This window comes from Gigantopelta aegis, chromosome 1 (genome assembly GCF_016097555.1).
Source record: "Gigantopelta aegis isolate Gae_Host chromosome 1, Gae_host_genome, whole genome shotgun sequence".
NCBI classification, from domain to species: Eukaryota; Metazoa; Mollusca; class Gastropoda; order Neomphalida; family Peltospiridae; genus Gigantopelta; species Gigantopelta aegis.
This window is the reverse complement of record NC_054699.1, coordinates 18,507,196-18,579,284: the sequence shown is the minus strand read 5'-3', so window position 1 is coordinate 18,579,284 and position 72,089 is coordinate 18,507,196. Positions and strand designations below refer to the sequence as shown.

Genomic DNA, 72,089 nt, shown 5'->3' with positions numbered 1-72,089 from the left:
TTTTATACCGTCCCTATTTAGTAGTTTTTTGTTGGGTTTTTTTTACAATATGGGCGGGATTTAGGTCAGTCGGTTGAGTGCTCGTTTGAGGTGCTTGCGTCGTAGGATCGAACCACCTCGGTGGATACATTCAACTGATTGGGTTTGTTCTCATTCCAGCCAGTGCACCACAACTAGTCAAGGCAGCGGTATCTGCTTTCCCGTCTGTGGGAAAGTGCATATAAAAGATCCCTTGCTGCAATGAGAAAAAATGTAGCGGGTTTCCTCTGATGACTACGAGTCAGAAATACCAAATGTTTGACATCCAATAGCCGATGATTAATTAATCAATGTGTATTGATTGACTGACTGACTGACTGGCTGGCTGATTGGCTGGTTGATTGATTGGTTGCTTGGTTGGTTGGTTGGTTGGTGGTTGATTGGTTGGTTGGTTGGCTGGCTGGCTGGCTGATTGACTGACTGACTGACTGATTGGTTGACTGATTGACTGATTGACTGATTGGTTGATTGATTGAATGACTGACTGACTGATACAAAGATTCATTGTCAGCAAAAAAATAAATAAAAAAATACGAGGTTATATTTTATTCTTAACAAAAGCAGAACCAAACATTTATCAGCGACTAAAATCGCGAATGAAAGTAAAGGCGGGAAAAGAGGCGTTTACGTCTGCCGTGTTTCCCCGAGAGTAATTGGCCGACGACACGCCAGTTTTCACGTGCGGAAGATCATTCTCACGTGCAGTTTAATCGCCGGATCCGCTTTCTGCCCTGGGGCGTCCAGCGTCCTTTCACTTCCGACAACGTTTCGTGTGCAGGCGTAATTACGGAACGTACCACGCGGATAAAAACAAAAAAAATGTCATCACGCCACCTACATCTGCTAATGTCACGTGATTACGGATTGTCTCCTCTTGTACCAAATCCCAGCGTTTCAAAAACAGCGGACCGGCCTCCGTGATGTCTTGGTTAAGCCATCGGAGTACAGCCTGGTAGGTACAGGGTTCGCAGCCTGGTAACGGCTCCAACCCAGAGCGAGTTCTTAAGTACTCAATGGGTAGGTGTAAGGCCACTACACCTTCTACTCTCTCACTAACAACTAACAACTAACCCACTGTCCTGGACAGACAGCCCAGATAGCTGAAGTGTGTGCCTAGGACAGCGTGCTTGAACCTTAATTGGATATAAGCACGAAAATAAGTTGAAATGAATAAATGAATCAACAACAGCGAGCGACGCCAACGTCCGACGACTTAAGTTCCCGTTGTGGTAATTCTGTTTAACTTGAAGCGCCAAAATTCAACTGATTTGGTTTTTCTCGTTCCAACCAATGCACCACAACTGGTCAAATGCCGTGGCATGTGCTTTCCTGTCTGTGGGATTATGCATATAAAATATCCCTTGTTACTAATGAAAAAATGTAGCAGGTTTTCTCTCTCAGGCTATATATCAGAATTACCAAATGTTTCACATCCAATAGATGATGATGAATGGATCAATGTGCTGTAGTGGTGTCGGGATGCGAACACAGTACCTACCAGTCTTAAAACTAATGGCTTAACCACCACACCACCAAGGTCCTCCGTCCCAAACATTGTGAGGTCAACATAGCTTGATTTCCATGCTTATATCCAATGAAGGTTCAATCACGTTGTCATGGGCACACACATCAGTTATCTGAGCTGTCTGTCCTAAGACAGGTGTTTGTTTGTTTTGTTGTTGTTGTTGTATTTTATTTATTGTCCCCAGAAACAAGAGCAATGTCAAGGCGGGTGGCCTCGAATCATTACTGTACAATTGTCCGCTGTATACAATTTATTATTATTATTATTTACAATTGTTTGTACTAATGTAATGTGTATAATATAAAAATAAAAGACTTCTTTGAAAATATATATATATAAATCAAATTCGAATTAAAAATAAATAAATAAATAAATAAATAAATAAATAATAGAAAAATAAATAAATAATAAATAAATAATAAATAAATAAATAAATAAATAAATAAATAAATAAATACATGAATGAATGGTTAGTGGTCTGACACATCCCCATCCAGTCGTTAAAACTCGCTGTCTGTGGAAGCTGGTACCGGGGTGCGAACCCAGTAACTACCAGCCTTAACGCTGACGGGTTACCCACTACACCAACGAAATCAGCAACTCGAAGGTCAATACTACATGATTTTCACCAGTTATGATTCAAGCACGCTGGCCTGGGCACACACATCGACTGTCTGTGCTGTCGTTCCAGGGCAGTGGTTAAGGTGCACCACGATTGGTATATCAAAGGCCGTGGTATGTGCTATCCTGTCAGTGGGATGGTGCACATATAAAATCCCTTACTACTAATGACAAAATGTAGCAGTTTTCCTCTCGAAGATTATATGTCCAAATTGCCAAATGTTTGACATCCAATAGCAGATGATTAATAAATCAATGTGCTCTAGTGGTGTCGTTAAACTAAACAAACTTCTTGTTAAAGTGCTTAACCAGAGAGTTCAGTGTAGTGGTTTTACGTCTCCACATTAAGCCGCTAAGACTTGCTCTTTGTTGGAGCCGGTACCGGGAAGCGAACCCAATACCTACCAGCCTTAACGCCCTGTGGCTTGACAACCACGTCACCGAGGCCGCCGTACGGCTGATAGCAAATACACTAATGAGGTAGGTTCTAGGAGCGCACCGTGTCTGATCTGTTTAGCTTTCGCCTCGAGTTACAAGATACGAAATGTGAGTGTGGTTAACCAGTGGCTTTGAAATGGCGCTCATTTCACCACCTAAAGAGATGTTAATGGCCGCCTGGGGAACCGATTTCCGTGGTATACCTATTACATAGTTTTAGGCCAATCGACATGTTTGCAATCCATCAGCATTTTCTGTTAAAAGACTTGATTTTTCGCATCAAAATCGTAAATAAGCTTTAATGGTTATAGAATTGGACGGCGAGGAAATGGCAAAGTCAGATGGGGTTATTGACAAAGCACATGCTTGTTGGTATCAGAAAAAAATATATATCGACTTTCAGCGCCATGTGTACATGCACTTGCAATGTGCTACGCTGAGAGAAGTAAACAAGCATCAGTGACAAAATGTCAATAACATACTTTTGGTTTTTAAAAAACGTGATCGCGTAAGTGTGCAATTTCAGTAACTAGATTGTTTGTGAAACACAGACACATAGGGTCAGTGGGTTCATATAATATTTATCAATTTAAAGGCATACTGTCACGGATTTAAAGACCTCATTTCTCCAAAAGTGGATAATAAATGAAAATTGTATCAATGTTTGGAAACCAAGTCTGGCTATCGAATCACCTTAACTAAACCACGATGTAGTGAAGTCCATGTCAATCCTCTTGGCAATATTAATTTTTAAATTATGGACCATTACCATAATTTTTTTTTTTTTACAAAATATCATTAATAAGTGGAGTATGATGGTTACGTAGATTGTTGAATAAAGTACATTTAGGGACAAATCAAATACACATGTTTCACGTAATACTTTGTTAGGCCATTTAATAGGTCAGTGGTCTGTGACAATATGCATTTAAACTGAAAAAAACAAACCGTTTGAAATCAAAAGAAAAATAAAAGTAAGAAAACAAATGTGACAAAGAACATAACAAACTAAATTATTATTCTTCTGCGTTCAAACACTGTTGGTTACGGCTCTTAATTTAGATCAGGATTTGTATGTTCCTGATGAACTGTGTGGTGTTGATCAGTTCACATTTGGTTCCCCATAGATTGTCTCTAAAGTGCATCGGTATTGGCCAAGAGCGTGTTCTCTCGGTGGTGCAGTTTAAATTCGAATAGTTTTTATGTCTATTAAAAATCATCAATGCATTAATATGTTTAGTCAGTGGTCTAATGTGTGTGTTCTCATAACGATTTTTCTATGCATTAATCTACCAATTTTAGACTACTGTCGTATCTACTACAAATACTGAACATAGTGATAAAATGATAGTAATCGAAATTATTAAAGGTACATTCCTGAGTTTGCTGCATTGTAAGATGTTTCCGACTAATAAAATATTTCTACGATTAAACTTACATATTAAATATATTTTCTTGTTTAGAATATCAGTGTCTGTATTTCAATGTGTTTCTGGTCGTCTTAATATTTGACCGGCCTCGGTGGCGTCGTGGCAGGCCATCGGTCTACAGGCTGGTAGGTACTGGGTTCGGATCCCAGTCGAGGCATGGGATTTTTAATCCAGATACCCACTCCAAACCCTGAGTGAGTGCTCCGCAAGGCTCAATGGGTAGGTGTAAACCACTTGCACCGACCAGTGATCCATAACTGGTTCAACAAAGGCCATGATTTGTACTATCCTGCCTGTGGGAAGCGCAAATAAAAGATCCCTTGCTGCTGATAGGAAGAGTAGCCCATGTAGTGGCGACAGCGGGTTTCCTTTCAAAATCTGTGTGATCTTTAATCATATGTCTGACGCCATATAACCGTAAATAAAATGTGTTGAGTGCGTCGTTAAATAAAACACTTCTTTCTTAATATTTGTAAGAAGCCCAAACTGGATTTTGTCTTCGAATAATTTCGTACGTACGAAAAAAAGATGTTTTGGAACTAAAGTGAAATTTAACCTAGAACGACCAGAAACACGTTTAATATATAGCCACTAATATCTTATACAGAAAAATATATTTGATATGTAATCAGAATCGTTAAAAAGTCTCTGTTAGTCGATAACATCTTAAAAATTGCAGCAAACTCAGGAATGTCCCTTTAATGTACAAATTAATTTGTTTGTCTTAGTGACGTCACGAGTTATCTTGCTTATATGGTAAAAAAATAATAGTTACACAATAAATCGTCAACGAATATGATTTATTAAGAGAAAATAGTTTTAAGACAATTACAAAAAGTTTTGTTATGTTTAACGACATCACTAGAGCACATTGGTTTATTAATCATCGGCCATTAGATGTCAAACATACGTTAATTTTAAGATACAGTCTTAAAGAGGAAACCCGCTACATTTTGACCATTAGTAGCAAGAAATTTTTTATATGCAACATCCCACAGACATGATGACACATACTACGGCCTTTGATATACCAGTCGTGGAGCACTGGCTGGAACGAGAAATAGCCCAGTGGGCCCAATGGCGGAGATCTATCCCAAACCGAACGCACATCAAGCGAACGCTTGCCTCCAAGATAATTACAAAGTTCTAGTAGTAACAGACATGGCTCGTCAAAACTTCAAATTGCGGTTGCTCAAAATTGGGATTTCTGCACATAGAACATTGCAGAGTTTATCAACCCACGAAATTCATGTTTTGTATAACTACTACCAAACAGAACAATGCTTCTATTGAGATGAACAAGTTCATTTGTTTCACGGAAACCATTTCTCTACACTTTCCCACCGTTCACCGACCTTGGGCAATCATAAAACAGGTGTTGCGATGTTTCTAGGTGCAGATGACTAAGTTAGAATCACTGGAATCAATATACAAGTATATAAACGTATTTGTTGGTAATATTTGATATTGATACATTTTTGTTTTAAAGTCATGGATGGTAGACTGTAATATTTGAAGCTGAAAAAAAAACACCCTTTGAGGGAGTTTGAACTTTACTACTGAAATACATTTTGTTTATAATAATTTTAAATGTTGTTTTGAATGTTTTTGCCATGAATTTGCACAGACAGGATAAAACGAAATATGAGGTTCACACATAGTGAGAATGTATTTATTTATTTGTGTGATTATTTATTTATTTATTTATCCATTTATTTATTTATTTATCCATTTATTTATTTTGGTTTTTATTTTAAAAAATTATTAATTTAATTATTTATTTATTTGTTTATCTATTTACTTATTTATTTATTTTTCTGCTTATCTATCTGTCTATCTGTGTTTCTCTCATTCAGTCTATCAACAAATCAATTAATCTATCTATCTATGTATCTATCTCTCTATATATCTATCTTTCTATATATATATCACACCACACACACACACACACACACACACACACACACACACACACACACACACACAGATATATATATATATATATATATATATCTTATTTTGTCTCTTTACCACAGCAAGCATGGAGTTCAGTGAAATACCTACTCACTACATTCGCATGTATGAACCAAACTTTAAAGTTGTTCTGTTTAACGATATCACTAGAGCGCATTGATTTATTAACCATCGGCTGTTGGATTCTAACATATAGTCTTGGAAGAAACCCGCTACATTTTCAATTAGCAGCAAGGGATCTTTTATAGACAGACAGGACAACGTAGACTACGGCCTTTGATATACCAGTCGTGGTGCACTGGATGGGTCGGGAAAATAGTAAAGCGTTCGCTTGATGCGTGGTCGATTTGGGCTCGATCCCTGTCGGTGGGCCCATTGGACTATTTCTCGTTCCAACCAGTGCACCACAAGTAGTATATAGCATTTAATAACTTTTCGTTCCAACAAGTGGGTCACGACTGGTATATCAAAGGCCGTGGTATGTGCTATCCTGTATATGGGATGATGCGTATAAAAGATGCCTTGCTACTAATGGGAAAATGTAGCGGGTTTCGTCTCTATGACTGTCAAAATGACCATATGTTTAAAATCCAATAGCCGATGATTAATAGATCAATGTGCTCTAGTGGTGTCGTTAAACAAAACAATCTTCTTAATAACTGGCTGCCCCAGTAGCAGGATCTTCCGACGCCCACGTTTTGCCTTCATCGCCCATATATATAACATCACTTCTCCATTCTTTTATTTTTCATTTAACCCATTCACCGCCAATTGACATTACGATATTGGTTGTTAACCTAGTCAAACTATTAACGTGCCATGCTCGTCCCAGTCATTCGTGGCATCGTTTATTACGAATGACGCAATGTTCTATGACTCAACACAACACTGCGGAGTAACCGCCCAGTTGTTAAAGCTGCATACTCTTATTTCGATGACGTCATCCATAATTACGACAACCTTACAAATTTCCCATCCGCACCCGTATAATTGCAGTGTCTGCATTTACGGCATTTGTCAGCCATGTTTATTTGGTCAATTAGTCAGCAATGACCACCAAGTGCACCGTTAACATGACGAAATGGACAAGGTGGCGATGAAATTGACCGGTGTCGATTTCACGGTTTCTTGTAGGGCCGAATCGCTAGCCATTGTGACTAATCATTCGACAGGTTTCATTTGGGGTAATTTCATCGCCAGTGAGTACAACAGAATTAAGAACGTGTAATTAACAGACGTTTATCTGTTTCCGAGACTGATGTATTTAATTAATATAAACAACCCTCTTGTTTCCGAATGAGTCCACCATTGTGCTAGTGACACCAATATTACGTAATGCTGCTCATTGCTGGAGTTACGATATTGTAACTAGAGTTACTGTTATATTAAAATCTGACATTCAGTATAATAAATAGTGAACTCCATAAAAGCTGTAACGGATGAAGACCACCACAAAGATATTTGGATCTCTCTCTCTCTCTCTCTCTCTCTCTCTCTCTCTCTCTCTCTCTCTCTCTCTCTCTCTCTCTCTCTCTCTCTCTCTCTCTCTGTCTCTCTCTGTCTATTTATCTATCTATCTATCTCTATTTCTATCTCTATCTCTATCTCTCTCACTCTCACTCTCTCTCTCTCTCTCACTCACTCTCTCATTCTCTCTCTCTCTCTCTCTCTCTCTCTCTCTCTCTCTCTCTCTCTCTCTCTCTCTCTCTGTCTATTTATCTATCTATCTATCTCTATTTCTATCTCTATCTCTATCTCTATCTCTCTCACTCTCACTCTCACTCTCTCTCTCTCACTCACTCTCTCATTCTCTCTCTCTCTCTCTCTCTCTCTCTCTCTCTCTCTCTCTCTCTCTCTCTCACTCACTCTCTCACTCTCTCTCTCTCTCTCTCTCTCTCTCTCTCTCTCTCTCTCTCTCTCTCTCTCTCTCTCTCTCTCTCTCTCTCTCTCTCTCTCTCTCTCTCTCTCTCTCTCTCTCTCTCTCTCTCTCTCTCTCTCTCTCTCTTTCACTCACTCTCTTCCATACGAAATTTATGGAACGAATCTGGCGATTATTCTATTCCCTGAGCTAATCCGCAATATGTAGTAAGCTGACTGTTGGTCCTGTCCTGGACAGAGAAGCCGGCTCTTGTGCCCAGGACAGGCGTGCGCTACAACAGCTTCTTCTGAATGTGCGCGTAAAGCCCTATGACCTGACCTGACCTTGGCAACTAGATAGTCCCCCAGATGCAGAAGAGTTGCACAACGACAGCAAACGTGTCGGCAACATCCGTCTGGCATAACGTTACGGAGTGTTGCCCTCAACTCCAATTCCGCCGGTCGTCTTCTAGGGTGTATACTACCAAATCAAATCCCATAGACGACAATAGTAACATATGTGGCTAAAACTCCTACATGCAACGTATCAATCGACACAGACGCCATGGATATAAATACTACCACCCCTCACCCTTAAAATGAATCACAAAAAAGTGGGTGTCAAGCTGCTCATTTCTGAGATAACGGGTAGCGTCTATGACTACCCTAGTTCCGAACAAAATTTGAGTACTTTTTTTTACAGGTACCCCATACATGTTCCAAGCACAAGGCTACTTGACACAGTGGTACTAGATGAAATAAAATTGCATACATTTTTAGCCCACATGAAACTAATTTTTTTTACAACCAACACACTCACATTTATAACCAATCACAGGACTTGTGGTGTTCACTTCTCTATCAAAAGTTGGGTGCACCTCAAACTTTGACCCAGCCGGAAGTTATTTGGTTTAGTACTACCTATAAAGATCATAAAAATAATAATAATAATAATAAAATAAAAATTCTTGAATTAAATTGAATCTTCTTCTTCTCTTCTTTTCGTTCCTTCTTGTAATGATGTCAGAGAGAGAGAGATATTTGCTGCCAGGATGAATCTCACAGTGACACATAGGGATTCCTGGTCTCCATAAAGTTTATTTGCCGTGTTTTTCGGTGTTGGCCAGTGAGCATCTCTGAATTGCCTGTATTGTTGGCAGTATTGTAGGATGTGTTAAACAGTTTCTGTGGCTTGTTCACAGGGACAGATTGGAGAAGTTATAAGTTTAATTCTGGCAAGGTGGGACCGCAGTTTACAGTGTCCTGTGCGCAGTGTGAAGATTGTAACTTGTTCCACTCGACTGAGGTTGTTGATGAGGTCTGTTGGATTGACGTTTGGGTGTTCGCTTTGCTATTTTTTTTTTCTTTAGGGAGTGCTTAATTATTGCTTGAATTTCTTTGTATGAGGATGGTGTTTGGTCTTGTTATTCATTGGAACCATCCTTGGCCAGTTGGTCTGCCTTTTCATTGTCTGGTACATTACAGTGTGAAGGGGTCCACTGCAGGATCAGCTTGTTGACTTTTGCTGCAAGTTGATTTAGTTAGTTGAATTATTTGGTTATATTTTTTTTTTTTATCGGCATATAGTTGTAGGTTTAATGTTTTCCATTTCAAAACAAAATTTAATAAATGATTTTATCAGGAAGGTGCATTTATGAGACCTGAATAATTATTACGTGGAAAAGCCGAAGTTTTCAACAGCAACAACGACGACAACAACAACAATGCCGATAAAAACTTCGACAACAACGACGACAATGACGATAACAACAACAATGACGACAACGACGACAACAACGATGACAATGACGACGACAACAACTACGATGACAACGACGACAATGACGACGACGACAACTACGACGACGACAACTACGACGACAACGACGATTACGACGACAACAACGACGATGATGATTACGACGACAATGACAACAACGACGACGACAACAAGGAAACAACGAAGATGACAATAACAACAACAAAAAAACGACAACTATCACGACGTCTCTCAAAAACAAGCCTCTCAGCGGGTGGTCCGTTCACGATTTTTCACGACTACGTCCGCTTAACGAAATCTGCCCCATTCTGTCATTACGACTCTATAATACGCAATATTTATGCCCCTTGCCTGTCACATTAGGAAAGGATGTGCGCCATATTTAAGGCATAAAGTGGCGGCATATGCGGCTAATACATGTTCCTCGAGATAAAATCTTTCCGCTTGATGGGGATTTCGGGTGGCAGCTGTGAGCCCGCGGGTTCCACTAAAGACTTTATGGGGAGAAGTGACACGGAGACGGGCCCCGCGTTTTGTGGTAATCGTCGAAATAGCGATGGCAATCAGTTGCTTATCTCGCGACAAGGTGTTCAATTACCACGTTTAACACGTCAATTAATGGCCCAGAGAGAGATTTTTCGCTCCTTAATTCTGCCATATCTTGATGCAAGTGTGTAGTAACGATGAATGTTATGAATTTGATTGATATTATGTGACGTAAGATGTGTATGTTTGTTGTCATGTCATATGTAGTGATTATTATCACGTGGCAAATTAAAAAAAAACATTTTTAAAAATTAAAAATTAAAAATTAAAAAATTAAATTTAAAAAAATCTAATTCATATAAATTTAATTATTTGAGTGCTTTTTATATTCACAGGCCTCGGTGGTGTTGTGGTAGAGTCATCGGATTTCCTGGCAGTTATTGAGTTCGTAGCCCGATACCGGCTTCCATCCAGAGCGAGTCTCATGATTCAGTATGTAGTGCACCACGACTGATATATTACAGTCCGTGGTATGTGTTATCCTGTCTGTGGGATGGTGCATATAAAAGATCCCTTGCTGCTAATCGAAAAGAGTAACCCATGAAGTGGCCCTTTCGCGTGCTGTAACCTCACCGTGGTGCAGGGGTGTAACATTCTCTTTGAGAATGGCCAATACAGCACAAAATTGAAATTTTGAGTAAACGTCGGTATCTATCTGTGATATCTGTATTTTTGCACAGTTCTTTACACTGTTTTTATTTAAATCTTGAATTTTTATATTGATGTTGATCATCACCGTATTTGTTTGCATTACCTTAGTTTGACACCAAATAGCCGATGTATTTTTCGTGCTGAGGTGTCGTTAAAGATTCATTCATTCATTCATTCCCATGAAGTGGCGATAGCGGGTTTCCTCTCTCAATATCTGTCTGGTCATTAACCATATGTCCGGCGTCATATAACCGTAAATAAAGAGTGCGTCGTTAAATTAAACCTCTCCTTCGTTCAGTGGATAGATGTAAGGCCGCTTCTTCGACTTCTTTCTAATAACTGGGCGGGACGTGGCCCTGTGGTAAAGCGTTCGCTTGATGCTCGGTCGGTCTACGATCGATCCCCGTCGGTGGACCCATTGGGCTATTTCTCGTTCTAGCCAGTACTCCACGACTGGTGTAACAAACGCCGTGGTATATACTATCTTGTCTGTGGGATGGTGCATATAAAAGATCCCTTGCTGCTAATCGAAAAGAGTAGCCCATGAAGTGGCGACAGCGGGTTTCCTCTCTCAATATCTGTGTGGTCCTTAAGTAAGCTGATATTTGCAGGGGAGCAAACAGATGTTTGTAGGGGGTGCAAGCTGATGTTTGCTTGGATCAAGCTAATTTTTGCAGGGGGCAAGCTGGGATTTGCAGTGGAGCAAGGAGGTGGGGGAGGTGGCGAGCTGATTTGTGCTTGAATTTTTAGTGGCAGGACTTTGCGTCAGAATTATGAAATGTCTGACATGTAATAGCCGATAATTAGTTAATCAATGTGATCTAGTGATGTCGTTGAACAAAACATACTTTAACTAGCTCTATTAATATATCTGCCAGATATGTAAATACTCGGCGACAGGGCAAATGTAGATACCAATATGTAAATTCGCGTCGTCTATTTCTAATTAATTTCTCCTGCTGTGACATCTTATTAACATAATTCATTTAGATCGAGTCTCATTATTTCTGGTCAATTGTTCGAGATGTAGATGTGTCGTACACTATTTCTTTTTTCCGACTGTCCATTAGGGCGAACCGAGGAATCAATATTGCCCATGGACAGTGGGGGTTTTGACACCCCTACACGCTTTAAAATAAAATAGCATTGCTTATTTCTTTGTTGTTTGTTTATGCTTATTTTCAAGCTTATATCCTATTAAAGTTCAAGCACGCTATCCTGGGCACACACAGGACAGAGGGTTAGTGGTTAGTTGTCAGTGGTTGGTTAATGAGAGAGAAGTCGTTAATTTTGTACATCGCGATTTTTACACACTATTTCTTTCCTTGCAACATATTTCATTAGAAATAGGTCCACGTCTTTGAATAAGCCCCTTCTTTTTCAAGGAAGTTAAGAAAATGGTATTTATTCGCAAACACCACTGGAGCACATTGATTAATTAATCATCGGCTATTGAATGTCAAACACTTGATAATTCCGACACATGGTCCGTAAAAGAAACCCGCTAAATTTTTTCCCCCATCAACAGCAAGGTGAGGAAGGAAATCTTTTATTTAACGAAGCACACAACACATTTTATTTACGGTTATATGGCGTCGGACATATGGTTAAGGACCACACAGATATTGAGAGAGGAAACCTGCTGTCGCCATTTCATGGGCTACTATTTTCGATTAGCAGCAAGGGATCTTTTATATGCACTATTCACAGACAGGATAGCACATACCACAACATATGATATACCAGTCGTGGTGCACTGGATGGAACGAAAAATAGCCCAATGGGCCCACCGACGGGGATCGATCCCAAACCGACTGCGCATCAAGCAAAGCGCTTTACCACTGGACTATTGCCCCCCCCCCCCCCCCCAACAGCAAGGGATCTTTATAGAGCTAATAAATCAATGTTCTCTAGTGGTATCGCTAAACAAAACAAACTTTAACTGAAGATTACAAATCAGAATTGTCAAATATTTGACATCTAATAGCCGATAATTAATTAATTAATTAATGTGCTCTAGTGGTGTCGTTAAACGAAACAAACTTTAGCATAGCAGTTCAACGGTTTTACCTCATTATTTCTATAACAATACATTTGGGAGGTCAGAGGTCAAGGCATTGACCTTTCTTTCACTAACCGCTAACAACTAACCGTTAATCACCCATTATTCCGACGATACAGCCTAGATACCCGAAATGTGTAAACAGGATAGCGTGCTTGAACTTTAATTGAGTGTGGGCACAAAAATCAAGTTAAAATCAAAAATGTTGTTTTGGGTGCTTTCGGTGACCTTTTGACACATTTGACAAAAATAAACAAAAATAGTCATACAGTCATTTCATTTCATTTCAACTTATTTTCGTGCTTATATCCAATTAAGGTTCAAGCACGCTGTCCTGAGCACATACTTCAGCCATCTGGGCTGTCTGTTTAGGACAGTGGGTTAGTTGTTAGTGGTTTGTAGTTAGTGAGAGAGAAGAGGGTGTAGTGGTCTTACATCTACCCATTGAGTTGTTAAAACTCACTCTGTGTGAGAGCCGGTACCGGGCTGTGAACCCTGTACCTACCAGCCTTATGTCCGACGGCTTAACCACGACACCACCGAGGCCGGTGTCATACAGTCAACATATAGCGTGCTTAAACGTTAATTACGCGTAGGCACATACGTCTGCCGCTAATAAAGCTGGTCTGACCCACGGCACTAAGTAACGATCGTCGGTAGTAGTGAGTATAGTAGGTGGTTAAAAGTGCCTCTTAACAATTCCAGAAGTAACTACTGAACACTCTCCGAAGTGGTCAGACTAAGCCCACAGCTAAAAAGCTGATGGGAAGTGACAGGTGTGTGGCACGGATAGCCACAAGAGACAAGCACCTGTCATGGTTGGAGACGCAAGGACTGGGATGTGGAGGTGGAAATTGAAACATAGGAGGATCTGCCAGATCGGGGGGGGGGGGGGGGGGAATTAGATGTGATTCAAAGGGTAGTAAGGAAAGAGACAGTATTGGGATAAAAAAAAATAATAATAATAAAAAAATTTAAAAAAGAAGAAAAAAAGTGTAGGCACAAAAGTTAGGTTAAAATTAAGTAATGTTGTTTTGGATGCCTTTGGTGACTTTTTAGGCAAATTTAACTAAGCAAAAGAGTTCTGCAGTCAACATAGTGTGTTTGACATATTAGACAATTTTGACAAAACATAAATAGTCAACATAGACTATAGTTGGACTTTTATTTTAAAATTTCTTGTGGGTTTTTTTTTTCTCTTTTAAAGAGACTTGCAAATACATTTCGTTTCTCATACTAATAAAAACCATATGAGGTGGGCGGTTGGGATACCCTCCCCTTTTGGGAGAGTCGACCGATCCTATCTAACCTCCCTTTGATCACGAAAACTTCATCAGACGTGGGACCAGTCCACGGAATTGCAGCGTAGCACCAAAATGCGTGCTGACGCTAGATAACAATCATATCTTTGAAATGAGGTCCCTTTTGGACAAGTGGTCTTTGATAAGTTCAAAAGAAGCTATCAACGACTTAAGTCGAACACTGATCATTTTTATGTTCTTTTTTTCTTCCCCTCTCTGTCGCAAATTGAGACTGCGTCTCAACCGTTTAAATTGTTTCAGAATGAAATGAAATGAAAAAGAAAAAAAGGTTTTGTTTGAAGATTAGATATGCATGTATACTGATCGTCAAAAGAAAAAAGTTTGTTTTGATTAACGACACCACTAGAGCACATTGATTTATTAATCCTTGGCTATTGGATGTCAAACATTTGATAATGTTGACATATAGTCTCAGAGAGGAAGCCCGCTAAAAAAATGTCCATTAGTAACAAGGGATCTTTTATATGCAACATCCCAAAGACATCATATCACATACCACGGCTTTTGATATACCAGTCGTGGCGCACTGGCCGGAACGAGAAATACATCAAAAGAAAGGAATAACTTTATGCTCTATCTCCTCCTCTGTCTCTGTAGCGGGTTTCTTCTCTAAAACTATATGTCTAAATTACCAAATATTTGACATCCAATAGCCGATGATTAATAAATCAATGTGAGTCTAGTGGTGTCGTCAAGCAAAACAAACTTCAACTTTTTTGGAGATAAAAATTCAGTTTTTCTTTTTCGTGTGAGTATATTAAAAAGTAGACATATATATATATATTATGGTCTCCCGTGTTGATATTTAATAGGCGTGGTAACTGTTTGAAGTTCAGAGATGATTGACACATTATTAATAACAGTTGTAGCGAAAATTATGTTTTACTATCAAAGACACTGATAGGGGAATGGGTATGTTTTGCTCAGAAATAACGGGTTTTGGCTTCTAATTTGGTGGGTATCACCTTTGGCCGAACGGTTAAGGTCGCGGGCTGTCAAAAGCCATGCCAATCTGTGCAGCTGGTTCGAATCCTACCAATTGACACTTTGTATATTTAATAAAATAGTTGGAACGATTCTGACCATGATTCATCGAGTTTCATTAGCTGCACACAACGTGTAGAGTGATTCATAGCTTCTATATATAAAAAATAAATAAATTTTAAAGAAAATAACTTAAACGATTTTCTTCTTCTTCTTCTTCATCGTTATCATCATCATCATCATCATCATCATCATCATCATCATCATCATCATCACTATTTCAATTATTATCATCATCATTATCATCTTTAATTTTCGTCGACACCAACGTCAACATCACCGTCGTCATCATCATAATCACCATCAACAAAAACATCATCATCATCAATAATTATCATCATCACATGCATCACTATTATCGCCACTATCACTATCATCATCAGCAGCAGCAGCATTATCAGTAATTATCACCACATTCATAATCATTATCACCACTATTACAATTAGCATCATCATATCATTATATCATCATCATCACCATCATCATCATCATTACCATCATCATCGTCACTATCATCATCGTCGACATCACCATCATCATTATCACCATCATCATCATCATCACCATCATCACCATCACCATCATCACCATCTACATCATCACCATCATCATCATCACCATCATCATCATCATCATCATCACCATCACCATCATCATTGTCGTCACTATCACCATCGTCACCATCATCATCATCATCGTATCATCATAATTCATCACCATCATCATTATCATTATTATCAACACTAACAGCATCAATCATAAGTAATCATCACCATCACCACCACACACACCGCCGCCATGATCACCATATCCTCCATTATTATTATCACGATCATCAATTCAGCAGCTCTTCACTGACACTTTGCTTTCATCGATGTCTCTCCAACGACATTCTGCAACAACGGCACTGATGGGCTGAATGACAAGGGTCCTCGAAGACTTTCAGAGAAATCTCTGAGAGAACTCGGACATCCAGAACGAAATTCATTACACTTAAGATGCCATTTTTCACAGAAGAACACTCTGAAAAAACCCTAAACATAAGTGGTCTCCAAGAATCGCCAAAAGGATGCGAAAGGGGACATTTGCGCTAACTTAAGCGAAGTTAGTTACGTCATTCAATTTGATTTCACTTTATTTTTGCATGTTGATACCCAGTTAGGTTTCAACCGGCCTCGGTGTTGTCGTGGTTAAGCCATCGGACATAAGGCTGGTAGGTACTGGGTTCGCAGCCCGGTATCGGCTTCCACCCAGAGCGAATTTTAACGACTCAATGGGTAGGTGTACGGCCACTACACCCTCTTCTCCCTAGCTAACCACTAACAACTAACAACTAACCATCGGACATAACGTTGGTAAGTACTGGGTTCGCAGCCCGGTACCGGCTCCCACCCAGAGCGAGTTTTATCGACTCAATGGGTAGGTGTAAGACCACTTCACCCTCTTCTCCCTCGCTAACCACTAATCAACTGTCCTTAACAAGCAGCCCAGAAAGTTGAGTGTGTGCCCAGGACAGCGTGTTTATACTTAATTGAATATAAGCACAAAAATAAGTTGAAAAAAAAAGTTTACTTTGTTTAACGACACAACTAAAGCACATTGATTTATTAATCATCGGCTATTGGATGGTTTTTGACACAGTCATAGAGAGGAAACCCCGCTACATGTTTTCTATTAGTAGCACGGGATCGTTTATATGCACATCCCACAGACATGATACAGGCACATACCAAGGCCTTTGACATACCAGTCGTGGTGCACTGGCTGTGACGGGGGAAAAAAAAGACATTTAAAAAAAGAGTAGTTAAGTTTCCAGGACAGCGTTGGAGCCGGTGCCGAGGTGCGAACCTAAGGTCGATGGCTTAATCCCTACTCCACGGAGGCCGGTATGTTTCGCCAAAAGATTTGCTCTTATTTGACAAGCACTTGATCCTCCCGGCGTTCTCAGTCAGCTCGGCGTTACCGCGGTGACGCAATCAGGACAAAACGGAGTATAATCGGAGGGCGCGTTCGATTGTGAACTGTGGGTGAAACTATGCGGGTACGGGATAAAGCCGCGATAGATTCGGAGAGATAATCTGCTACTTGTGATGACAGCCAGATTACCGGGGGATGACGGCTCGGTGATTAATGGCGAACAACTCGCATCTATCCGTAGGTATTCGTGACATGCCCTGCACATTGTGGTGTAGTGTGATGCTATGTGGCACTGTAATGTGACACCGTGGACCTGGTGTGGTATGCCACTGTGATGTGACACTGTGGACCTGGTGTGGTATGACACTGTGGTGTGACACTGTGGACCTGGTGTGGTATACCATTGTGGTGTGACACTGTGGACCTGGTGTGGTGTGGCACTGTGGTGACACCGTGGACCCGGTGTGGTATGCCACTGTGGTGTGACACCGTGGACCTGGTGTGGTATGCCACTGTGGTGTGACACCGTGGACCTGGTGTGGTATGCCACTATGGTGTGACACCGTAGACCTGGTGTGGTATGCCACTGTGATATGACACTGTGGACCTGGTGTAGTGTGCCACTGTGGTGTGGTCTGGTGTTGTGTGGTATGCCACTATAATGTGACACTGTGGACCTGGTGTGGTATGCCACTGTGGTGTGGTCTGGTGTGGTGTGGTATGCCATTGTGATATGACACTGTGGACCTGGTGTGGTATGCCACTGTGATATGACACTGTGGACCCGGTGCAGTATGCCACTGTGGTGTGGTCTGATGTGGTGTGGTATGTCACTGTACTGTGCACTGTGGACCTGGTATGGTATGCCACCGTGGTGTGGTCTGGTGTGGTGTGGTATGCCCTGTAATGTGACACTGTGGACCTGATGTGGTATGCCACTGTGGTGTGGTCTGGTGTGGTGTGGTATGCCACTGTGGACCTGGTGTAGTATGCCACTGTGGTCTGGTGTGGTGTAGTGTGGTGTAGTATGCCACTGTAATGTGACACTGTGGATCTGACGTGGTATGCCACTGTGATATGACACTGTGGACCTGGTGTAGTATGCCACTGTGGTGTGGTGTGGTGTGGTATGCCACTGTAATGTGACACTGTGGACCTGGTGTGGTATGCCACTGTGGTGTGGTCTGGTGTGGTGTGGTCTGGTGTGGTATGCCACTGTGATATGAAACTATGGTGTGGTGTGGTATGCCAATGTGGTGTAACATTGTGCACCTGGTTTGGTGTGGTATGCCACTGTGATGTGACACTGTGGTGTGGTGTGGTGTGCTGTGGTGTGTTGTAGTGTGGTGTGATGTGGTATGGTAAGCCACTGTGGTGTGATACTGTGGACCTGGTGTGGTATGCCACTGTGATGTGACACTGTGGTGTGGTGTGGTATGCCACTGTGATGTGACACTGTAGTGTGGCCTGGTCTGGTGTGGTATACCACTGTGATGTGACACTGTAAGGAGGTGTTGTATTGTGTGTTGCGACACTGTGTTATAACTCTGCGGTTTGTTGTGATGTGGTATTTCACTGTGATATGACACTGCGAGGTGGTGTGACACTTTTGTGTGACACTGAGGTGTGGTATCTTGTTGTAGCAGGTGTGACACTCTGATGTGCTCTCTCTCTCTCTCTCTCTCTCTCTCTCTCTCTCTCTCTCTTTATCACTCCATCTCACTCTAACTAACCACTAACACCTAAACACCAACTCTCTTTCTTGTACGGACGTACAGACAGCCCATATACCTAAAGTTTTGTTCATGCCCAAGATAGCGCGCTTGAACCTTAAATTGGATATTAGCACGAAAATAACTTGCGATGAATGAATGAATGAATGAATGAATGAATGAATGAATGATTATACAGTGTCGCCCACACCCATAAAGCATCAGTGAGTATACCCGGCTCGTTACGGCACACATACCTGTATAATTCTACCCGGGCTCGCTAGATGGAGGAGAGGGCTCAATGGGACGGCCTCGGGCGGTTACGCTACCACTGACACCTAATGACGATAAATCAAGCTCAAGTAGCTATTTGTCAACACAATAACCCACAGTAATCGTGCTAGGACGGGGACAGGTTACTATTAGAGAGGGGTGCAGGTTGAGAGAGGACGGGTTACTATTAGAGAGGGGAGTACAGGTAGAGAGGGCAGTGGTCGTGGTGGTGGTGGTGGTGGTGGTGCGAGTTTTTGTGTTATTTTTTGTGTTAGTGTTTTATTGTGTTATGTTGTGTTGTGTTGTGTTGTGGTGTGTTGCGTTGCGTTGCGTTTTGCATTTTGTTTTGTGTAATTAGTATGCCATCTCATGTTGTTTGTTGTGTTTTGTTTTGCTTTGTTTTGTTCTGTTGTGTTGTATTGCTTAGTGTTGCTTTGTGTTGTGTAATGTAATGTGTTTTGTCGTGTCTTCTGGTGCCTTGTTTTGATATTGCATTACGTTGCATTGTGTTTTGTGTAACTAATATCCTATATTATGTTGTGTTTGTTGTGTTTTGCTTGTTTTGCTTTGTTTTAGGTTACGTTGCTTTGCTTAAGCATTACTTTGTGTTGTGTTGTGTTGTGTTTTGTCGTGTCTTTTATTGCATTGTTTTGTGTTGCATTGCGTTGCATTGTTTTGTGTAACTAATATGTGTTTTGCTTTGTTTTAGGTTACGTTGCTTTGCTTAAGCATTACTTTGTGTTGTGTTGTGTTGTGTTTTGTCGTGTCTTTTATTGCATTGTTTTGCGTTGCATTGCGTTGCATTGTTTTGTGTAACTAATATGTGTTTTGCTTTGTTTTAGGTTACGTTGCTTTGCTTAAGCATTACTTTGTGTTGTGTTGTGTTGTGTTTTGTCGTGTCTTTTATTGCATTGTTTTGTGTTGCATTGCGTTGCATTGTTTTGTGTAACTAATATGTGTTTTGCTTTGTTTTAGGTTACGTTGCTTTGCTTAAGCATTACTTTGTGTTATGTTGTGTTGTGTTTTGTCGTGTCTTTTATTGCATTGTTTGTGTTGCATTGCGTTGCATTGTTTTGTGTAACTAATATGTGTTTTGATTTGCTTTGTTTTTATCTAGGTTGTGTTACTTTGCTTAATATTACTTTGTGTTGTGTTACTTTGCTTAATATTACTTTGTGTTGTGTTACTTTGCTTAATATTACTTTGTGTTGTGTTACTTTGCTTAATATTACTTTGTGTTGTGTTACGTGGTGTGAGTTTTATTTTATTTGGTTCTGTGATGTGGTATCAGTGGTTTTCATTATTTGTGCTGTTTATTCGTTTTTCATTGTCTTGTGTCGTGTGTTTTGCTGTGTAGCTGTTTTGTCAGATGTTATGTACTGGATTGCATTGGGGTTTTTTTTGTCTGTTTCGCGACACCCCAGCGGTTATTAGATGTTTAATATCTTAATCTTGCCGCAACATTGCCCAGATGTTTACCAATAAACAGTAGGTTTTTATTTGGTTGTTGTTTTGGTTTTGTTGGGGGTTTTTTGTTGGGGTTTTTTGTTGGTTTTTTGGGTGTGTGTGTTTATCTTTGGTTTTTATTTGATGTTTTGTTCTTTTTGTTGTTCTTTGTTTTGTTTCTGTTGTTTTATTGTTCTTGGGGTTTTTTGTTGTTGTTTTGTTGTTGTTTTTAGTGCGGGTTGGGGGGGGGGGGGCTGTAAATATATGAACAAGATAAGACAGCATATACCACAGCCTTTAATATACCAGTCGTGGAGCACATATTGGAATGAATAGTAACTTAGTGGGTTTCTTTACAGAGGTGCAGAGGAGGATAGTGGGTTAATCTGACGATCTGCCCCCTCTCCCCTCCCCACCAAACACATAACAATAATAAACACGAAAACAAAAACACTTTTAGATTACAAAGTGTCATTTTTAAAGTGTTCTTTTTTTTATCTAGCCAGAGAATACCATATATTACTTTACCCTGATTCTTTTTTTTTTTAACTGCAGCCACACCCCACCCCCACCCCACCCCCGCCCAAGTATTTTATTAAGCTAGAGTTTTATTTTTATCTAGCTATATTACTTCACCTTGATTCTTTTTTTTCTTTCTTTTTTTCATCCTTGCCCCCCCCCCCCCCCCCCCCCCCAATCCCTGCCTCTCCCCCGCCCCCTATTTATTTTATTTTGTACACCAGTCCATCGCCACTCTGGATGCGACCGCTCTACTACCGGGCTAAGATTTCTTATTCATGTTATTTTCGTGCTTATATCGAATTAAGGTTCAAGCACGCTGTCCTGGGCACAAACCTTAGCTATCTGGGCTGTCTGTTCAGGACAGTGAGTTAGTGGTTAGTGGTTAGTGAGAGAGAGAAGAGCGTGTAGTGGTTTTACACCTACCCACTGAGTCATTGAAACTAGCTCTGGGTGGGAGCCGGTACCGGGTTGCGAACCCTGTACCTACCAGCCTTATGTTCGATGGCTTAACCACGACACCACCGAGGTCGGTTGAGCTAAGCTACATCATCACCGTTTTAAACCGTGCGTGTCTTTTTACCCGCGGTTTTTATCCACCGTTTGTAATATTCTTCCTCACAATAACCTTAGTCGGGCTGCGCCGTCTGCGTACAATGAAGAACGATCATACCTGCATATTACCATTGACGGACAACCAACCGTGAGTCGAGGCTGACCCACTTCTAGCCGGAGTGTATGAAACTAAAATTACTCATTTATGGCGATGAATGGGCTTGTCAAGATGTCTATCTTAAACGATGATGGTTCTGGGGACAGATAGTGTCACTGGGGTTGGTTAAGATTTACCGTACTTCATCCAGTAGAGGCCGGAAGGTGAAGGAATGAAATAAAAGGAAAAAAGGATATTTGTTAAGCGACACCTGAGATCCTTTTATACTTATTTTAGTGTGTGGTTATTTCGATGAGAGAGAGAGAGAGAGAGAGAGAGAGAGAGAGAGAGAGAGAGAGAGAGAGAGAGAGAGAGAGGGGGGGGGAGACAGAGACAGACAGAGAGAGAGGGGGGATGGAAAAGAAACAGAAGGAAAAGGAGAGAGAGAGAGAGAGAGAGAGAGTAAAGTTTGTTTTATTTAACGACGCCGCTAGAGCACATTGATTTTTTATCTTATCATCGGCTATTGGACGTCAAACATATGGTCATTCTGACACTGTTTTTAGAGGAAACCCGCTGTCGCCACATAGGCTACTCTTTTTACGACAGGCAGCAAGGGATCTTTTATTTGCGCTTCCCACAGGCAGGATAGCACAAACCATGGCCTTTGTTGAACCAGTTATGGATCACTGGTCGGTGCAAGTGGTTTACACCTACCCATTGAGCCTTGCGGAGCACTCACTCAGGGTTTGGAGTCGGTATCTCGATTAAAAATCCCATGCCTCGACTGGGATCCGAACCCAGTACCTACCAGCCTGTAGACCGATGGCCTGCCACGACGCCACCGAGGCCGGTAGAGAGAGAGAGAGAGAGAGAGAGAGAGAGAGAGAGAGAGAGGGGGGGGAGGGAGGGAGGGAGGGAGGGAGGGAGGGAGGGAGACAGACAGACAGACAGACAGACAGACAGACAGACAGACACAGACAGAGACAGAGACAGAGACAGACAGACAGACAGACAGAGAGATTTGATGAATGTTTTTTTGTTACTTCGCCTGAGATGTCTGACGACTGATACATCAAGGGTCGTGGTATGTATTATCCTGCCTTTCTCCGTCTCTTTTTCTCTCACTCTCACTGTGTGCGCGTGCGTGTTTGTGTGTGTGTGTGTGTGTGGGGGGGGGGGGGGGGGGGTTACTAGACCAATAATGGAAACCATCGTGTTAGAAAGCAAATAGCTATTGTGTACTTGGACCTTAATTGGATATAAGTATACAAATATTTTAAAATGAAACTGAAATGTAAAGTTTTGCTTAACGAGACCACGAGGGAATATCTTTTTTTAAATCATCGACTATTGATAAATCTGTTATATAGTTTATATTTTGTATTGCCAGCAAATGATCTTTCATATGCACAAACATGACAGCACATAGACCGGGCTTTAATATACCGGATGTTGGACAATGGCTGGGACGGGGAGAGGTGGGGAGGGGGAGTACAATCCTCAATCCTGCGACCCAAATTCTTCAGTCAAAAGCAATAGCTTACACCCAGCCTCTTGTTCTGGAAATTTGTGTCTTTAAAAATACTTCAAACATATTTCAAGTATCACTTGTCGAGTTTAGATTAACAGTTAGGTCTCGAATGTTGTTGAACAAGGTCAAGTTCAAGGAACCGTTTGTCGCTAACGTTTCCTAGACATTAAACCGAACGATCTCTTCGAGAACCAGTCAAAATAGTTTGCAAACGTTTAGCAAAAAACAGATGGCTGAACGCAAATAGATTCTTGACATAATATTTGAAGAAAAAAACCCACCTAAGATTCTCGTATTATAGACCAAGAAATACGGTAATTGTAAACCGATTTGTTTTTGTGTGTTGGGTGTATTTAGAGTTGACGGTTTATCGAGACTGGAGAGACTGTCATTGTCCAATATCAAATTATCTCTCAGATTTGGCTTTAGCTACTAAAGCCGCTATCATTTGACTTGCGGAGGTTCAATCGTGCTAAACGCATTACAAGAAGGAAGGCTTAGTCCAGAGGTATCCGACATCCGACGCCACATAACCGTAAATGAAATGTGTTGAGTGCGTCGTTAAATAAAACATTTCCTTCTTTAGTCCAGGGATAGAGCGCTCGCCTGAAAAGCTATCCCTCCTCTTCGATGATCATAATTCGCAAGACAACACATTACTTTCAATTTATCTCCAAGGTCATATCTGAATTTAAAAAGTTGTTTTATTTAACGACACCACTAGAGTATATTGATTTATTAATCATCGGTATTAGCTCGGCCATTTACCTTTCGACCGACCGTTCAAAATTGCGCCAAATTTCCTCAATCAAAATTGCGCACCCTTTTCTCTTTGGCATTAACGGCTCCATTCAAAATTCCATAGCACCACCACCACCCCCACTCGCCTGCTACCGATTCGATCGGGCTGCTAGTGCTCCCTTGCACCTGCCAGTGCAGGCGGCCCCTCCTCTCCCCTCCCCCCACCTTTCCTGTCATGGACGGGAGTGCGCTACAACAGCTTGTTCTGAATGTGTACGTAAAACCCTATAACCTGACCTGGTATTGGATTTCAAACATTTGGTAATTTCAACATAGAGTCTTAGACAGGAAACCCACTACATTTTCCCAATAGTAGCAAGGGTTCTTTTATATGCAACATCCCACAGACAGGATAGCACATACCACGGCATTTGATATATCAGTCATGGTGCACTGGGTGGAACGAGAAATGGCTCAATGGGCCCACCGACAGGGATCGATCCCAGCGTTTTACCACTGGGCTACGTCCCGCCCCATATCTAAATAAGGTTCAAGCACGTCGCCCTGGACATACGAGCTATATCCTGAACAAATAGTCTAGGGCCCCGTTTTAGGAAGTGATTTTAGCGCTAAAATCAGCTTTACGTGCGCTAAGATCAGCTTTACGTGCGCTAAGATCAGCTTTACGTGCGCTAAAATCAGCTTTACGTGCGCTAAGATCGCTTCCTACAACGGAGCTCTAGACTAAAACATCATCAGCAAAAACGGGGCCCTGCAGATCATTTAGGAATGTGCCAGGTAGAGCGTGATTGCATCTTAACTGGATACAATGAAATAATGACATGAATTAAAAGTCATGTGAAAATCAAAACCTGTTTGGAAGTTTTAAAATCGTTGGAACAACAAAAGCACTTTTGATGTCATGCACACACATTAAAGAAAAAAAACAAAACGAATTTCGGTCTCTGGTACTCAATTTCAGGGGCTGAAATGAGTGACATCTTTTTGTGTGTGTACATTTCATATTTCACTTTAACCAAATAATTTTATCAAGCCATCGACCCCTGGCCACTTCATCTGACACATATTCATGCTCTTTATAATCTTGGCACAAAATACTGAAGACATTTTGTTAAACAGAACAATTCACCGTTTTAATCGGTTTTCGCGCTGAAGACAACTATTCCGTTTTGTCTCTCGGAAAGCTTCGAAATTGATCGAGCACTCCCGCAAATGTTTTCCCATTTTACTCGGTAAAGATCGGCATTGATCGGTCTTTGAATCACGATTCTGTGGTAGACCGTAGCACTTTAGACGTCCGATCAGCGAATCGTTACGCCGGTTTTAAGAGTCGAGTACCGGACAATGGAGAGATCTTGGTTCCGCCTTGAAATGGGAGAATCAATTTCAACAGAGTATGTCGGTTTTAACGCACGTGGTCTTGCGACGTAAGGGCTGTTGTTTTGTTTATTGACACCACTAGAGCACAATGATTTATTAATCATTGGCTATTTGGTGTCAAACATTTGGTAAATTAGATAAGTAGTCTTAGAGAGGAAACCCGCTACATTGTTCTACTAGTAGCAAGGGATCTTTTATATGCACCATCGCACAGACAAGATAGCACATACAACGGCTTTTGATATACAAGTCGTGGTGCACTGGCTGGAACGAGAAATAGCAGTGCGTCACATTTTGGTGGAGTGCAATTATCTAAGAGAAACTAGAAAAGACATCTTTGGACGAAGAAATGTGATGGAATCATTCCGCTTTCATCCAGAACTATTATTGCAATTTCTTCGAGATACTGACTTTGGTGCAAAATTTTAATTCTATGTATCTGTGTTTTTATTTAACTCTTAAATGTTTATATTGATATTGATCATCATTTAAGTTTTGCATTTAGCATAGTTATGACACCCAATAGCCGATGTATGTTTCGTGCTGGGGTGTTGTTAAACATCTATTCTATTCTTATTCTTATTCTGTTTTGTTCTGTTCTGTTCTGCTCTGTTCTATTCTATCCATATAATGATATCTGTATGTCTGTCTGACTGTCCAATGTATCCATTTTTCTGTATGTATGTCTCCCTTCTGACTGTCTGGTTGACTGGTTATCTGACCACCCACCCCGTCTCACGCCCCCCACCCCACTACCTCTCCATTTTCCAGTCCAACTGATACAGCAAATAGACTGACGTATATCTTATAAAAAAACGAACATTATTTAATCGTTGAATAATTCTGCTGCACTTTTTTCTGTTTGTGTTACATACGTGAAGTGCTATTTTATATTTTTATTCTTACAATCAGTCAATGTTTTATATTATTATTTTTTTTTTATTATTATTATTATTATTATTTGAATAGACAGTGATTTACATCTGATAATGGATTTCAAGAGCGGGAAGACGACGTTTTTATGATTATTCATGTATTCCAAACGGGAACTCAATGGCCGATTGTCCTCCATGATCAACCTTGTTTGCTGACACACACTTAACTGCGCCGTGTTAATTGAAGCAACACCGACGGCTTTCAATGGACACCTTGTGCTCTTCGTTCATAACCAACTTAGCAACTAACTTTCTCCAGGTTGTTCGTGGTCCTTCGCGTTAGTCGACCCCTGCCGTAACGTTTACTTACTGACAGTTTCCCGTCGTGCAGTGCGTGCGGGACCCGTGCGCGCGCGGTGGGGGATCGTATTCCCCAGACGACTACCTCCTGTATTACGACACGGGCCGTGGATGACACGTCCGGTTTTACGGCATTCGATATATACAAAGGGGGAATGGGATGTACCAGTACTGTAGTATATATGTTTTGTTTTTCTCTTTCGGTTGTTCTGTTTTTATTTATTTATTTATATATTTATTTTTATTTATTTATTTATTTATTTATTTATTTATGTATTAGGTTTCGCTTTTGGTTTTCTTTGATATTTTGTTGTTGTTTTCTTTCTTTCTTTTTTTCTTTTTATTTTCTTTCTTTTTTTTCTTTTTTTCTTTATGGTTTGCTGTTTGTTTGTTGTTGTTTTTTTGTCTCTTTGTTTGTTTGTTTGTTTGCTTGCTTTTTTGTTGGGGGAGTGGTTGCGATGGCTTCTTTTTTCTTCTTTTTTAAAGTTATTTTGTTGGGGTTAGGGTTTTTTTTTAATTTTTGAATGTTTGTGATAGAAATTTTACCATTTATAAAATATGTAAATGCCGCAAATTATCTATATTATGTAAGTGTATTAACACATCATCGTCGACTTAAATATCAAAGGCCGTGGTATGTACTATATGTGGGATGGTGCACCACGACTGGTTTAACAAAGGCCGTGGCATGTACAATCCTGTCTGTTGGATGGTGCATGTAAAAGATCCCTTGCTGCTAATCGAAAAAGAGTAGCCCATGAAGTGGCAACAGCGAGTTTCCTCTCTTTATATCTGTGTAGTCATTAACCATATGTCTGACGCCATATAACCGTAAATAAAATGTGTTGAGTGCGTCGTTAAATAAAACATTTCCTTCCTTCCTTCCCTTGCTGCTAATCGAAGAGTAGCCCATGAAGTGACGACAGCTGGTTTCCTTTCTCAATATCTGTATGGTCCTTAACCATATGTCTGACGATATATAACCGTAAATAAAATGTGTTTAAATAAAACATTTCCTTCCTTCCTTCAAACAAACAATAAACTGGTTTTCCAAGCCAATGCCCCACGAATGTATATGAAAAAAAACTTGGTATGTCTTGTCCTGTCCCTCTGTTGGAATGGGATCTAGCTCATTTGATAGATCGCTTGTCCGCGGTGGGCTACTCTTTTCGATTAGCAGCCAGGGATCTTTCATATGCACCATCCTACAAACAGGATAGTACATACCACGGCCCAGTTGTGGAGCACTGGCTGGAACGTGAAATAGCCCAATGGGCCCACCGACAGGAATCGATCCTAGATCGATCGCGCATCAGGCGAGCGCTGTACCACTGGGCTACGTCCCGCCCCGTTGCAGGATTGAACCCCTTTCGGTGGACCCAATTCTCTGACTGGGTTTTCAGTCCCCACCAGTGCTCTACGAATGGTATCGCTAGTGTTCGTCTGCTTCCAACCACTCTCCCCCCCCCCCCTCTCCTCCCCTGCTCTCTCCCGTCCCCTTCACTAAGTCTCTGATTTTTTCTCTCTGTCTGTCCCTCATTCTCTCTTTCTGTCTCTCTCACTCTCTCTCATTCTGTCTCTCTTTCTTTCACTCTCTCTGTGTCTCCCCATCCCTTCTCCCTTCGCGTCCTCTCTCTCTCTCTCTCTCTCTCTCTCTCTCTCTCTCTCTCTCTCTCTCTCTCTCTCTCTCTCTCTCTCTCTCTCTCTCTCTCTCTCTCTCTCTCTCTCTCTTTCTTTGTATTCCTCTCGCTCTCTCCTTCCTTTTATCTCTCCCTTTCTCTCGCACAACTGGAAGTCGACCATTAGTACATTAAAAATATATATTTGAAAGGGACTTCATAATTTACTTTTATCAACTTAGATCTATAAACTGGCGAAGTTTTAAAATGCAATATTTAAGTTATGAAAAGAATGCAATTTAACGTTGCGAACTGAAACGTGAAGATTAAAAATCACCAAATGATAAGGGTTAAAAGAAAATAATTTAAAATGAACTTTTTTTCCAACAGAAGTTGGCTGAAGTGCAACAAGGGAAGATCCAAAGGAAGGGACCTGGGTAACCTGCCCCTTCCTTTAATAAAACAAATTTAATTTCCCAATTTTTGAAAGAATTAGTTTTTAGAGTTGTCATTTCACGAATGCCAAACTTTTACTGAAGTGCAATATCAGGAATTGTTCCATGTGTCAATTTTATTATTGGACCTCTCACTAAAATATTTCATGGGGTCGCCCATGAGTGCAAAGGGCGCGATCACTCTTGTGTCCCTCAAACACCTATAAGTCTGTTTTACCAATACGTCATCGAAACATTCTTCATTAAGCAATAGGGGGGCTCGTTCTTTGCCCATTTAACCATAAAAACGCCATGATTCCCCTGTACGCAAACACACTCTCTACTTTTGTTTTTGTTTTCCTTAATTACCCAGCACCTCCAACAACACCGTCACTCAATGTTTGTCCAATTAAATGTTCCGGCCCACAGACGAAATCGCCGCGAGTTGTCAACCTGGTCTTGTTTGGCTTCGGACATCATAACCACATGCGAAAACAAACTCGTAGTGTTCCGAGAGGCCGGATTAGGCGTAAATGAGATTTCAGTGGACGTTTCCGGTTGTCAGAATGGCGCAACAGTAGCAGCGCCACCTGCTGGACGACTTAGTGCCGATTACCGAACTTGTGAATGGTTTAATGGCGGAGTGAATTGGGGCTTACGAGTAAACCACAACAGTGGGGCTTAACCCGCAGAAGGGGTTAATGCAGATCCTAAGAGGGTCCGATTATCTGTGAATAAGGACATTAGCATATTTGCTTGTAAGGACATTATCGAATGGGTGTGGGAGGGGTAAGGGAGAAAGGAGAGAGAGAGAGAGAGAGAGAGAGAGAGAGAGAGAGAGAGAGAGAGAGAGAGAGAGAGAGAGAGAGAGAGAGAGAGAGAGAGAGAGAGAGAGAGAGAGAGACAGAGACAGAGAGACAGACAGACAGAGAGAGAGAGGGAAATGGAGAGAGAGTGAGAGAGAGAGAGAGAGAGAGAGAGAGAGAGAGAGAGAGAGAGAGAGAGAGAGAGAGAGGGATGGAGGGAGAGAGAAAGAGTGGGTGGAAACAGACGAACACCGGCGATCGCGCTTCGGCGAACCGGAGTACGTGACAGTCCAACCACCCGAGCTCATTAAACGGGTATTTGTAAGAGATTAGTGAACTCATAATAGACCCCTTCCACAGATAAGAATACAGACCCGGACACACGAGAGAGAGAAAAAAAAACGTTGCATAAGCTAACAGCCCCTTCTGAATGGCGGGGCCGGCGTAACGCTAATTATGTGCAGATTCTCTGAATGCGTTCGTAGTTGTCGCTCTTGCAAGAGCTCTCCAGCCAAACAGACAAAAAGATCCCCCGTCGCGCACCTTTGGTTTGGTTATTTTCGGACGTCAAAACGGCTCGGGTTTGACAGGTAGTGACCGTGGGAGCAGAGGGGTCCTTCTGACGGAAAAAGTTTTCTTGTTTTTGGACGGGGCGATGGGGCAACGTCCAGCCGGGTAACAAGACTAGAGCCAGATTCGTGAAAAAGATTACCCGGTGATAATTGAGTGACTTGTTCAACGCGGTTTCTTAAAGGGATTGCTTGTCAAGACACACTGGGTATCTCGGCACGTGGTTCTCTCTAGAGTGGCGAGTTTTACCACCTCGTTCCGGGGAATATGTTTACACCTCGTTGTACAATGGAAGCCGTGGTGTAACGTTGTCCATGTTTGGTTGTCAACATCTTTCAAGGCGGTCATTCAGAATGAAATACCTGGCTGTCGGTAAAATGGCATGGACAGTCCCGAGAACTTTGCATTTTCTGAACGCAAATCAGATGCATGTGGATGTAAAGGGGCGGGGGGGGGGGGGGGGGGGGGGGGGGGTCGGGAGTCCGATACCCACCCGCCTACACAATTTTTTGGGGTGAGCATAACTCGACCACCACCACCACTCCCCACCCCACCCCCATAAACTTCGCTCGCCTCTGTCTAGAACCTACCGTACTAAAATTCCTGCGCACGTGTCTTGCAAATAAGTACAACGATGCATACAAACCAAACAGTGTATTTAACAATAAAATTAAAGATGCAAACTTGTAGGGGTTTTATTTCCAAGTTTGTTTGCTTAACGATACCACTAGAGCACATTGATTTATTAATAATCGGCTACTGGATGTCAAACATTCGGTAATTTTGACATAGTCTTGGAGAGGAAACCAGCTACATTTGTTTCATTAGTAGCAAGGGATTTTTTATAGGCACCATCCCATAGACAGGACAGCACATACCACGGCCTTTGATGATATCAGTGGTGGTTTACCACCCCGCAGATAGTACATACCACGGCCTTTGATGATATCAGTGGTGGTTTACCACCCCGCAGATAGTACATACCACGGCCTTTGATTATATCAGTGGTGGTGTACCACCCCGCAGATAGTACATACCACGGCCTTTGATGATATCAGTGGTGGTTTACCACCCCGCAGATAGTACATACCACGTCCTTTGACTATATCAGTGGTGGTGTACCACCCCGCAGATAGTACATACCACGGCCTTTGACTATATCAGTGGTGGTGTACCACCCCGCAGATAGTACATACCACGGCCTTTGACTATATCAGTGGTGGTGTACCACCCCGCAGATAGTACATACCACGGCCTTTGACTATATCAGTGGTGGTGTACCACCCCGCAGATAGTACATACCACGTCCTTTGACTATATCAGTGGTGGTGTACCACCCCGCAGATAGTACATACCACGTCCTTTGACTATATCAGTGGTGGTGTACCACCCCACAGATAGTACATACCACGTCCTTTGACTATATCAGTGGTGGTGTACCACCCCGCAGATAGTACATACCACGTCCTTTGACTATATCAGTGGTGGTGTACCACCCCGCAGATAGTACATACCACGTCCTTTGACTATATCAGTGGTGGTGTACCACCCCGCAGATAGTACATACCACGGCCTTTGACTATATCAGTGGTGGTGTACCACCCCGCAGATAGTACATACCACGGCCTTTGACTATATCAGTGGTGGTGTACCACCCCGCAGATAGTACATACCACGGCCTTTGACTATATCAGTGGTGGTGTACCACCCCGCAGATAGTACATACCACGGCCTTTGACTATATCAGTGGTGGTGTACCACCCCGCAGATAGTACATACCACGTCCTTTGACTATATCAGTGGTGGTGTACCACCCCGCAGATAGTACATACCACGGCCTTTGACTATATCAGTGGTGGTGTACCACCCCACAGATAGTACATACCACGGCCTTTGACTATATCAGTGGTGGTGTACCACCCCGCAGATAGTACATACCACGGCCTTTGACTATATCAGTGGTGGTGTACCACCCCGCAGATAGTACATACCACGTCCTTTGACTATATCAGTGGTGGTGTACCACCCCGCAGATAGTACATACCACGTCCTTTGACTATATCAGTGGTGGTGTACCACCCCGCAGATAGTACATACCACGGCCTTTGACTATATCAGTGGTGGTGTACCACCCCGCAGATAGTACATACCACGGCCTTTGACTATATCAGTGGTGGTGTACCACCCCGCAGATAGTACATACCACGGCCTTTGACTATATCAGTGGTGGTGTACCACCCCGCAGATAGTACATACCACGTCCTTTGACTATATCAGTGGTGGTGTACCACCCCGCAGATAGTACATACCACGTCCTTTGACTATATCAGTGGTGGTGTACCACCCCGCAGATAGTACATACCACGTCCTTTGACTATATCAGTGGTGGTGTACCACCCCGCAGATAGTACATACCACGGCCTTTGACTATATCAGTGGTGGTGTACCACCCCGCAGATAGTACATACCACGGCCTTTGACTATATCAGTGGTGGTGTACCACCCCGCAGATAGTACATACCACGGCCTTTGACTATATCAGTGGTGGTGTACCACCCCGCAGATAGTACATACCACGGCCTTTGACTATATCAGTGGTGGTGTACCACCCCGCAGATAGTACATACCACGGCCTTTGACTATATCAGTGGTGGTGTACCACCCCGCAGATAGTACATACCACGGCCTTTGACTATATCAGTGGTGGTGTACCACCCCGCAGATAGTACATACCACGGCCTTTGACTATATCAGTGGTGGTGTACCACCCCGCAGATAGTACATACCACGGCCTTTGACTATATCAGTGGTGGTGTACCACCCCGCAGATAGTACATACCACGGCCTTTGACTATATCAGTGGTGGTGTACCACCCCGCAGATAGTACATACCACGGCCTTTGACTATATCAGTGGTGGTGTACCACCCCACAGATAGTACATACCACGTCCTTTGACTATATCAGTGGTGGTGTACCACCCCACAGATAGTACATACCACGGCCTTTGACTATATCAGTGGTGGTGTACCACCCCGCAGATAGTACATACCACGGCCTTTGACTATATCAGTGGTGGTGTACCACCCCACAGATAGTACATACCACGTCCTTTGACTATATCAGTGGTGGTGTACCACCCCACAGATAGTACATACCACGTCCTTTGACTATATCAGTGGTGGTGTACCACCCCACAGATAGTACATACCACGTCCTTTGACTATATCAGTGGTGGTGTACCACCCCACAGATAGTACATACCACGGCCTTTGACTATATCAGTGGTGGTGTACCACCCCACAGATAGTACATACCACGGCCTTTGACTATATCAGTGGTGGTGTACCACCCCACAGATAGTACATACCACGGCCTTTGACTTATCAGTGGTGGTGTACCACCCCACAGATAGTACATACCACGTCCTTTGACTATATCAGTGGTGGTGTACCATCCCACAGATAGTACATACCACGGCCTTTGATATTGTAATGCACAGGCTGGAACGAGAAATAGCCCAATGGGCCCACTGACGGGGATCGACCATAGACCGACCGCGCATCAGGCGAAAGCTTTACCACTGGGCTACGTACCGCCTCTTATTTAAGGCAGACTTTTTCTCTTTTTTTGACATAATACAAAAACCAGGTGTAAAACAAATTTAAACGTCGTTTCAAACTAAAATGCATTGACGGCGCATGCGCTTACATATAACTTAAGCATCATAGAACAATCACTTTCAGGTTAACTTATAACATATAAAAGTAATTTTTTAAATGTTAATTACTTCGATGTCAAGCTTTTCGTTTGTGTTTTGTTTTTGAAGAATATCTTTGTGGAGATTTGTCTTTGAAATAAATTACATACAGTAATTAAATAATATTGTATCTTGCCATTAGTTGTGTTTACCTTTACAACAATTGCTGTCAATGAATGATTGATCTTTCATTTCAGGGTATGTGTCGAGAAATTACCTTGAAAGGTCAGGCAATGTGTATATTGCCTGAAATATTTAGGCAATCTACAGATTGGCTCAGTGAATCAGGCAATTTACAGATTGCCTGACATATTCAGGCATTCTACAGATTGCCTGATTTTACACAATGCCTGTAACATATACATGTCGTAAAGCTATCAGTTGCTATCGTGCATACTTCATTAGATAGTATGGCTGTGGTAACAATCATTACCTAGGAGCAGCCAATAATATGTCATTTAAATCGATTAAACACATATGTTTGTTATTGTCATGTGATATCATAAATAATGCAATTTGTTCTCACCAACGGGTGTGCAAGAAATTTTTACCTGGAGCGTGTTTTACTTGTAGTTAACTATATGCGTGACAGAACAATCAGTTTACGGGCATACGTCACAGAGCTATCAATAATGTATTTCCATAGAACGTTGGCTTTTTTTCACTCTCCACCGAGTTATCAGTTAAGAGTGGCCAATATAAAGTCTTAAATCGTTATCACACATGTGTGTTATTGGTGTCTGTTATCATAAAAAAACAAAAACAAAAACGAATCACATTCTTACCAACTAATATATAAGAATCTAAAAATGTTTTTTTAAATTTTTAAAATTTATTTATTTACTAGATTTTGCTTAATTTAAATATATGAATACATGTGTTTAAAAAAAAAAAAACATAATATAAATCACCTTTAGTAATATGATCATGGTTGCGAAGTAATGAAAAACAAATACGAGCGGTGTGTTGGCGTTAAATGATCTCCTCTGATGTGTATTTATATTCCAAATAACAAGGGTTCATAAGAGACCCATGCTTATAATGTCTTCTAATTATTTCTCCGAAACCCGAGAGTTTGTTTCACATCTACCAACACAAAACTAAAATACTCCCTCCATACACCGAACGCTACTTCTATCCAGAGCACTATTCAATTACCTGCCCACCCTTTTCCGCTTCGGGGAATAAAGTTTAGCAATTTGACACGCAATTTTAACCACTCCAACTAAACTTCGGTGGAGCGAACAGAGTTCTAATTCTCTTGTTGCATTTTTAAATAGATCGTTGTGTCTGAAGATGATTCTTTTTTTAAATATGAAAGACTGTGGTTAAAATATATATAATGGTTTTATTATATTTGTGTTGTTGACAGGGAGCTTTTAAATTTTTTTTAGAAGAAGACATTTGTGCGTTGTTGTACCACATATAATGAAAATTAGCATATTGCAAGATTTATATTATGATTTCTATCTTGGCCATTAGAACCAGGGAGTGGGGGTTGTATCTAATTGCTTAATGCGATCACCCAAAATACAATTGATCGTATATGTATGTGTATACATATGCAAATGTGTGAATATGTATATTGTATGTATGTATGTATGTATGTATGTATGTATGTATGTATGTATGTAAGTATGTATGTATGTATGTATGTATGTATGTATGTATGTGTGTATGTGTGTATGTGTGTATGTATGTATGTATGCATGTACGTATTGATGTATGAATATCTATATATTGTACTATGTCGAGGTTGACTGTTACATACATAGATATTAACGCACTGGCGCTGGGGATAATTAAATCCTTTCTGGCCTCACAAATTGTCTCATGCCGTTGCTGAGACTCGAATGTGTGGCACCGAATCGCCCGTAAATTGCAAACGAACCACGATGCGTTCTGAGCTATCCAGACATCCATATAAAGGATGCTGTTTAACTCAACCACATGTATGGGGCCTACAACTACGCGGTCGATGTATGTATGTATGTATTTAAGAATAAATGAACGCACTGGCTCAGGAATCTTTTTAAAAACTAAAATAAATTTATTTTCTAATTTTGTCCCAGGGATTCGAAATTGATTTTAAATTGACCGTTGTGATATACAAAATATAACTGTTTTTATGCATGCATGCATGTATGTATGTATATGTATGTATGTATGTATGTATGTATATATGTATGTATGTATGTATGTATGTATGTATGTATGTATGTATGTATGTATGTATGTATGTATGTATGTGTCTGTGTGTGTGTGTGTGCGTGCGTGTGTGTGTGTGTGTGTGTGCGTGCGCGCGTGTGTTCTTCCGTGCGTGCGTGGTGGGTCTGATCTGTGTGTTAATACACCGACTAGAATGTCAACAGAAATAGTATACACTGTCCTGTCTATGTAGATTGCTACTCTCACTCTTTAAAGGCACATTCCTGAGTTTGCTGCATTTTTTAAAGTTGTTATCGGACCAACAGAGAGATTTTAACGATTGTAATTATATATCAAATATATTTTTCTGCATAATATATTAGTGGCTGTATAGTAAACCTGTTTCTGATAGTTCTAATATTTGTACTAGGTTAAATTTCATTTTATTTCCTTTTTTTTTTTTTTTTTTTCGTACGTACGAAATTATTTGAAGACGAAATCCATTTTGGGCTTCTTACAAATATTAAGACGACCAAAAATACATTAAATATACAGACACTGATATTCTAAACAAGAAAATATATTTAATATGTAAGTTTAATCGTTGAAATATTTTATTAACCGGAAACATCTTACAATGCAGCAAACTCAGGAATATCCCTTTAATATAATATACAATGTTTTAATTTTCTCATTTGTGAGAGCAAGGCGATATTCAGGACATAGCGGGGATGATTTAAGTTCATCTGATTGGTACTCTGTGGTGATGGCCTACATGTCAAATCCAAACAGCCCCGTTCCAACCAATGCCCTACGACAGATATATCAAAGATCATGGTATGTGCTGTCCTGTCTTTGGGAACGTGCAACAGATCCCTTGCTGCTAATGGGTAATTGCAGCGGGTTTCCTCTAAGACTATAAATAAGAATGATCAAATCTGATGCTAAATATTGATTATATATGGGTTCTTTCCCGTCCCAACCAACCCTTCACATCCAGTATATCAAAGACCATGGTATGTGCTGATTTGTATGTGGGGAAACGTATATGACAGATCCCATGCTGCTAATCAAATGCCTATGTAGGGGAGGTTTGACACCCTGTAGCCGATGTATTGTTCGTGCTAGAGTGTCGTTAAACATCTATTCTATTCTATTCTATTCTATTCTAGTGTCATTTTCATAGATCAAGTATCACAAGTAACAAAATGTTAAAAGCCTAATTAGTAATAGCATCTAATTAAACAAGAGACGCGTGTAGAATAACGGCAAAGTGCCCCCCTTATGTGTTGTTGGTCTAGGATCGATCCTCGTCGGTGGCCCATTTGACTATTTCTCATTCCAAGTGCACCACGACTGACATATCAAAGGGGATAGTTTGTGCTATCCTGCCTGTGGGATGGTACATATAAAAGATCCTTTGCTACTGATGAAAATATGTAGCGACTGTATGTCAAAATTAACAACACATTTTTTATTTTCGGATATATGGCGTCGGACATATGATAACGGATCACCCAGATAATGAGGGAGAAACCCTACTGCCTCTACACCATGGGCTACCCTTTTCGATCAGCAGAAAGGGATCCTGTATATGCACCATCCCAAAGACCGGATAATATATTACATGTCACGGCTTTTGTTATACCAGGAACACGTTCTCGCCTCTTCGAAACGTTTAGGAACATGTTCCCTATATCAGAACAGAGTTTCGAATACACGGTGTCTCTAACTGTATGTCTGTCTGTCTGTCTCTCTCTCCAAACATCTGTCTCTCTCTCTCTCTCTCTCTCTCTCTCTCTCTCTCTCTCTCTCTCTCTCTCTCTCTCTCTCTCTCTCTCTCTCTCTCTCTCTCTCAAATCACATGTCAATTTCAGTACTTCGTCAACATGCTACTGACCTCATCAGGAGAACAAGGACGGATCAAAGGGGTGAACCAGTGGGACGTGTCCCCCCCCCCCCCCCCCATAAAACCATTTAAGTGCTCCTCAGTTTAACCATTTATTTACACTATATATTTTACGAATGCGAAACCTTTATATTGGGTTGCCCTTTTCAGGGATTAGTCAAATAGCCCTTTTGCTCTAGGTCCCCTCCCTAAAATATTTCCTGAATCACAGGGGCGGATCCATCAAATATTTACGGCGGAGGACTAGCAGGAAAAGGGCATTCCAATGAAGAAACAGTTTAAAAAGGGAAAAAGGGGGCACTTGAATATATTAAGGTAGGACGTGTCTCCTAGTCTCCTCTTTGGATCCGCCTCTGATTGTATCCCCCCCCCCCCCCCCCGTAGAACACTTTTTGAATACAAAACAACGAAATCAGTCAATTTCAAACATTGTATTTACAAATACATATTCAATAAAGTGCACACAATTATCGTAAGTATGTTTTTCGCACATCACATGTGTACACATCTCAAAGAAATGGCTCTCGTAAAAAATAAATAAAAATAGAAACAACTCTCGTTACGTTCCGGACAGCAGCGGTGGTGGCGAGCACTCACTCTGTACGGTCATTAGGACAACAGTAGAAGTATATTGCTCCTGAACTCGTCCTAGTTGAGTCGAAAGCGATGATTACCATAACTGGAGCTATATATAATCAATGGCTGGCATTCAAAAGATATTCCCTTTGACCAAATCCTTGAATATCTGACAACAGGGATCGAAGAAAAACAATTACGACGCTGAGTTACCTCCCCCTCGGTTTAAGAAACATTTAATTAAAGATAAAGGGGTAAGAGAGGATTGGTTCGCGACGACCCGAGCTGTTAAGTTCTGACAGAAAGACAGTCAGTTTTAGACAATGGCGTATACATACCGCCACCTGTCAAGTGTAACGTCACTTCCGGTAACTGATGGCTGTCCACTCGTATTGGGTTTACAAACAGAGGAAAAGGTTTTGAAGCGAAATGAAAGCGAAATCATGAACGTAACTATTAATAGTATTGACTTGAAACTGGGGGAGAATGCAATATATTTAATAGAATAGATAAAAGGACACAATACCTGTATTTTACTAGAAAAAGCAAATTCATGAACGAAACTATTAATGGTATTGACTTCCGGGGGGGGGGGGGGGGGTGTAGTGGTGGGTTGCGTCTAGAACTTAATTTCTGATATTCTAATATATTTAATGGAATAGATAAAAGGATACAAAACCTGTATTTCACTACAAAAAGCAAATACATTAACAAAACGTTTAATGGTATTGACTTCTGGGGGGGGGGGGGGGGGTCTAGAACTTAATTTATAAGATTCTAATATATTAAATTGAATAGATAAAAGAATACAATACCTATATTTTACTCCAGTGTGTTATGCATATTAAATTTTATGTAACTGTATTATTTCTTCTACGTCCAGAATTAATACCAATCATATATATTACTTTGTAAAACTAATGCCCCATTTGGAGAAATACAGTAATAAGCTGAGAGAGAGAAAAAAACCACGAATTAATATAATAATAATATTAATAATAATAATAACAAGCGTCTATGCATTTTAATGATAACGTGATATAGAGAGTATATTATATGAAAATACTTGAACCTGGTTTAGTGCTGCCAACAAAGAGAAATAATCCATACAATAGAATGAAAAAGAAACCAAAAGTCTAACACAGTTTATATTTGTGTTGTCATGGCAACTACACAACAATAGTCTGAAAACAGACAGCACCATTTAAAAAATAATAATGAAACCAAGTTCATGCTAAGGTAAATGTGTTTTTCTTTTTAAATACTTTCTGCAACATTGGCAAGTTTCTGGCAAACAACGAACACTGTTGTAAATGCACCCATGTTTTAGTCTTGATAATTTAAACTCTTTTATAACATCCTGTCTGAATCAGAACAGATCCCAAATAAGGGAAGAGAAAACTTGTTTCCGTGATACTGTTACGCTACATAAGGCTACCATGGCGGTTTCGTCACAAACAGTCCATCGGTACCGTAACCAGTATATCGATTCTGCTAATCAGATTTGATACCTAAATTATCTGATCTTACAGGTATATGTGTACTCGATCAGTCTTGGTTAACCGAGACTTCTTTTCTGTTGTCATTGTTTTAATATATTCTCGCATGAAATATCGCGTTTTCTCGTCTGAATAGAACAGTTTGACTGAACTTATAATACTTTTTTATGGGACTTCTTCCCGGTATAAACTGGTTTCAAAATTCTGTGAAATCCTAACACAAATATAATGGAAGAAAGATTACTCTGTTCTTTTAGGTATTTATCATTCAAAAACAGACCAAATAATTATTTTTTAAAAACATGATTAACAGGCCTAAATAAATTTAATATATCAATTAACAACCAAATTAATTTTTGAATATTTTTAATTAAGTGTATATTTTCTCAAAAATGCATTTTTAATCAAACTAAATTCCATTGTCTTAAATAAATAAAGAAATCTATAGTCAGTGTTTAACATTATAGTATAAATATTTGTTATTTCGTAACTGGTAAAATATTTTTTAAAAACCGAATGCTGATTCTTCAACTAATAATTTCAGAAAGAAACACACACGTCCGGCACATTTGAAAGAGTTAACCACTTTGCCACAGTTTGTTAGTTACGTTTGGTCACACTTTCCCAGAATTGAAGATGTTTGTGCTTCATTTAGAATACGTATCACACTTTATGGGCACCGAATGGATGTCACAGTCTCCCATTTTTAAAAACGATGTAGTTTATTCTCGTATAAATCTCGTGTTTTCTCGCTTCGTCTCGTGGACGTCCTTAACCGTGTGTGTGCTATCGATTAAGTATGGAATTTTTTTAGGTCACTATGATTCTTTCTAGAACGATTATCGTACTTTCTCGGACAGGTCTCGCGCCTTCTCGAACAAGTCTCACGTTTTTTCGGACAAGTCTACCGCTTTCTGTGAACAAGTCTCGCGTTTTCTTGGACGAGTCTCGCACTTCTATTTATTTATAAGTCTCGGTCAAGTCTTTCACTTTCTCGAACACGTCTCGAACAAAGTCTCGATCTCTCGTGTGACGTCACCATCTGAAAAACTCGCCCTTGTTCTGTTGATGTCATGTGTACTGCATGACGGGCTGGGGGTGAAGGTTCGTAATGTGAGCGAGGGAGTTTATAGGGGAGTGGTCCGTACTGGGCGGGGTGGGCATCCCGCCCGCACTCTGACACACGTACCACTCGCTCAAGTTCGTCGGGGTCGGGTGCACGAGCCCCGGGTTCGACACCAAGTTCGACACAAGTGGGTGGATCGGGCTGCTCGTGATTTGCACAGAGGAATTCTGGGAGTGTGATGACGTCGTCGACGTCGTCGAAGACGTCGTGGGACTGGTGGCGGGCGTCGATTCGCTGCTGGGACTCTCAGGTTCGGAGTCGTAGCCTGGAATGGGGGAGGTCTTCCCGTGTACCTTCATGTGTTTTCTCAGGGAGCTGGGGTGGGTGTAACTCTTGTCGCAGCCCTTGATTTTGCAGTTGTACGGCTTGTCGCTCGTGTGCACGTGCGAGTGTTTCTTCCTGTCCGAGCTGTTGGCGAAGCGGCGATCACACCCTTCGTACTCACACTTGAAAGGTTTCTCACCTGGAAATCAACAGAAGACAAATTGATTAAAATCTAAAAGGTGTAATTCATAAATAAAAAATAAATAAAAAAATTCACTTACAATTGCCATGTGGTTTGGGTTTGTTTGTTTGGTTGTTGTTGTTTGGGGTTGTTTTGTGTTTTTGGTGTTTTTTTTTGGGGGGGGGGGGACAAAACAAAAAAAACCCAACTCAAACAACACCACCAGATCTTGTCAATATATCGTTTCTTCCGTCAGTACATATCAATATTACGGCTAATTAACGGTAAATGTGACAGCTTGTGAAACGTACGTGCGTCAGTTTTCATACATACACGGAGAGACACGCACACACGCGCGCGCGCGCACACACACACATTACAAATCAACCGATAACTGACGGGTTTCTTTTCGTACTTATACCACATATGTACCACAACAGTCCAACCCAACCCACCAATTACAAAGGCATTGCTCGAGTTAAGCGGAGAGGCCGGCCACCATGGCGCGAACCCTATTTATCTTTCTTCGTTGATGAAGAGCTTTCTCTTTTCGCCCTTCATTGACGGAGAGTTCCACTGCCTGCCGTTTCGTCACAACAGGTCGATAGAGCAGAGTGAACGAACACTCGACAGAAGCCTGCACGCAGAGTGTATCCAGTAAGAAGGACGCGTTCCATTGACGAGTCGGCGTGAAACGCTTAAACGCCAACACGTTCAAGTGGTCTAGACAAACGAGTTTATGCCCGGGTGTAAGCAAAATAAGAAGTTTGTTTTGTTTAACGACACCACTAGAGTGCCTTGGTTTATTTATTTATTTATTCATTCGTCATCGGCTATTGGGAAAATTAGTTTGTTTTGTTTAATGGCACCAGACCATTGGAGCACGTTGATTTATGCATCTTCGTCTATTGAACAAATTAAAGTTTGTTTTGTTTGTTTAACGACACCACTAGAGCGTGTTAGTTTATTTAGTTATCATTTGGTTATTGGAAAAGTTAAAGTTTGTTTTGTTTAACGACACCACAAGAGTGCATTGATATTTTCACCATCGGAAAGGTTAAAGTTTGTTTTGGTTTTTTAAACGACAGCTTTAGAGCACATTGATTTATTTAGTTAAAGTTATTTTTGTTTTACGACACCACTAGAGAATATTACTACTACTACAACGACGACGACTACTACTACTACTATTACTATTATGATGATGATGATGATGATGATGATGATGATGATCATCATCATCATCATCATCATCATCATCATCATCATTATCATTAAAGTATATACATGTATAATAAAACACCTCTACACAAAAGAACACAGTAAATTCCAATAAATTATAACACATCCTTTTGTTTTAAAATCACTGAAATATGTCAATAAACGGATTTAGTCAGAAAGGTTTATGTGACAAAACGTCCGGATTGTTTTGTTGCACACTGCACGTCGCACATTTAAAATACACGACGTAAACGCCAGACCGCGTTCACCACAAAGACCACGGTCGAGTAGATTTCAATTTATAATATCTGTCGAGCGTTCCGGTTCGCTGAGAACATAGATACATATCTATGTAACATATGTTGAGCGCTCGTATGTTTTTATTTTCACACCATTTTCCAATTCTTGATTATTTTGTTGAAGGTGTAAATCTATGTAGCCGAAAAAAAAAGAAAAAAAATGAAATAAAATTAAACTGATTTTTTTATTTTATTTAAAAAATGAAACGAAATAAAATAAAATAAAATAAAATAAAATAAAACATTAAATTTAATTTAATTTAATTTAATTTAATTTAATTTAATTTAATTTAATTTAAATAAATTTAAATAAATTAAATTAAATAACATCAAATTAATAATAAAAAAAGATAAATAATAAAAGGAAACTTCTATAAATTATACTTTCCAAACAGACAGAGCAGCACGTACCACGAATATTGATACTGGCTGGAACTGTCTAGCAAGAAGGAACGATCTTATTGCCTACCACACATGCAGGTGATTGACATGCGGAAGGGTAAGATTGACAAGTCAACGTGGATATTATTTAAACGAATAATAAGGCTACTATCAGGAGTGTAACAATATGTGTAAAATTACTAAGCAATACCAAAGTGTAATTCCACACAGTAGTGAACAGGTGCAAGTCTCAGGGGCTACTAAGGCAATTGTGTTGGGGGGTCTGTACTGTGGCGAGCAAAGTGTTAAGGGTGAGGGGGGGTCAAGTCGTGCTACTCCAGAATTAAAAAAAAAAAATTAATCGCTTGAAGCAGAGGAGGGTTTCGATCCCCGAACCCCCTCCCCTTGCAAACTGCTACTAAACCGATGTTCCCTCATTAACCACTAACCATTAACTTAAGAGCTGGAAAGACAGCCCTGGGACATGAGTGTGTCCAGGACAGCATACTTGAATCACAATTAGATAAGAGCAGGAAAGTAAAACCAAGTGACATGATACTCAATTTATTACCCACGTGGTGAATATGTAGCGGTGTCGTAACAATAGTAGTATTATATATCATATTAGCGTTATTCCATACTTGATTACACGAGGGAGTGGGGAGCGGGGTCAATTAAAAATATATACCAATAATAATAATAATAATAATAATAATAATAATAATAATAATAATTCTATATGTCTTGTGTCCTCGTGTTTTAAATTATGGATTTTAGTTTCAACATAATTTCCCGAAAGTATCAAATTCGTTAAAATACTACTTTTTTGCGCGTATTATTATTCTCTCTTGACTTCTTCCATATCAAAGACGAAGAGGCGAGTGGATTAATACGCTAAACATTTTCACTAGGGTTCTAAACTTTGTAATCTGATACGCCTCTAGCGTACACGTGGCCAGCGATAAAGTAGTCTCAGGAGTACTACCAAAGTTGGAACTGAATTATAAACAGTTTGTGCACTCCGAAACGCCCTATCGCAACTTTTAAAAGAAGCGATATGAAAATTAACTGTCAAATTTTATTTGTGAAAATTTTCGTACTTACAAGAAAGTAAGGTTCAAGAATGATGTACCAGGCCAATAATTAGGCTACAAGTACTGGGCGTCCCACAGAATTCCTGTAAGGAATGACGTATATACTTTTATAATGCATTTTAAATTATATAGGATTGCATGTGTACCTAAGGTAAGATTACTATAGAATAGTCTGTCTGGTCTGTCTGTCTGGCTGGCTGACTGTCTGTACTATTTTATAATTGAACATTGTTTCCGTGCGTATGTTCAACGAAGGTTCAAGCAGGGTAAACTGAACACATCTCGGCTACAGTTTTACAAATATACTTCAAAGCCGAAATTTTTGTAATTCAGTTATTCATTATGAAAATAAGTTTTGTTTTTGTTTTGTGGGTTTTGTTTTGGGGTGTGGGTTTTTGTGTGGGTTTTTTTTTTTTTTTGGGGGGGGGGGGGGGGGTTGGGGGGTAAATTAGATATGCTAATGTGTTCACTAATTTAATTGTTCATCTCAGCATGTTATAGAAAGACAGATTTAATTTTTTATTAAATGTAATATGTAATAATTATGTGCGGTTAACATATTTTTTTGTTTAAAATGTTTGAAAAAAAGTGTGCGGTCCATAACAAAAAAAACCCCCAAAAAACGTAAATCAAAGTATTATCCAACTTGTTCGAGTGTGGGCGACAATATATTAAATTATATCTACGTGTACATCAAATAAACGACCCGGGACTCGTTTATAAGCAATTCGTTACAAACACGCCTATTGTATTTTGTCATTCTATACGTGTCGTTATTAACCACACCAGGCTACACGCATCATTATTAACTACAGTATACCACAATAGAATATGTTTCTCTTTTTTCGTTCAGCACAGTTTATATTGGAAATTATGCATAACACGTTGGAGAAGTTATTTCCGACCTGATCATCACGAAGGAAAATACAAATCATAAAATAGTGTGAGAGAGAGAGCAGAGAGAGCGAGAGAGAAGAGAGAGAGAGAGCGAGAGAGAGATAGAGAGAGAGTCTGAGAGACAGACCAGACAGAGAGAAGAGAGAGAGGGATAGAGAGAGAGAGACGATGTATCGGACGGGACGGAGAGAGAGAGTCAGAGATATAGACAGACAAGCAACAGACTGAGCAGCCATACAGAGAGAGAGAGAGAGAGAAGATAGAGAAGAGAGAGAGAAGGGACAGACAGAGACAGACGGACAACGGACGGACGGACGGACGGACGGACGGACGGACGGGACGGACGGACAGTCAGAGGGAAATTACTGATCCAAAGATATAAAAAGGATTGGGAAGGATTGAGACAGACAGAGGAAAGATAAAGATATAAATAGGAAAGATTTGGAGACAGACAGAGCCTGAGCATGGTAGAGTGTAGAGAGAGAGATAGTAAAGAGAGAGAGAGAGAGAGAGAGCCAGAGAGAAGGAGCAGAGACGAGATGAGATAGATCACCTACAGAGAGAGAGAGAGAGAGTGACTGAGTGAGACAGACCGTGTTACACTGACGATTGGAGACGGACGGAGACCTGAGATGCAACAGTCATGGACTAGAGACAGACAGAAGGGCACACAGAAAGACAGACAGACAGACTTTATAATCGTTTACATTTTTGTTCTTTATGTTTTTTCTTTTAGTTTTATTTGCGTCCTTATTTAAATTGTTTTATATAACAGAATATGTACTCTTATGAACTCGCATACAACGTTTGAAAGCTACATCGTTTTGAGTACATTTTCGTGTAACTTGCATATCAAATTTTCTGTCAGTTTCGCTGCACATAAAAAAACTACCTACACCTGTCAGTTTCAATTTGAAAATGAATTGCTGGATATCTCAACAGTACAAAATAAGTGATGTCTTTTTAGCGACATTTCATCGTCATAAAAATATATACGGATGTCTTATTTCACTCTCTGAATATCTAAATACTAGTAGACATGAAACAAAACCGCGCCAAAATAAAATTTAAATTTCACTTGTTTATTGGATTTTGTTTTCACTTTTTGTTTTAAATGTTTCCACGTGAAGGTCATTTTCGGGAGCTATCTTTCTTATGTTACTCCACGTGGTCCTAAAAGTGAAATAAAACAGCGCATTTATTTCTCAAATCTCTAGCCAGGCCGGCTATAAACTTTCCGAGAGTAAATTAAATATTCGCTAGACCGAACACGCATGGCCGTTAAATCGGTTTAAGCATACTCCTTAAATGACGCTAAATTTCAATCCACAATATTACGAATGTCCCTCTTCGTGTATACTCGATATTTGTTTTAAAGGGACAGACCCTAGTTTTTGAACACTACAGCATATTTGTGTTTACTATTAGAGCCGTTTATGATCACTGAAATCAAACACTACTTATGTTATATTCTTTACATTATCCATTTCCGAAGAACCGTGTTTCTGGTCGTCCTGGTGTTTGCATTTTTGTTCACACACGAGCGTCTGAGAAGTAGTGGTATATTGATTCGAGTTCTAGTCATTTTTTCAAGGATATTTCCTGTTTTAACGTCACAGACTCTTGTTTCACTCTGTAACTTTATCCAAATGAGTTACAGGTTTGTAAATAAACTAAATTTAGTGTTAATTTTTTTACGGGTTAAAATTAGGTCCTGCGCCTTTAAACTATTGCCTAATATTAACCTTTTTAAATATTAGTTTTTAGTAAAACCATTTGATTTTATATACATGTATACCACCAAAATATAATAATAATAATAATAATAATAATAATAATAATAATAATCGCGAAAGTAGTAGCACCTTTTCTATACACATACAAAAGAAGCAATAAGTAAATAATTAAAGGGACATTCCTGAGTTTGCTGCAATTTTTAAGATGTTATCGACTAACAGAGACGTTTTGACGACTGTAATTACATATCAAATATATTTTTCTGCATAAAATATTAGTGGCTGTATATTAAACATGTTTCTGATCGTTCTAATATTTGTACTAGGTTAAATTTTATTTTATTTTCTAAAATGTTATTTTTTCGTACGTACGAAATTATTTGAAGACAAAATCCAGTTTGGGCTTTTTACAAATATTAAGACGACCAGAAACACATTGAATATGCAGACACTAATATTCTAAACAAAAAAATATATCTAATATGTAAGTTTAATCGTAGAAATATTTTATTAGTCGAAAACATTTTACAATGCAGCAAACTCAGGAATGTCCCTTTAAATATAAACAAACAACTGATACATAACATTTCCAGCATAAATTTTAAAAGATATCTTACTTTTATCAAATACTCTTTACACGATGACCTAAGACTTCATTCGTTTTTTAAAACGAGTTTTAAAACTAATCATTAGAGTAAGAAACCAACAGTAGTTATTAGCAAGGAACAATTTTAACTTTTAACTTCCAAAGCGTGCTATGTTATTTTTAAAATTACTTAACACTCTTAATATAGTATGACTAGTATTTCTTTTTAATCGTTATGTACCTGTACCTAAGAAATGTTTTTAAAAACCTGTATTAATTACAGAATATGGCAGATGAAAAGTGCAAAAAATAACTAAGAAAAATGCGACAAAATGTTTTCCTGTAAAACATTTAACATTCGAAATATTGTGTGTGGGTTTTTTTTTCCACTTTTGTTTACAATTTCCTAAGCACTTGTCATATATTATATTTAAAAGACAGGTTATAGCCGCATAATATGTGCTGTGCTCTGTTATTAAGTACATCCATGTATGTGAAATGTAATATGTGCGATTGTACTACAACACTGATTCAACTTTGTATATGTTCAGTCGTATGTTACACCTGCGTATCAACATACCAATCATAGTTTTTTATATCCACAAACCAATCACTTGTGCTGTACATTTGTATACTCCACAAACTTACCTTAATTAGTTTATACACGAATATCCATATTCTAATCATATTTTAATTATCCACAAATTCGTAATCCAAACTAATTTATATTATATTATATTATATTATATTATATTATATTATATTATTATATTATATTATATTATATCTGTCCCATATTTGTTAACCATACAACGTGATACTCTGTAAACCATAAACACTTAATCTAAACTGTATTATATAGGGCTTCTAGAATTTTATAAACATTCACTAGCCATGGGATCAGTGATTTTAGAAATGTACTAGCCATGATTAAAAATTCACTAGCCCTACTTTAAATAAATACAATTTTACTAATAGTAATACTCAGATATGTCACCTAAAGAGGGAGATTGAGCTTACAAATCCTTAGATTGGGGTGGAAAGAGGGGTCAGGATATTCACATTTACGAAATATGTAAATGCAGCATTTGACAAGGTTTTGTTTTCACTAGCCGTTGGGCTAGTTCTAGTAATTATTTACTAGCCCAACACTGAATATCACTAGCCATGGGGGTGGGGCTACCATAATCTAGAAGCCCTGATTATATATGTCCTATGTTTGAAAACCATGGTATACGATATTATGTAAACCAAAAACTAAAATAAAAAAATCGCTTGGCAAGTCCAATTGTGTTAACCATAAAATGAAATAATAATGTTTAAAACTGACATGGTATGTCTTATTTTGTACAACATAAAGTGAAATAAAAGATCCCTTGCGCCTAATGAATAAACACAACTTATGTGGCGGCACACGTTTTCTCTCTCAAAACTCTTCAACGTCTGTTCTGGGTAACAGACAGTTGAATCGCCTACCAAGGACAGCGTGCTTGAGCCCTAGTTGGATCTAAGCACAAAGATACATTATAATAATTATAAACTACCTAGCTTGCGACGCTTTTTCGCAGCTGTTGGCAGTAAAGGGTCAATGGCAGCTAATGAAAATATTTATCAAAGTAAATTAGAATAATGGACAGGTTTATAGGAATTATTCCGCCACTATACAGACGTGTAGAGACCAACAAAACCCTAATAGACAAATTAGGTTTACGAGAGGTTAATAAAAGAGGGAAGAGGCGGTAGACTTGATGAGGCGACCGTATCGATACAAAGTACAATTATTATACGAGGACAAATGTTTTACAGTAAATTGTATTACATATATTATTAATTATATATGTTATATTATTTATCCATGTCTTTAGTTTCGTTTTCTTATCAAATTAAGGTTCAAGCACAGTGAGCAAACAGCCAAGTGATTACAGAGAGAGAGAAAAAAATAAGAGGCAGAGACCGAGAGATAGACACAGAGCTAGAGACATACATACATACATACATACATACATACATACATACATACAAACATACAGACACAGAGAGAAGAGAAAAGAAGAGAGATATGTATAACATCCTTACACCTCCCAAATGAGTCTGTACCCGGATGCAATCACCAGTCTTAAATCAGAGTTAAAAAAACTAAATACCAGATCACCAAATGGCCGTACAAAGTCTAGCCATGAGCCATTTCTAGTGTAATGGACATCTAGTGATCTGTTTCATGAAATGAATCAGCCCCGGCGTTCGTGTCATAATATGATTCATGTATATTGTCTCTTTGATCATCGAGTGATTCAACAACTGTCCTAGACAGAAATAAAACTTTCTCTTTTGCTCTGCATTTTGGTTTTGTTTCCTTTGGGATGAAAATAAGAGATAGAAAAGATAGGAGGGAAACAATTGCCGCAAGCGAAATGTGTTTATAGCTCCTGTTTAAATAATTATTATTATAATGTTGTGTATTAATTGATAAAGGATATTTTAGTAATGACATGATGATGGTAGGCAGTGTTATCCAGACTTCATCCGCAAAATAAAAGTAAATTAAATAAATCAAAATTGAAAAATAAAATAAAAGTAAATTAAACAAAATAGTTTTTAAAAAATTAAACAAAATAATTAAATTAAATTAAATTAAACAAAATAAAAATTACAAAAAATGGTAATCACAAATTCCAGAAGAAATGTTCGTGGTCATTTTGACGATAGGTAAAATAACACGTTTTATTTTTATTATTTTATTTTATTATAATTTTTTCTGAAATTATTACACCGCTGTGGCGGAGATACTTATGGGATATTTTCTGTCTATCACAATGTGACATACGTATTTTGAGAGGTCATGACCCCAGATCATCTGACTGACCGTCCAGTTCAGCCGCGTCGTGTGATGTGATCTAGTTTTAAAAGACCGTTTCTATTACAATTCGTGTGCTTTCGATCGTATACATACAGACATTACTACGCTAGTAGTAAATTAAATTTTGTCTACAGTAGTACAGTATTTTAATTCTGTTTTACTAGAAACAGGTGCATGAGCAGGAATTTCAGAGAGGGGTTCTAGACTGTAGCGAGTGAAATGTATAGGGGGTCGAATCATACTCCCCCGAAAAATATATTGATTTGCTTATGCAGGGGGGTTCTACCCCCGAATCCTACCACCACCACCACCACTGCGCACACGCCTGAGAAATACTGATTTGTTATTGTAAGAACAGCATATTGAATAACATTTCACATTTGACATTTATATATGAATGTGTTAATCATTCAATTTAGTGTTTTCAATCAACGATAGACTATTTTATAATCACAGGCATAGAGAAGAAGAAGAAAAAACACTAACATTCATATCAGAAAGCAAAGCGATGTCATTTTAGAGCTTTAGCCATAGACTTTATCAGTAGTTTATGTTCCGTTAATCAACAGTGACAGTTGACATCCGAGTATTGTTGAATTGACAACTACATTATCGATTTCGAGTTTCCCAATATTTCGTTTACATGTATTACGTGGAGAGTCTTTCAGACTATTTTAATCTCTATTAACACAACACTTTCTAAGTGAGATACATACAAACATGGACAGGAGATGAAAGCAACCATGGGCGGGGGTGGATCTATAATAATATTAATTTTGTTTTTAATATGGTGGGATACATTATTTTCAGAGTTGATGGGGGTGTCCCCATGACCTTCACCGTTTCCGAAGCTTATGATAAAACATTTAGTAATTTTGACATATAAAGTTTGTTTTCTTTAACGACACCACTAGAGAAAATTGATATATTAATCATCAGCTATTGGTTGTCAAACATTTGGTGATTTTGATATATAGTCTTAGAAAGGAAACCCGCTACATGTTAAAGTCTCTTTGTAATTTAACTATTCATTTTTGTAACATGTTTTCAATCATTTACATTTGTTTAAATATATATGAAAGAATACTCTTAATGCTAAAAAAACCCACGTCCAAATAAAACAAACAAAAAACAAAACAAAACTAACAATTAAAAAAAAAGAAAGAAAGAAAATAGACAGGAAATAAGTCCTGATATAATGGCCTATTTTTACAAAATTGTTTTAATGGTTTAACTAATTTTCATTGTTTTAAAACGACCTCTGATGCGAAAACAAAGAAACAAACACAAAACAAAACAAAAAATAAAATAAAACTATTTAAAAAAAACAAAAACAAGAAGAAGAAGAGAAAAGAAAAGAAAAGAAATAAAAAAATAAAAATAAAAAAACATTATAAAAGAATAAAGATCGTCAGCTGGAAAAAAGTCCTTTTTGTCATTGAATGTGCTATTTTTAGAACATTGTCAAGCGAATGGCTTCTCTGTGTTTTATTTATGGAATCACTTGTCCTGGCACTAACCAATCAAGCAGGGTGTTATTATCCTGTTCACGGCGCATTGTGCACATTTATCTGTTTGTTATACTGTCTGTCGCGACAGACCACTTAGGATTAGTTCAAGAAGAATGCCACAGTTTACTAGCATGAGGAAATGTGCAAACACTGTTGATTTCATTATGTGTACATTTTTCTGTAGTTTTATTTATTTATTTAAATTTTTATTATACATTGGTATTTCATTTATTTATTTATTTATTTATTTATTTGTTTATTTGTTTATTTATTTGTTCATTTATTTATCAGTCTGTCTATCTGACTGTCTTGTCTATTTATTAAATGTATTTATTTATTTATATACTTTAAAAATTTATTTATTTATTTACTTATTTGTCTGTTCTTCTGTAATATTCAAAAATTTATTTAATTATTTATTTATTTATTTATTGTTTGCTTATTTGTTATCTGATGTCTGTTCATGCAAATATTTTTATAAATAATAATAAATATACATAATATTATTATTAATAATAATAGAATAAATAACGAGATGATACTCCATTATACAATACAGTTATAATTAAGTTAGCTAATGAAAACTGAAGGGGGTATAATTATATATCACATATCAAAATTTCAACAAAAGAAAATAAAACAAAAGTAAAGATAAATATTATATTTGCGTGACATTTAATGACCAATATACAAATCTGAAGGACAAAACCTTAATATGTATCTTTGCACAATGCAGAGTCGAAAAAAAATAAACAGTGGAAATAAAATAAAAAAATCAAATATGTATATTTCCTAACATCATAATGAAAATGTTTTGCACAACAATGTGAATATGGCTGGCGTTTTCGCTGCATGTATTACAGTACAATATAAGCGTATTCACACCGCTGTTGCATAACATTAAATATATCTCAGCCACCCGTGACTATCTTTACGTGCATCTGTATGTACCGACTCGGCCTGCAATATTATATCTATCACACCAGGTGATATACGGACGGCCATGAATGAATTCTGTGTGTGTAGATTTCTCATATATGATCTCTCCTGACGTTTTAATATTCACTTTTTTTTTTTTATTGTTTTTTAGAAAATTCGTACATGTGCATTATTTTAATCAGAGCGCTCGCATGAGGAGTTTTGGTCTTAGGATCGAACCCCCTTGGTGGACAGTTCCCTACGACTGGTGTATCAAATGTCATGGTATGTGCTGTTGTGTTTGTTGGAAAGTGATATACAAAAGAACCCTGGATGCTAATGGAAATAAAATGTATCGGGTTTCGTCTAAGACTGTATGTTAGAATTATCAAACGTTTTACATCCAGTAGCCTATGATTAATAAATCAATATGTCCTAGTAAACCGTACATTTTTATTTTAATCTATTCATTAAATATACCTCACACTTGCTAGTGTATGTATATTGAATATAAAAGTTGAAGCAAAATAAATTTGTATTTTATAGTTATAAAATTATTCAAAATATTCGGTTTAGTTTCAGGAAGCTTTGGTTATAGAATAATATCATATATATTAATTATAACAATGGCTAGAATTTATAGAAAATATCTATCGAATAGATGTTGCATTAATTATAAGATTTTGGGGTTTTTTTTGTTACAGACAAATATACCAAAAATATCAATTATAAATATTAAATTTTTTTTTTTTATTATAAAATGATATTATCAGTCTACACTGAACGCTTTAATATTTGTTTACAAAAATATGTAAATATAAACATTTATTATAATTATGCTTCACTATACAAGCATATGTTAATGTGTAAAATATTAATTAATATTCTTTACCGCAGACTCAACAGGGAGGTAATAAATGAAATACTATATTGATACCTGTATCAGACAGTGCAGTAACTTCTTGACTACATTTAATTACTATAAATTGTGTTTATTAAAGAACATAAAACATTAAAGTAAAAGTATAATACAAAATTGTTTACAAAAGAAAATGTTAATATAAAATCTACATTAATTATTCTAATTAGGTTTGCTTACAAAAGAATTAGAATCTACATTAATTATTGTTTCAAAGTTTGGTTATCAAATATTATTTAAAGGCTGTTATATAATTTAATCATTAAGATTTATTTTTAAAAAAAAATTCTGTAAAGATATCAATAAAATAAGATTTGTTTATAGAAGAATATGTAAAGAAAAAACAAACAGACTAATCTATATTAATTACAACAAAGTATGTTTACAGAACAATATGTAAAATATCAATCCGGTATCTACAAGAGATATCGACACCCCGCAGGTGTTCCGATAACGCGATAACAACACATGCAATTGACATATCTCTCGAACTTTAATCGGGAGTTTCCGTAAGACGCCCGCTAAAAGTCCGAGTCTGACAGTTTGTAAACAGTTTAGACTAAACGGCTGAGATCGCCTGACATTTTTCCACACTTAACGCACCACTTGTCACAAAAATCAATGGCGAAGCCATTAAAACCTAGAAGCCTTGATCTTAGGGTCAGGAATAAGCGAAAAATAGTTTCAAAATCCATGAAATAAATTGAAGAAAGAAATTCTACGGGTAGAGAAATATATTTATATATTTAAAACAAGGTTATCAAGCTGTATTAGCAAATGCAGTAAATAAATAAAAACAATATATATTTGTAAAATTTGCTAAATATGTTTAAAATAAAAAGTGAAAAGCAATAAACGGTTATTGAAAATACTTAATGGCACATATGTGTATGTAACATTCCCAAACTGAAAAAAAAAGAATTGAAGAAAAAACAAAAACAAACAAACAAATAAAAACAAACAAATAAATAACGAAATACACAATATTTGTAACAATATTGTTACGACAATATTATTAATTTCATTGTTAAATAGATTAAAATAATAAAAACTTTAAAATACAATTAATTTGAAATGGTAGACTTATAATTTTTTAATATAAATATGCTTTGTATAGCATTAATTAAATAAATTAATTAATTAAATAAATTGAAAAATAATAAAAAGTGACTTTGATTAAAACTTATTTAATTGCATATAATGTATATATACAAAAAGTTATTGCTTGACACAAATTAGCAATGATAATATTTTGAAATTTGTAGGAATTCTTCTTCGAATTTAAAAGAATAAATTTTAGTTGCAGTATTTTTTGTTTTGTTTTTTAATCAGTTCTAGATACGTTACACGTTACTACAGTGTATATACCATTAGTCAACAACTATGTACTTCATACGTACCGTATATATACTAATACGCACACAGATCTTGTTCGTGTGACATGTTCTGTTTGTGATAGCATTAATCAGAAATATGCATATTCTAATTTTCTGTTTTGTGTTATTAATGGAGAGTAGCTGAATTAATGTAAATGTTTGTGAACTATTATAATAATTTAATTTAACATATCTCTCTTTCAGTATTGTAAAACGTGCTGTGTATGATAAAAACGTATTTACAAGCCCATAGAACCGAGAGGGTTGCCTATTCCCCTGTCCTTAAGTGAGGACAAAAATTTATCTACATGTAAATAAATATATAAAAAATCTGGCTTGTGTCACCCATCCCACACAAGATACTGTGCCCCCTCCACTAGAAATTGTGCCCCCACTAGAGACTGTTCTCTCTACATTGAAGATTGTGCCCCCTTCCTTCCCCTCCTCCCCCACTCCAGATATCGTACGGGTCTGATTTGTGTTCTATTACATGAAAATTACGAAATTAAAAACTTCGGTTTTATAATAATAACGTGAAACGCATACAATAACAAGTTATAGTACCTTTTGTTTATGAAGGGGTTTTTTCTACACTAAACTGTTAAAGGCCGAAATGCTACAACAAGAATGCTAAACGTTACAATCAAACTGGAATGCCGGTAATTACGCAGTTAACTTAATTAATAGAGCACAAACAGCAATACATTTAAGAAACCGACAACTAACGAACCGAAAACGGGCACATGAAATGTACAGAAGCAGTTTATGAATATACTTGATCTTTCATGCACTTTCATTTCACTTTGAAAATAATTGTTGTCCTTAAATACAAAATGAAATTCAAGCACGCCTTCAAAGTCGTACCTACCGGGGAGGAGAGAGAGGGGATGTTGATCCTAAAAAAAAAAAACCTTGCCCTTTTAGTTCAAAAATATCCTTTTCGTCCGCCAAGAGAAATCCCTGTATTACTGTTATCCGATTCCAGGTTTACTTCAGAGATGAACATCACTATATTTTTCCATTAGCAGCAAGGGATCTTTTATATATGCACTTTCCCTACTGACAGGATAGCACATACTACGACCTTTGATATACCAGTCCTAGGGCATATGGTGAGACGGGTAAAATACCAATCAGAGAATGGGTCCTATGAGGTGATTCCATCCTACGACGCAAACGCTTCAGGCGAACGCTCATATCCCCGGATATAAACATGATACAAAATTGAAGCTCGTTTAATATGCAATACGTTTTGGCCTTACAAACGATGGGTGGACATGGGTGGAACGTAGCTCAGTGGTTAAAGCGCTTGCCTGATGCGCGGTCGGTCTAGGATCGATCTCCGTCGTGGGCCTATTTGGGCTATTTCTCGTTCCAGTCGGTGCACCACGACTGGTATATCAAAGGACGTGACAGATGCTATCCTGTCTGTGGAATGATGTACATAAAAGATCGAATGCTACGAATGGATTTTTTTTCCGAGTTTTCTCTCTAAGACTATATGTCAAAATTACCAAATGTTTCACATCAAATGACCGATGATTAATATATCGATGTGCTCTAGTGGTGTCGTTAAACAAAAAACCCCACCTTTAAACATAATACGAAACTGAAGCTCGTTTAATATCCAATAAGTGTTGGCTTTACATCTCCACATTGATCCATTAAAAACTCGCCCTGAGTTGGAGTCAGTACCGGGAGTCGAACCCAGTACATGTCAGTCTTATAGCTGCTGACAACTTAACAGACTACGGTAGGTACGTACGATGGCCGGTTTTAACGTATACAACGTTTCACACGTGTTTGTTCTTACTTCCACACTTCACCGGCGAGTCGCAGGGAACGGCTCATTGCGTTTAATCTAATCTAATACGAGATGACAGCTCTCTATTCAGTGTGGTTTTAGATAGCTCGGCCACATAATGTGAGCGATCAGTTGTGTGGACTGGGTTTGTTTTGATCATTTATTGATAAATACACTGTACCGTTGATCGACTCCAGGTAGATGCCGAAAGTCTGTTTCATGCTGATATGTACATGAACGTTAATTCATTCATTCATTCATTCATTCGTTTATTTACCCGTGCGTGTGTGCGTTCGCTAGCTCGTCCGTTCGTCCATTTATTCATTCTCTGATTATATAAACACAAAATACAGTGGTTCATATATAATTTTGCTTTGCCACCCCCACCTCCTTAGAAATTACACTTGCCACAGTCTAGACTGCCCTGCATAAATTCCTGCAAACGCGCCTAACACCCCCCCCCCCCCCCACACACACACCACCCACCCACCCACCCACCCTCCACTCACCCCTACAATAGCCAATCACTTACTCATCTCCCCCATCAACTTGTTTTATAGTCAGACATTAATAACAGTATTTATCACTAAACGTACACCCTGCCACTACCTTACAATTAAATAGGGAATACTCAAAACTTACGATCTTATATAAATAAGAATATATTAAACAGTTTTCTTTCTTTTTTCAAACTCAGACTAATTGCATGTTTAGAACACCGTTTAAATTCACTGATAAAGTTTCGTATTATTTGTGAAAATAATATATGAGAAGAACGTTAAATCTTTTAGCATTTTATACATCTTAGCTCATAATTACAGTAGATGCTACATTGTAATAAATTACTAGTAAACCGGTGTTCGATAAATGCTTGAGAAAGTCACTAGCCCTCATAGAAAGTTTAGCTAGTGCTCTATGTAATATAATAATAAAAAGTATAAATTTCCATTAGCCCAGACTGAACATTCTCTAGCTGGGACCGATTGCAGTTTCCATTTCACAATGATCAAACTTGTTTTATTTGGTTTACTACAGCTTATAACGTGTCATGTTGTTTCTCTTATATTCAGATTATCTACAATAAAACTTACAGGTATAAAATCAACAACCGATTAAGATAATACACTATTATTTTGACGATCTCCGGCTTACGGGAGGGTTACACCAAAGATTAAGGTACCATTGTCGATTTCCCACCCAACACCTGGACTTAATTACCTTGATTGGTGTAACCGAACTGAAGGAATTGATCAATGCAAACATAACGATCGATTGATTCCTGTATCAGCTGATAAAAGATATATACACACGGCGCGTTTAGCTTTCATACAAACACTTGCTTAAGGAGAGTGTCAGCGCAATTCCACGCAATTAGGTTATTATAAATTATTTGCCGTTGTTGCCGCAAATCGCAAGCTAAGCTATTAAATCCCATTTACAAGCCAGTATTTAGCGGTTAATAACTATAGTATCGCGCGCTCCGTTTGACTTACAACGAGGAAACGTAGCACTGTGAGAAATAGATGTGATACACACAGAAATGGACGACGAAAGATAGAGAGATTGAGTAAAAGAGAGAGAGAGATAGTGAGAGACAGAAAAAAAACACGAACAGACACAGACAGATATAGTGAGAAACAGGCAGACATACAGGCAAACATATAGTTAGACAGATAGCGGAAGAGAAAGATTGTAACTGACATAATAAACGATAGCGACAGGTACTGAAGAGAGAGGGGGCGAGAGCAAGAAAAAGAGAAAAAGAGAGCGAGAAAGAGAGAGAGAGAGAGAGAGAGAGAGAGAGAGAGAGAGAGAGAGAGAGAGAGAGAGAGAGAGAGAGAGAGAGAGAGAGAGAGAGACAGACAGACAGACAGACAGACAGACAGACAGACAGAGACAGAGAGATTGAGAGAAGCCGTTGCATACAGACACACAGCGACGACAGAATCAGCGAGAAAGAGAGAGAGAGAGAGAGAGAGAGAGAGAGAGAGAGAGAGAGAGAGAGAGAGAGAGGGGAGAGGGAGGGGGCATACAGACAGCGACGACAGAATCAGCGAGAGAGAGAGAGAGAGAGAGAGAGAGAGAGAGAGAGAGAGAGAGAGAGAGGGGGGGGGCATACAGACAGCGACGACAGAATCAGCGAGAGAGAGAGAGAGAGAGAGAGAGAGAGAGAGAGAGAGAGAGAGAGAGAGAGAGAGAGAGAGAGAGAGAGAGAGAGAGAGAGAGAGAGAGAGAGAGAGAGAGAGAATTGAGAGTCGCAGTGATACATACACACAGAGTGAAAGAGCCACGCCATGAAACTGATAACAGGATTCACCTTGCCCGTGAAATGTGATCGGTTAAGACAAGCTATCGGTTCGTAACGAGATAATTAATAATCAAGTAACGTTAATTACGGTGCAGCTAATTTTCTAACAGCAGTAATTCGCCGATAGCTGCGCTTGGCCATCCCGTTAGCGTGGCAGGCGAAACGTGTAGAATGGTTTATGCCAAGCCTTATCCAAATAACTCTCGTGTCTTCAGAGGAAAGTGTTAAAATGGGAGTGCTTTCACGGGATGTTCAGTTCATGTCATAAAGTGCCTTCATTGCGGTGTTCAATTATTGTCAAGTTAGTGTTAATTGCACTGACTAAAAGACTGAATATTAGCAGATTAATCAAAATATTGGTTGTTTAATTAATCTCACAGAACATGCTATTATCTGATTTTGAACCAAAGTAATGTGATTTTGGTGTCTAAACGTAGCATTGTGAATTTTAACAGTCGCAAACGTTTTTTGTTGTTGAAATAAACTACTGTACAACATCGAAGATGTTTACTTTGTATATGTTCATTTTCATTTCAACTTATTTTCGTGCTTATATATCCAATTAAGGTTCAAGCACGCTGTCCTGGGTACACACCTCAGTTATCTGGACTGTCTGTCCAGGACAGTGAGTTAGTTGTTAGTTGGTTAGTGGTTAGCGAGAGAGAAGAGGGTGTAGTGGCCTTACACCTACCCACTGAGCCTTTAAGAAGTCACTCTGGATTGAAGCCGGTACCGGGATGCGAACCATGTACCTACCAGCATATGTAGTCCGATGGCTTAACCACAAACTTATTACTTTAATTGCTTGCTGCTTACAATTTCTTGTAGAATGATTGCTGTACATTTATGTTTGTTTATTATTCGTTTTTAATTTTAAACGATATCCAGTTTATTTACTTACGCACGTTGATAGATAAAACCTCATTGCATATATTTACACATTTCATGGTCTGCTGTATACTAGAGTATATTACTTGTAACATGGAGTCTACTAGTATTTACTAAAATATTTATATACAAATTCTAATTTAAAAGTTATGTTACCCAAGTGTTTAGTAGAGGTTATTTTATGTGTACACATTATAATTATATTTACATGTTTTAATAATTATATTTAGTGACAGTTGGTGCATTAATGGTAATTTTTCAATCCGATTATATATATTAATGCACGTATAATGTCTTCCGTCTGGCTATATAGAATTTGCTGTTGTTTATTTTAATTTTAATTAAAACACTTTTATAGTTCAAATGTAGTTGGTTGGTTGTTGAGTTGTTGTTGTTGTTGTTGTTTGTTGGGGGGGGGGGGTTTGGGGGGGGGGGTCGGGGGGGAGGGGGGGGGGGGGAGGGGAGGGGAGGGGGGGGGAGGGGGGAGGGGGGGAAGGGGGAGGGGGGGGGGGGGAGGGGGGGGGGGAGGGGGGGGGGGGGGGGGAGGGGGGGGGGGGGGGGGGGGAGGAGGGGAGGGAGGGTGGGGGGGGGGGGGAGAGGGGGGGGGGGGGGAGGGGGGGGGAGGGGGTTGTTTTTGTTAAAAATTTGAACAAAAACGTTTATTATAACAGCTGAACACGGGGGTTTTGCGGATTTATTTATTTTTTATTAATTTTTTTTATTTCATAAATACTACCATTTCATAATAATATTTATGTTACAAATACCACACTTTCATAACCTCATATTTTTTCAGAGATATCATATTTTTATAAGGCGTATTCCATCAGCACGCAGAATAAAACCATACAATAAATTTTCATCAACGATGAACAAGTTTACTTGTTTTTTTTCTTTCTCTGTTGGTATAAGATACGTCTACATTGGCCCGGCAATTTAGACCTGTGTCTGTTTTTCTAGTTCCTTCGTTCTTTGGGAACTTTTTTCTTCTTCCAAAACGGGCGCTAGCTCGACGCACATATTGAAAATATTAGCGAAATGTGGGAGGATTTTCGCTTCACAAAACTGACACTTTTTGCAGGCCGTCATATGCACAAACCATCGGGATGGCGGGATGGTAAAAGCATTTTGCGTCGGGTCGCAGTTGATAAATCCATTTGGAGAGAAGCGAGTGTCGATTTTTCAATGCGTTCTCACTTGAAACGAACCAACGGTGTGGGGTCCCGTCACCCTTACCCTCTGTAGATGTAGGACAGCCATTACCTCACCCTGGGGACTGGTAAACTCGTCTGCCGCCTCACCCTGAGGGAGGGAAAGTTGCGGAACAAATGTTGGTTACCGGTTACAGACGACGTCATTGATATAAATATGTGTGTAATATATATGTATGTAAGTATGGCTGCGTTAGTGGTATTATCCATTTAAAAAGAAAAGAAAGAAAAAAATCAAAGGAAATATTTGTTTAACCAATCTCGGTTAAGCCATTGGACTTAAGGTTCGTAGGTCTTGGGTTCAAACCCCACTACTGGCTTCAACCCTGACTGAGTTTTACCGGTTCATTCTGAAGGCTTGAAAGACCTCTACACCAACATATTCCTGTCTTGGACGCAAGGGCTTGCTTCGCAATAACTTGCGCCCACGACAGGCGTGCACTACAACCGCTTGCTCCGAATGTGCACGTTAAACCCTCTGACCTGACCTGACCGACATCTCTATCACCAATTACTAACTGCTAACCATTAACCCTTTTGATCGAAAGACATACAAAGTAGTTGAAGTGTGTGTGTGTGTGTGTGTGTGTGTGTGTGTGTGTGTGTGTGTATGTGTGTGTGTGTGTGTATGTGTGTGTTCCCAGGACAGCGTGTTTGCCCAATAATTGGATATAAACACGAAAATTAATTATGTAAACATGAAAGATGAATGATAAAGATGAATGATTAATTGAATGAATGAATGAATGAATGAATGAATGAATGAATGAATGAAAGAAAACTATTTAACGACACTTTAAAGCATTTTAAAATACGGCTATTAATTTCAATATCTAACATATGTTTATTTGGACACTTTGTCGAGAGAATAAATTATTAGTGGTTTTACATTAACATCAAGTATATTACATAGCACACCACTTGAAACTTGCACACGAATAATTATCCTTATGCACACGAATAATTATCCTTTTAAACGGCACCCTTTAATTAATATACGAATCTACAACGCCAGAAATTTAAAAAAAAATAAGTTAATTTCCCTTAACATCATTTGCAATGTAGTAGCATTGTTTTTAAAACCTGAGGGTCACCAAGTTTGTTCTAACTTTAAGGTCATTAATAAGAATGACTTTATATTATTCGGATTAACCGCGTGTGTATCTATTTCTCTGGGATGTAATCCGCAAATCCGTTCAAATCTTTCCGCGTTGGCGTCGTGGCATTCGCCGCTTTTTTAAACAGAACAAGCCGGTTTCACGTTGTACCAGCATGTCTTTTTCCATCCATGTCCATTTCTGGAATCTATTTCCCGGGTCACGCGCACGTGTCACGTCGTAGAGAGCCCAAACATCAGCTCCTATATTTTGGTCGCTAATGGATTCTCCAATTCACCAGCTCCAACAACAACTAAAAACAAAAACAACCCCCCCCCCCCCCCCCCAAAAAAAAAAAAAAAAAAAAAAGAAAAAAGAAAAAAGGCCTCTGATTGCCACATTGAATTCAGTTTATCCGTTCCGAGTGAAGGGCCCACGAATCCCACTTGTAAGCATCACAATGTGGTTTATATATCAACACGTCCAACGTCTTCCCCATCTGCCGCTATCACCGCCTCGTTGCTCTAAGATGTAATGTGCAAACGACGTGTCTGGCGTTATAGCATCGTTTATCGAGATGGGAAGCCGGAATACCGTTAAAGACTTTCACATGTTCAACGTTTTAAAGTCCATCGCGAAACCGAGCTCGTCACTTCGGTGGGAATATGCAGTATTAGTTGTATTTTGTTTGTTTTTGCACATATGTTAATGCAGTACTAGTAGTATTTTGAATATTTTGACACATATGTTAATGCAGTACTAGTAGTATTTTGAATATTTTGACACATATGTTAATGCAGTACTAGTAGTATTTTGTATATTTTTGCACATATTTTAATGCATTATTATAAGATTTTGAATATTTTTGCACATATTTTAATGCAGTATTAGTTATATTTTGAATATTTTTGCACATACTTTAATGCAGGACTAGTAGTATTTTGCATGTTTTTTTGCATTAATTTTATTCAGTATTAGTAGTATTTTGCATATTTTTGCTCACATTTTATGCGGTACTAATAATATTTTGCATATTATTGCACACATTTTATACTGGTACTCTGGGCTAATTTTTTGTTGTAATTCCGTTGAGAATGTTGCTGTTTTGACTGCCAATATTACAAAATTGTGAAAGTAAATTGTTTCATGTGTTTTTAGTTCGATGAGCGAGAGAGAGACACACACAGTCAGAGAGTTGAGAGAGAGAGAGAGAGAGAGAGAGAGAGAGAGAGAGAGAGAGAGAGAGAGAGAGAGAGAGAGAGAGAGAGAGAGAGACGGGGGGGGGACAGAGACAACGAGAGAGAGAGACAGACTTGATAATATGCAATTATCGCACCAGAATTATGCAAGCAAATTTTTTATTACAGTAACACTGAATTGTAAACATTTGCATTACAATAGTAACAATTAAATACAATTATTTACCTTACAGTATAATGCAGTTCTATATTGAATTATTTATTGATAGTTGATACAATATATTCTACAACTACATGTATTTACATTCCAGTAAAATTCGAGAGAATTTACATTACATAGAAATAATTATACAATAATTATAATTATTTAATTATCGTGTAATTCTGATATAATTCATATTGTTATACTTTATTACTCAAGCAAACGCGGAATGGGGCCGTTGGTTTTTTAATATGACACAAATATATGAAAATATATTGAAATATATGCAAGTTGTTATTATTATTTTATTTTTTTGCATTTTGTAAGCACGCATACTTTTGAGGTAGTTAATATTTAAATTAATGTCTTTATTTAAATGTTTGTGTGTGTGTGTGTGTGTGTGTGTGTGTGTGTGTGTGTGTGTGTGTGTGTGTGTGTGTGTGTGTGTGTATATATATATATATATATATATATATATATATATATATATATATATATATATATATATATTCGTGGGGTTTTTATTGACTTAGTTTATTGTCTTTAAATGTCGTTGGAACATTTGAATTTATGATTACGGTTCGATAACAAAACAAAATGTAATGTAGAATTGTATCAACATGTTTTAAAGAAAATACAAATAACTAAAACAGTTTACCCTAAACAATAACGTACGTAATCAAATAAAGTCAATCAATAAATATATACATTTTTTTTTAAATAATATTTTGTTTTATTATTTATACACATAGTAGTAATATTATTTAAAAGAATCTTGGTCTTTTAACCAATGAAAAAAAAAAACCCATGAAATTACATTAAATGTTTTTTTAAACACAATTCGTCAATTATTGGAACAATAACTATTATGCTGGTTTGTAGAGCATTTGGGTTGCGGTTTCTGTCGTTTTTATCGATGTACATGTACTGTAGTCAATTGCAGTTTCTGTTTTTTCTCAATGCTCCTAAAATACAAACTGTGCGACAATTGTTTACATTATATTTCTGACTATATAAATGGCCGTATTTCGATTTTCACCAGTTGAATATTTCATCAAAGGTTTAAAAACATTGGTTAGATAATGGGATGATATAGTGTGTATATTGCACAGGTGGTGTCGTAATCGAGAATGTCCCCCCATGGGAGATCGCGGGCTACCGTAGTCAAAGAATTAAATATTCATGAAATGCATTACGCGAAATTAAAGGTAGTAATGTTAATAGGTTGGGTCGCCACGGATAGAAAACCCACAGTTCTTTTGCTAGTTGAAGTGTCGAACTGTTGCACCGCAAACATTTATAAAACTGATTATTTATTAATTAGAGCTTTTCAAGAGAAGTTTGAATTTTTTTTTAATAATATCTTCCTATAAATATTGTTGTTGTGTTGATTAACATTTTAATAAATGTTGAATAGCAAAGGTAAAGAAATTACGGGATGTATAAACATTATCAAAATATAAACCATAACCGTTACGGCTGACGATTTCCTTTTAAATTAAATCCCAAACAAAGCAGCCCTCACCCTACCCACTACATACGGAAAAAAGCGAACTCTAATTTTCAATGAATTGTATTATATTAAAATGCATCATTGCAGTCATTACATATATTTTAATTACATAGATTTTTTCAAAACAAAATTATCAACTCAATAAAATAACAGCTTTCTAAAAAAATAAACTTTCTTTGTAGACAACTTGTATTAAATATACAATTCGAAAACATCTAACGTTATCCTTAAATATTTACTTAACAATTTTAAAAACACATTCTCTCCTACAGAAGCTTTACTACATGCCTGAACTCGTGCCCATGGCGGACATGCTTGAGCATTAAGTGGATGTGTAGTTGTAAATAAAGCATCCCACAACCACAGAGTTTAAGCAAGTAGACAGTTGTAGATAAAGGAAAATCACTGATGCTAATTTTAACATTATAACTTTAATAACACAATTTACCGCGTTAGTTGCCATTGGTTAAAAACAATTAGAAACTGTTAAATATTAATTTAAAAAATAATTATACTTTTAATAAAACTAAATAAAAGCCACAACAATAACGAGAACGACAAAAATATGTTATAAGTATCATATAACCTAATGTTTATTACAATCGAAGGTAATATAAGTCGATTTTTCTCAATTCAACTGATTTTGACATATTGAATTTAAATTCAAAACGTTTTCAGACGTTTGAACTCACGTGGTGTTTAATCCAGTTATATTTAACATTACGTGAGTTGTAGTACAATTATATTCAAATTCACGGGTTTAGCGTTTTGAAGGTCGATTAAACTTATATAATATCGACCAACCAATTATATTGTCAGAATGTTTTATTGCCGCATTGATTATGTATACAAATCGTTTATTAAATATTTACCAATCAACAAATCATTTCGCTTTACATTCTAGACATTTAATGGGCTTCCATACTGCTATAACATTGCTAATACAATTTCCTACACATATTCATTATACGTAAATAACGTATATGACGATTATCGTATTGATATTTCTAGTATTTTCTTAAAGTGTATTACAGGTTTGTAGCTTAACTAAACTTAGTGTCCATTTTCACGGGTTGAAACTAGGGTCTGCGATTTTAACACCTGAGATTTTAACTCTAATATCACCAGTGGCAAACGATGTGTGTCCTTAGCCCTTTTAAAGACACTTAGAATAATTCTTAAATAATCAGCGAGAAACTGTAATTAAACTACAGTTTCTCACTGATATTTAGCAAGTATTTTTTAACAGCATCTTAGATCATTGGATTTTAATAGGATAAAAGATATGAATATTTATCCTATAAAAGGAACAGAAAAGAATATTTTTAAAATTGTATTCTTGATATTATCTTAACATTTCATGTTTATTTTAAAAATCTACTTACAAGATTTGTTTTGTTTTGTATTGTTTTGGTGTGTTTTTGTGTGTGTGTGTTTTTTTAGTTTTTACCGTAAGGCCTTCAATTTGAATACCTTGCCTATTAGACCGGTTTTCTAACAGCATTTTGAAACTGTTACTGACATTTATATTTCTTTTCCAAAGCAACTTACAAGATTATTTGTTTTGGTTTTCTTTTTTAACCGTAATGCCTTAGATTTGAATACCTAGTCCCAGTAGAGCCGTTTGCTAACAGAACATTATCAAACCTACATTCTTGTTACTCTCTTTGACATTTTATATTTCTTTTCAAAAGCAACTTTTAGATATACAAGATGTATTATCTTATTTTCTTTAGCTTAAAGCCTTAGTTTTGAATATCTGCCATGCCAAATAGTTTGTGATGTTTTTTTTCTTTTTTCAAAACCAGGAAATTGGATTTGAACCTGCCAAGATATCGCATTTCGGCGTTGTCAGTTTCACGGGAGAAACCGATGGTATAAACGATAACTGAATTATCAAATTATCCGCGGATTCAGCTAGTAGTCTGGCTGGATCCTGCGCGTGCTATTATATTTCATGTTGAAATAACTGTTTATAATGTAGGCTGGAATGTATTGTTAGATTTTATCAAATTACACATATTTCGTCTCTGCTTCGACATTTTTTAACTATATGGTTTCGAAAACAGCCCTTAACAACATGGTATAATATCGCTACGAGTACATTCAATGTTTAACAAATTTAACAGCTGTTCTTAAAAATATTAAAAAGAAATAAGTAAACATTGTTTTTCTTATTTTTTTTTGTTTTCTTTTTCTGTTTATTGATAGTAGTAGTAATATAGCAGCATTATTAAATTATAACAAAATTTTCGAATTAATTATCATGGTTATTTTACCAATGCTTTATTATTATTAATATAACTATTATTACAATAATGGTAATACTACTATTACTACTATCGTCATCAACATCATCATTATTTTATTATTATCATTGTATTATCATTATTACTATTATTATTATTAAGATCATTGCTATTACTGAAACTGCTACTACTACTTTTATTGCTGCTGCTACTGCTGCTACAACTACTACTACTTTTACTACTACTATAATAATATTACTACTACTACTACTATTACAACTACTACTACTGCAATAATAATAATATTATTACTACTACTACTCTTACTACAACTACCACTACTACCACTACTACTACTACTACTACTACTACTACTACTACTACTGCTACTACTACTACTACCACTACTACCACTACCACTATCACCATTACTACTACTACGATTATTATTATGATCATCATCACCATCACCATCACCATTACAGATTTCTATATTACTATATTACCAACGGATATCTTGACTAACAGCGTATCTCTCACCTACTACTCATTAAAATATCACGTTTCCCCCACACTGCAATAAGTTTTCTTAATTTATTATTCTAAGCCTGTTCGTTTCATCCGGGCTTGTAATTCTGCAGGTACCAATGGGGGGATAAACGAGCGCGAATTTTTTTTTAAAAATATATATCTCGTAGAAACAGCTTTTTCTGAACGTTGAAGAAAATGAGAGAGAAAAAAATAGCCATATGATGTAACGTGTAAGTAAACACGATCGAAAACACCAGAGAATTAGACGTAGCTAAGAGTTAAGCACCATCCTGGGGCAAAACAAACTCGGGGATTCTATTTAAATGTAGACAAAAAAAGAAAGAAAGAAAACGAGAAAAAAATAGAAAGAGAGGTAGATAATTTCGGATACGGTCTTTCAATTGTATAAGGAAGTGAGAATTTCTCACGGCGTGCTATAAACATATATTGTTAAACAGGCGGCTCGTATATTTCTGGATCATTTACGACTGTGTGTATACATTTCTTTGTTTACTTTTAGTATGTATCATTTACGCTGTGGTAAATACCTGGGAAGTGATATTTGCAGAATGATACTTTTATAGAATGTATTACAAGACAATATGTATTATATACACGAGGCTAAAACATGTTATAACACTCTTTAAAACGTCGTGTTAATAGATAACTTTATTCACACAAAATCTGTTTAAATTTATTTATAATGTTCCTTAAAACATCTTTTAACATAACTTTTTCTCACAAAATCAATTTACTTTTGTTGTTATAACAACATAACTAACGTGTTTTAAAATATGAACTGTGTTGAAATATTTTAAAATAAATAAACAATAAATGTTAAAAGGTCAATGTTTGAATATTAAAAATGCATGCTTAAATTGAACAGAACAGACACTGATATTAATATATTATAAACTATATTAAGACATCAATAATTAACTTTAACTTTGTCTTGAAAACTGCAGAATTGTAGAATATAGAAAATTATATTTTTAAGTTTGTTTGTTCTTTTGAATTAAATTTTAGATTGATAAACAAATAATTAAAGTTTGGCTTAAAATTAAATTATTATTGTTGTCTATAGTGTTCCGTGTTTAATATTTGTCTTACCCAACTTCGTATTAAAAATATTTTTACTTGTGTAAACAAAATGTGTTTACGTTGTTTGATAAACATCGCATTCGCCGATATCTAGTGGTCAATTTAATGAGACTTTGTCATTGAATAAACATTCTCTATACTATTTATATTTGCAGTAAAATAAGTTTTCAAATAAAAACCTGGTAGGAATTGTTATTTTTAAAAATATGTCTTATATTTGTATTGTCATTATAGTATTTAAATATCATTATCTTATTAAAGAAGTTAATAATACATTCAATTAAAATATATGTATTATATTTCATTTTTATTGTTGTACTATTTAATTTTTGTATTTTGATATAAGGGTTAATATTCAATCAATTAAATTATGTTTGTTTTTTATTTATTATATTCTTTAACTTATTTGTAAAACAAGTTAATATTTGTTCATTACTGGTGGAAAAAACACAAGAAATAAAAAATAATATATGTGTCATTATGTGAACAAAATATTCCTTCGATGTTTACCCTGCTGGATAAAATACTTAAAGGGAATTTAAACTATGTAAACAAATATGTGAACAATATATCTGTTCGATGTTTAAACCCCTGGCAAAAATATTTTAGTTCAAGGAATTATAATTTAAACTATGTAAACAAATATGTGAACAATACATATGTTCGATGTTTAAACCACTGGCAAAAATATTTTAGTTACAGAAATTATAATTTGAAGTATGTGAACAACATATCTGTTCGATGTTTACACCGCTGGGAAAATAATATTTTAGTTAAACGAATCATAATTTGAAATATGTGAACAACATATTTCTTCGATGTTTACACCGCTGGGAAAAATATTTTAGTTAAACGAATCATAATTTGAAGTATTTGATCAACATACTAGTATTTGTTCCATGTTTACACCGCTGTAAAAGAAATATATTAAAGGAATGATAATTTGAAGTATGTAGCTAGCTGTACAAACCTGTATGTGTCCGTTTGTGAATCTTGAGGTTTTCACTCCTTGCAAACACTTTGCCACATCCAGGAAACGGGCAGGGGAATGGTTTTTCTCCCGTATGAACACGAATATGATTAACTAGTTTGTACTTGGCCTTGAAGGGGCGCCCCTCCCTGGCGCAGTTCTGCCAGTAACAGGCGTGGTCGGTCTGCTCGGGGCCCCCCACATGCTCCACGGTAATGTGCGTCACAATCTCGTGCATCGTGTTGAAGGTTTTGTTACAAGGTTTCCTCGGCTCCGGTTGATCCTTATCGAACCACATGCACGAATGTTCCTGTTTGATAGGGGGCCTCATATACCTGAAAAAGGCTCCCGGCCCGTGGGGCGCCATGTTCATATGGTGTGGATTCATGTTCATGTGGTTCATGTTGAAGTGGTGCTGGGGAGGGGCGAAGTGATCGGCCCGGGGGGCGGACATTTGGTTGAACTGGTCAGTCCGTGGGTAAAACATTTGGCTGTTCACGTGTCCCGGGTTGTGCTGGCTCTCGTGGAGTCCAGGAAACAGCACGTGCCCCGTCGTCGGGTCCGGGTGGGCGGCGTGCAGCCCCCCTGTCGACGGCACAAACATCCCGTGGGGGGCAGGGTTCGCGTCGTGGGTAGGCAGACCCATGTCCCTGCGTCCGAACAGAAAGTCCCTGGCGGCGTACCCGCCTCCGTGAATCGAATGAGAATGATGGAGCCCGTATCCGTTGGCCTGACCGCCAAACTGATTCGCCTGTCCGTGCATGCCCCCTGCCCCGTCCCCCATTGGGTGGGGCGGGCTCAGCTTCAGTGCCCCCGGGGGTAGGTGAGGCGTGTGCGCCGTGTCCATAAACGGGTTGATCATGGTGGCAGCGGTGGGATCTCTGGTGACTGGCGACGTAGATGCTGTGATTCTCGGAGCGTCGTGAGGTGTTTACAACTTTTTACAACGCTAGCGGCGGCAGCAACCCTGGGGCGGCGGCAGCATCAGTGCGGATATGTCCGAGGAGACGGCGTGTGGGGAAACTACCCTGCACCGGCGGGTAGCGTCGAGATAAAGTCACCTCCGTAATCAACTCCGATAAACTCGCTGTCAGAAACTCGCTGGTTGGCCCGCAACTCGCAAAACAAAGTGCTTAGAGCCAGTCAGATGTCGGTCGAAAAGTGTTGCATAGTCGATCCCAAGCAGTGGCCTTGTAGAAATCGCAGCGGGACGGGCGGAGCCACTGAGAAGCTGATCGCCGCTCCGATTGGACGACGCGTTTCCAGATTGACACCTCGCGACCAATAACGCGACGGGAGGCCACGCCCCTATTGGAGTCCGGCGTGTGCCACGCCTCTTTCAAAGTCCGGATTAGAGCTGTCAATCTATGAAATATCGCACGACGCCCGCTGAGAAAGGCTTGTTTTTACAACAGTCTTCTGCGGCGCTCAAGAAAAGGGAATGAACCGACTTTTGGAGATTTCGTCAAATTCCGCTGAGGGTTTCTCTTTTTTTCAGTGACGTTGGGCAATCGGCTGATTGAACGCGAACTTTGTTCCATCAGTGTCGCCCGCTAAAAAGGGCGGCACGAGACACCAAAAACATCGGCGCTCGTGCCCAAGTGATTTTT

General features: G+C 38.3%; 1 protein-coding gene across 1 annotated transcript; it reads right to left on the bottom strand.

Moving 5' to 3' along the window:
- Positions 1-38,381: 38,381 nt before the first annotated feature.
- LOC121371543 (zinc finger protein ZIC 4-like) lies at positions 38,382-71,626 on the bottom strand. Its single transcript, XM_041497520.1, has 2 exons — positions 70,480-71,626; positions 38,382-41,629 (listed from the first exon to the last, which is right to left on the bottom strand). The coding sequence occupies exons 1-2, from the start codon at positions 71,339-71,341 to the stop codon at positions 41,112-41,114; spliced, it is 1,380 nt and encodes a 459-aa protein (XP_041353454.1). The 5' UTR covers positions 71,342-71,626; the 3' UTR covers positions 38,382-41,111.
- Between the last annotated feature and the right edge of the window lie 463 nt (positions 71,627-72,089).

Excerpts from the sequence above, each read along its gene's own strand:
- LOC121371543 (XM_041497520.1), bottom strand. The coding sequence starts at position 71,341 with ATGATCAACCCGTTTATGGACACGGCGCACACGCCTCACCTACCCCCG. Across the intron at positions 41,630-70,479 it reads TCACAAACGGACACATACAG|GTGAGAAACCTTTCAAGTGT; the intron begins GTTTGTACAGCT and ends GTTGATTTCCAG.